This window comes from Strix uralensis, chromosome 4 (genome assembly GCF_047716275.1).
Source record: "Strix uralensis isolate ZFMK-TIS-50842 chromosome 4, bStrUra1, whole genome shotgun sequence".
Classification (NCBI taxonomy): domain Eukaryota; kingdom Metazoa; phylum Chordata; class Aves; order Strigiformes; family Strigidae; genus Strix; species Strix uralensis.
This window is the reverse complement of record NC_133975.1, coordinates 23,978,976-24,051,064: the sequence shown is the minus strand read 5'-3', so window position 1 is coordinate 24,051,064 and position 72,089 is coordinate 23,978,976.

Below are 72,089 nucleotides of genomic sequence, written 5' to 3'. Positions count from 1 at the left end.
TAAATGCTTGCAACACATGTGTCAGTGACAATATCCCTATTGCTAGGCATCAACACTAGGCTATATGTCTAATGATGATTCCAGACTGAATCTGTCAGGAAGTGTCATGAACATAGTCTCTGATGGGTAATATCTGAAAAAACAGATTGTAGAGAAAAAACAAAGCTAATATTTTATTACCTATAATTGGGAAAAGTGCTGGAATGACAGAGTTCAGACATCTATGGACTTTAATGATACATAGATTTATCATTGAGAAATTTTCTGTGAATTGAAGTGTCCTCTGCATTTTAGGTTATTATTTTTCAAAAGAAAGTGGTGTATGAATATCATTAAAATAAAAAAAAAAACAAAAACAAACCCACGTTAAAATAGAATTCATATGCAAGGATTACCTCCCAAACAGTATAATGTGGTGAAAATATGTAACATGATTTATTAACTGGTGATTTGGAATCTTTTCTCTAAATCATTATTTTCCTTGTCAAATATGGACTAAGTGAAATTTATATTTTTTAATTAACCCACAGCAGGAAACAAAGGAGTCTTGTTATAGCGTAGTAACCACATAACAATGCGTAAGTGATCAGGTCAGTCATGACAGTTGAGAAGATCTGAGTTCAAAGCCCTAGTCTAGACAGAACAGTATTTCAATCTGAATCCTATAGAGATGCCACATTTACTGTCAGGTTATCCACCACCCTGTGGTATGTCTCCATTATTATTCAGGAAAAAGTTTAAAATATCTTAGTTTTATCCAAGTGTTAAATGTGATTATTTGAAGTCTTGCAGATGATTCTCTTCCAGCTTCAATAATAGACTGGGGGTGTTCTTATAAACTAGTCCCTGAGGACTAAACTGTTACTGTGTTACAAGGAGACCATTGATTTCAATGGGTTTGATAGTGACATAAAGTGTTAGTGAAACAGCTAAGAGATGCCACAAAACCTGGCAGATCAGATAATGTATGTGTAAGTAGACTATATATATCACCTGTAATCGATATACAGAGCTATTTGAACCAATTGTCGATACACCAGCATCACTTAACACAGCTAAAACATGCTCTATGCTAAATTGTCTAACGGTGTAGAGAGTTCATTCAGAATAGTGCAGAACTTCACGCAGGCTAGATGTGTTAAAGCCTTACTCCAAAGGGTGACATCTGGCACGCATTGACCTACAACAGTTAAACAACTACTGTTGAATGGTGGATGTTCACTAATTATCATGCGACAGTCGTCGTAAATCCCATGTGTGCCTTCTTCAGATAAAGAAGACATTCCAAGGGACATAATATCTCTTTTAATATTTCTGAGTCACCTCATTGCAGCATCATTCTGCCATTCTTGGAATAGTACGAATGGGTGATAGTCTGCAGGCTTTACCAGGCTTGTCAGACTGTCTGTGACATCATGTATGTGAGCTCCCAGCAGGCAGCAAACTTCTCTAGAGATATTGTCTGCGTGACAAAATGACCCTGTTGCCTTTAGGAAGAAAGAAGTTAAAGGTTATGTAAAAAAGCAAACTTTATTATTAAAAATTTAGAAGGCAGACATCCTTAGATTTAGAGGTCATCTCATAGTAGTATAAATGTAATGAAGAAACACATATAAACAATCACAGTTCATCCAATGCTTTTCTACCTCATTCTTTTTGTAGCTTTGAGTAAAAGTTAGATTTTATTGGATTACTAACAAAGCTCCTCAATGAGACAAGAAACCTGTTTTTACTGTGTAATACGTGTGTTTATGCATGAATAGAAAATCCCTCATATTCTGCTGTTTTGTCATCAAAATTGTGCTCTTACATTAATTTTAATTAATTTTAAACAACATTTTCTTGTGGAAGAAGTCATAGTTTTAATAGTCACAGCTTAATTTGGAAGAAGTCATGGAATTCTTCTAAGATATTAATTAGCTATTTTGCTGACATGAACTGTCCGGCAAATACTTTCAAGTATTTAATTAACAACTACAGTAGGGTTTCCCCAAAACATGGTCCTGTGTAACGATTTGAATAATAGAATATTATATAACTTCCAAAGATCATGGAGAGAAGCCTTGCAATAACATTAACCCTCTCCATTGTCTTTCTTGGATAAATGCTGTTCAGTCATCCCTAACTTTGTCATGGGTAGTGCTTTTCTCCCCACACTGTGCTACTGGACACAGAAATATGGAAAGCTCGAGAGCAAACCTTACCAGGAAAGACCATAGCAGAGAAAGAATCACATTTTTTTAAAAAGTATAATACACATTATTCATAATGTTATATACATTTTATATACATATTTTTTGGCTGTATCTGACCCAATTTGCATGGTCAAAACAAAAGGGAAAAATCACTGGTAACTTATATAAATTATGTTACTTGACTTGGAAATTCCTAAAGGAAGAGAGGGACTTAATTTTCTCTAGGGGAACAGAGATATTGCATATTTCAGGATAATTAAGAAATAGGATTTTGAAATATTCAGTTTTATACTGTATTCTTTTACTTTCTTTGCTTCTGAATAGTAAATTGTTGTTAGTATGTCAATAAAACATATCAATTTGAAAAAAATATAATTCCCTTAGGACTGAACTTTAAGTGGGTATTTGTTAGTTAAACTGCTTGTAATTAAAAATTATACAGGTACAAAAAGGAGAAATAAAATGTTTGGATGATTAGCTTCATTCTTTTTCTTCTGAAGCAGTTACAGAATTTAGATTCCATATTTAAGAAGTGCTTTGTTTTCTCTTTTCCTGATTAAAGAATTTTCTTCAGCAACTGTTTTCTTTCAGTTAATTCTAGTTTTGGAATCAATCTAGAAAGAGTTGCCAACCGTTTAATTTGACAGTTATATGCACAAACAAAAAAAAGAAGAAAAAAACCATGACGCAGTGTGTTCTACATGAGTCTAAAAATAATAACCTTGGATATTTATTTTCTTTATTTTTAAGTATCAAGAGCTACAGCATAACCTTGGAGGCAGCATGAACTATTCTTTAGCCTTTCTACGCTATCTTTATAGAACTGCAGTCTCTTGTCCCCTGGTTTGTTGTTTATTTAAGGGACAAAGCCAAGTAATCAAAAGTACAAAGGTATTGTATATTAAGCTCATCTTAAAAAAAAAAAAAAAAAAAGCCTTATAAAAATCTATAATATTTTTGGATGCATATTTTCAAAAATTTGTACTTTTTTCTTTCTTTGCTGCTTTTCATTTAGTTACACTTTCACAGATTTCAAGACTTGATACTTGTTTACATTTTCAATTTTTATTTAAAAGAATGCTAGATAAATGACTGACCTCTCCTTGAAAAAAAAAGAGGTTACTTGGGGTAAATTCTAATCTAGAACATTTTCAAAGGGTTGTCTAAATCCTCACAAACATATCTATTATGACAGAGAGATGTCACTACCTCACATTTGGCTCAGAGGTACATGTAAGCAAAAAAAGCAAACCAATCTGGATTCAGACTGAGTGCTTTAATCACCAGCTGGCTAAGGCTACTAACCTATACATTTCCCAAGGAAAGATTATAGAATAAAAAGCCCTAATCCCCATGCCACCTCCAGATTCTCATGAATTAATGCATTAGTTCATAAATAAATTACATACTCAAACCTCTGCCTAAACTAATGTTCAGTCATTTGCTTGCATCCCTATGGGTATCTGAGTGTTCACTCAGATTTCTTTAATTACTAGATATAAACATCAGAAGGAACATTGAACTCTCTCTCTTCCCTCCCCCTATATATATACAACACAGAGATACATTTTTAGTAAAACCAAATGAATGGACGGATGGCAATGAATGGACTATATTTTTACTATTTCCTGAGTAACACTTATTAATTATTGAGAAGTAATGTTAAAGATCATATTGTAATGACAAAAAGGTAATGATACTTAGGGTATTACCATTTTTTAATGGTATTTTTCACTTTTTCGATAACTTTTTAGAGGTCAGTCATGCAATATTCTCTATTAGTTTTCACATTCTTGCTATCTGATAATTAAGGACAAATCTGTCAGTATTCAATTACTCAGTCCTCAGGAAGATGTAATACAGCAGGCAGCCTATGATGTTGGTAGGCACTGTTTCATTCATTGGATGTCTGGAAAGAGTCACAAGACTAGTTCTTTGTACCCAGTTGAATTGTCAAAGGCTGGAAAAGATTTGGTGATCTTAACATCAGTTTTATTGTCTCTCTCAGGCTGAGGAGGAAATTTGAAGTCGTGGGGAGAAGTAGAATTTCAGGTGTTTTCCTTTTTTTAACATCTACTACATGACTTAGGCACCTCTACACAGTTAGTGCTACTTCCAGGCATCAAATTCTTACACAGTTACCAGGTAGGCTGAACAAGAAAACTAACTAAATAAAGGTTCTCTCCTCTGCTTGATATATCAGGAAATGTTTTTATTTTTCTTTTTAAGTATAATAAATTAGTAGAAAAGCACTTCTAAGAGCTTAATAAAATGTCTGAGCATGTTCAGCCAATTTAATTTCAAACCACAGAAAACTATTTTATCCAGTGAGGCTGAGAAAATGAAGTCAGTGGATACTTAAATAGATGGGAGTGTTTTCCAGAAAGAAAAAGAAAACAGTTGACATTAACACCTACATTCAGGCTTCCAATCCACAAAACACTGGCCAACTAGGAAATGTTTTCTTCTGACATGACTGCTGTTATAACCTCCACACTGAGACTGCTGTGTTCTGAAGATATCTCTCCAGAACAGTGTGAATGTTGTTTACAATATAAAGATGATTATTAATATATTCATAGATTTACAACCTGCAGCTAACAGGTTCCATCTTCCAGACCTACGTTACTGTCAGCATAACACTATAAAACATGAAAAAAACCCATTTTTAAGGTCAGGTGATTGCTGAAAGGCAGCAGATAATTTTGCATTTAACAAATGTGTAATAAATATAAAATTCATATTTGCAAAGTCACTATGTGGGTTTTTTTCTTTACTTGCTTTTGTTGTCATTACTATTGCATATTTTCATCTTAGACTGTTACAGTAAACACCCACAGGTGCCTCCTTGTTATTATTTTGCCAGTAATGCTTTGCTTTAAGCAGTCCAATGTCTGCAAGAAAAGGTGTATAAAAGTAGTTTTTCTGATGTCTTGAAGGTAGAACTAATGTTATATTCAAGTGTAGGAAGGGGATTAGAATGAAATAAAGAGCTTGTTCATATCCTGTTTTGGGAAACAAAAGATTTACATTTATAATGCAATATGATTGCTGAACACTTAACTGACAGTAACATTGAAGAACCCTGGATATTTCCAATTTTGCTAAAAATTTCAAATCAGAAGTTTAATTTCAAAATACAATTTACTCACCTCCTAAAATAAAGGAATTTTTATATAGAGCTTTGATTAAACAAAACAAGGTTTTAGAGAAACAAAAATGTTAGAAATGATAAATATTTATTTTGGCCAGTGGCTTCCTGAAACAATTACATTTTTATTTTGATGTGTTGGTTACTGTAGCTTCAGAGAAAAAAGAAGAAACTAAATTTAAAAAAGAAAAATTAAAAGGTCCTCAGCTGTTATAAATCATCACTGCACCATTAATTCCAATGGATTTTACACCCAATAAGGAAAAGACTGAGATATACAACAAGGTGAACAATCCTGAGGAACTGGAGGATATGTAAAGTCTTTCAGTCTTGTTGAAATTATGAACAAAAAAGGAAAGAGTTGTGTGTGAGTAGGATGGTAATATATTTTCCTCTATTAAATCTTCATTCCTAGGGTCTCTTTACTGCTGTATCCCCACGGTGGAGTCCCTTAGTGACACCTATCATAATTTGTGTTTGCTAGTTTAGACAAAAGAAAATTTCTTCAGATCTTCTTTTCTAAAAAAGAGATTATCATATAATGAGAAATTTTGTCAGTGCTAATTTTTGCATTCAAAATTATGAACTTCACTAAGAAATTTTATGATAAACTTTCATTCATAAATATTTCTTAAAGCTTTAGTTTTTATCTTCAGTCAGGATGAGGTAAAAAAGTTAAGTCTCACTGTCTTTCCTTGTGCCAGAACCTCTGTTATGTTACACAGCTAATTGAGATAAAACCACAGCCATTAAGATAAAAAATTACATCATGAGAAGCTGCTGGGAGTTGTCACACACAAGGAATATGTAAGTTTCATACCTATTGAGGTAGTTCAGAAGCAGAGGCATCTAAACAAAGGAGCTTTCTAAAGGCATGTCTAGTGGGATTGCAAAAGTAGAAATATTCTAAATGTCGCATGCATAAAGTGAAATTCAGTTTATCTATTTTCTACCTTGGGAAGCAAAGTAAAAGTGAGTGAAATGATGAAATCCCTTGAAACTTTGTGTTCCTCCATTTCAAAAGTCCAGAAAATTATTTTCTAAAAGGAATGAAACATGCTGGAGAGGCTACACTTCTGAATTGTTTAAACACCATAATACCATTGAGATACTCATGAACTTTTTTTTTTTTAAATTTAAACTTCTTGTTAGACTATTGTCTATGTAATTGTAAATGTTCTTTCCTCTTTGATAAAAATTAGACAACCTGAGTCTTCTTGTAAAAATCAAGAAGTTCCAAGAAAATCAGGTAAATCTCATTATTAGACATTTTCATCATTATTTTATAGAGAAGCTAAGAAAAGGATGATACACTGTAAGAAAGATAAGCCTCCAGTTAATATTTCTCAGGTCACTGTTGTCAAGTTTGTTGGTCGCTCTCCAGCCTGTTGCTTTTCTTGGAAAAAAACATTAAACATGAACCACCAATACTGCCCTTAAATCTTGCTTTACAATGTGCTTGCTTACAACACATTTACAAAAGAGATTATAAAACTGTCACCAAAAAAGTTGTCTCTAATTAGAATAAAGCAGATAGCAGAAAGAACCTTACTGAAAAAAAAAAAAAAAAACAAACTAAACCAGCTTTTGAACTGCTTGGAAAACTAACATAAAATGAAACAGGAGAAAAAAAATAATTAAATGCATTTTATGGTAAATTTATGCTGAAGAACATGTTTATATAATATTTGCTTATAGTGCTAGGAGCATATAAAACAAATGGATTTTCAATTCAGTATGACTGCAAAATACTATTCACCAATACATCTGAGGGATCTAAAACCTTTTCTTTAAATATAAATATTCCCAGAGGACCATTGAGATGTCTTTAAATATTAGTACAAACTCTCTCTACATATCTTCATCTACTTCATCCTAGTAATAGAAGTTAAGATTCCTATTAACTGTCTCCTTGCTTTTCACAGCCTTTGGATATACCACTATTTCCTTAACAGTTTTTAGTCTGTCTAGAATTTCTAGATAACGGACTTTAAATAGTTTCCACATGTGCATGGCAGATGAAAGTGAACATCTCTGACATTCATTGCTGGAAAAAATGATAGTGGTGAAATACTAACTGCCATATGTTTTCCAGATATTTCTTTATTAAAATTCTACAGTGACTATATAATTAATTAAATCCAACTTTTAGTTACAAATTTACAAATTCAATCTGATACTGTGCTAAACAGAGATCCTCATTTGTTATATGTGATCTCTGATAAAGGTACTGCAGAAGAAATCCAAGCCCTAAGTTTATCTACCTTTTTCAGTTAGGGATATAGTAGATCAAGCAACACTAGTAACACAGAAAAAAAACGGGCTTTTTGAAAGGCTGCTTTTGCCAAATAACTTGTCAGGCATGACTCAATATATACACATACACACAATTCTATGCTATGTAGTCTCTTATCAGAGCTCAACTAATACTGCAACATAGATAAATATGTACTTTCTTTTGACTGCCAGATATTAACTGATTAACTAAAATGCTGCAAAATAAATTCTAATTTTATGCATGAAAATATTATTAAAAATGTTTTTAATACATGAACATTAAAAAGAACACTGAATTTATATTTTTAGTCATTCACAGTTTTGAAGATAGTATCTATGTGCTGTGTTTATAATAATAATGATTAAATGTCTTGCTAGCATCACTGAAATTTAAGCCTCACATAAGTAAACTTATGTAATGTGTATGATAATGGACACTGAAAAGTAACTTTATTGATTTTCACTTTGTTATTCCATCTTTACTGTCATGTAAATGGGATTACAGCCTGACCCACAATTTATGATGCTTTAATCTATATTTGTATCATGGGAATTCTTATATTTCAAACAGACTATTAGAGTATTTCAAATCCTTTACCCATGAGGATTGCAATTTTATTTCCTTTAATTTTCCAATTAAAGAAATTAAATCAAATTCTTAGTGCTCATGGGAACACCCTTATTAGCTGTAATACCGCATATTTTTATTGTCTCTTAGGAGATAGAAATTTTGAGGTATCTTCATTAATATTCACAAAGTCCAGTAGCTTCCTAGATCCATCTCATACAAAAAACCTAAGGAAGGTCAAACATAGAGGTGAACCAGAGAAAACTGTCAAGAAAGGGAAAAAGAAACACTGCTTCTGCATCCTGTTTTCAAAATCAGTTACAAAATACCTAGTTTTACACTGAACAAGTGGGCTTACCAATCATTTTAGAAAGTAATAATGAAATATTAAAGTCTGTTATTAAATAGTCAGGAGAATATACTTCATAAATGCTTTACTAGATTTCATACAGAAAATGAGAATTCATCTGTGAAACATTTTTATAGAATTTAAAAAGATACAAACATAAATTAGAACTAACACGAAAATAGTGATATGTATGACTTATTGACAAGGTTGAAATATTAATAGTGGCTTGTGGTGTGTTGACCTTGGCTGGCTGCCATATGCCTACCCACTCTACATTCTTAACAGGATAGGGGGAGAAAATATGATCAAAAAGCTCGTGGGTTAAGATAAAGACAGGGACACCATTTACCAATTACCATCACAGGCAAAACAGACTTGACTTGGGAAAAATTAATTTAATTTACCAATTAAAAATAGAGTTGGATGGTGAGAAACAAAGAGAAAAAATTAAGACACCTTCGCCCACCACCCTCTTTTATTCAGTCTCAGCTTCAATCTCATTCCCAGCTCCTCTGCCTCCCACCTGAAGTAGTGCAGGGGGATGGGGAATGAGGTGCTGCAGTCAGCCCATAACAGTACCTCATTGGCCCTCCTTCCCCTCATGTTTGTTCTATCCCATGGACAGCAGTCCTTCAGGATAAACTTGCTCCAGCGTGGGCTCTCTACAGGCAGCAGCAGTCCTTTTAGGGAGTGGGCTCTCCGCAGGCAGCAGCAGTTCTTTTAGGGACTATCTAAACTGGTTTCAGGTCCTCCACAGTCTGCAGTGTGGATATTTTCTCCACCATGGTCCTCTCTGCAGTCTGCAGAAGAATCTCTGCTCCAGCACCTTGTGGTGGTACAATTCTACTCCCCATACTCTCTACTTGCTGTGCTGCTCAGTGGTTGGTGTGATTCCAACCTTCTTCTGGGTCATACCAACCGGGGGAGGTAAAGACTATTAATGGGAACCAGAGCGTTAAGGCGTCCCTTTAATGAGTCTGGCTCCTGCTCTCCTTTGAAGTGATTGTAACAGTCTATCACCTCCTGACAGCTTGGTACATCTGTACCTGGAATGCAGTTGAAGGAAAATAGTAACAGAATTACACATCCATCAAGCTGTCGTGTACCTGGTGAAAACACCAGAAAACCTCATTGTCCGAGTTAGGCCAGAGTGATAAGTATCTGACAAAAGTCAAGTATCTTGGACCCTATAAATTGCAACCCCAAGTGAGACCCTTTGAGTTCTCCTGGATTGCAGTGGCCCTGTGACCAGCATCTCCCCTGAGCTGGGACACCTCTCAGGTATCAACTCCTCGAGGTACTGTTGCCATTAGAGCCGACAGGAGGCGAGGGTGAAGTTGATCCCCTCAAGTGTCAATTATCGGCCGTTGAGGAATGCCAATGCATTGTGAGTATTTACTCTAAACTCGAGAAAAGGGAAATTTTAACTTTGAGCTAGCTTCTCTTTCACTCACCCTCTCTCTCTGATTGCTTATGTGTTTGGGCATACACAGTTATTTTCACTAGTGTGGGTACATACTTATTTTACTGGATCCAAGTATTTTTGCCTGTACGTTTTGTGTTTGTGAATATGCATTCATGGTGCATTGATTTAAGGTATGATATCATGTTAGTGTGAATCTTGTCACCTTTGAATCTGTAGTTAAGTTGCTGTTTTGATTATAACATATTTTACTGAATTATTTTGTAAATCTTTAAATTGGTTAATGATTAAGTGCTGCTAGTCATTAATAAATCTTAATTGGCTGCTAAAATCATTACCGTGTTAATACTTTCATCCGTGACACACCTGGAGCACCTCTTCCTCCTTCTTCTTCTCTGACCTTGGTGTCTGCTGGACTGTTTCTCATACTTTTTTCCTCACTCCTCACAGCCTCTGCACTGTTTTGCCCTTTGTTAAACATGTTTTCCCAGAGGTGCTACACACTTGACTGATGGGCTCAGCTGTGTCCTGCAGTGGGTCCATTGCAGAAACGGCTGAAATGGGTTGTGTCCAGCACAGGGCAAGCCCTGGCCTCTTCTCACAGAAGCCACTACTGCAGTCCCTGCTAGCTGCTAACGCCTTGACCTTACACTCAATATATAGCCTACGTTTTTATTCATAGTAGTAACTGTTGGCTTTTCAGTTATATTGCAATTAAACTTACAAATATTTTGAGATGGAAGTTTTTTGTGACAAATACCTACAAAGTTTTGAACATCTAATCTAGTGGTATTCTGGTTATTTAATTCTCCAGAGAACCATTAATTTAATAAGAACTATAAGCAGTTTCCATAAGAGTAACTTTACATAAGAAATAAAAAAGAGCTAAAGAAAGTTTAGGGAGTACTTGCAAAAATGCAAATATCAGTGAAGCAAGCCTTAAAATGTTAATGTTTTTTGCATGAATGAATCTGTCTTCAGTTTCTAAGACTATTATTATTTGTCTTTTATTTTTAATAATTGAAAAAAATCTCACAAATTCCAAAAAATCATAACTGAAGAGAACAAAGACTGTTCTATTCAAATAGTAAAATGAGATTGTAGTCTATGTTGTTTCATCCACTCAACTATTTAAAACTTTTGTGATTTTACAGCATCACATAACATAATAGGAAACAATCTTTATCACTAGTTCAATATAATTACACGGCTAGACATATCTGTCTATCATAACAGAAGAGATAAAGAATTGCATACAAATAGGGAATTTAAATTAAGAACTGCAGATTTTCTATATCTGGGTAACAATATTTTATGGTCAAAATAGGGAAAAAAGATCCACTGCTCCAGAAATGAAAAGAAATGAAGTTTGTGGTTAAAAAAAAAAAAAAAGAATGAATGTCAAAATGTGAATATAAGAAAACATGAAATATTTTTGTGAAATTTAACTTAAAATATTTTGGTCTCAGTTGAGCATCCCATAATTGAATTCTAATGTAATTTCAAGGTTTATTTTTTAAAGAAATATATTTTTTTTCTGATTTAAAATATAAACAAATTTGTATATAACTATTGTCCATATAAACTACAATGCTTCCAAATTCTGAAATGAAATGATCCTATGACCTCTATCAAAGAATGTTTATATTGCAAGCACCAAGGAAATAAAAAGAAGAAAAAAATGGGAACTTTCTTCAGAATTGAATATTAACGACTTTGTCTTGTATTGTTCTGATACTTGTTGAAAGAGTGCTAAATTTTCCTCTTTGATTTTCACTATCATAAAAACAACCCCGTTGCCTAATTCACTAACCCATTCATCCATTCTAAAGTTAAATCAACCACTTCTGTATTCAGAAAAGAAAATGTTACTCTCCCCTAAGAATTTTAAATGTAAAATGTTCCATGAAAAGATTTCTCAACATTTATGTAGATTTTGAAATAATACAAAGTTCTGTCCTATTTTGAATACATGCTTTAGATAAAATATCAATTATATGAATGCTATTCAGATAATTTGTCATATCGCTCTTGCTGAGAAAGTAAAGCGTGTAGTTTAGGATATTTTTGTAATTTATTCTTGAACACTTTAAAGGGGCTTTATATGCTTCTTTTTCTCTGTAATTAACAGGGAAAACTTCCTTTCCCTTGTAATTATTCCACTAGTGCTTTTTCTTCTTCATTGACACAGTCACAACATTTGCTACTAGGAATAATTGTACGGAATAATTGTACTTATTTCCCCTGTAAGAATTTGTGTAATAGCTGTCATTAGGGAAATTTCTTTAATATGAAGGGAAAAGGAGCAAACTAATATTTAAACAAGGTTCTTGATATTACTCTTTGTTTAGAAACCTGTATTCCCAGAACATGACAAATATTGAGGGACATATATTCAGACAGAAAGAACTACTATGTTGTTAAAGCCACAAAAATTGCTATTGTTTATTAAATCACCATTTCCATTTCAGGGGCTCCTGCATAACCTCACTGAGACTGCATACCTTCTTTTTGTTTAGGGTATCAAGAACATACAGGAAGGAGAGAAATGCAGAAAACAAACAAACTAAAACCAGGTACAGAATAATGGGCTTCTTCCTTTAATTGCATTTAAATGAAAAAAGCACAATGTACCTGAAATGATAGTCTTACAGCATCACACTAGCAACAGAGGACTTCTCTTATCTCATGGTTCTTAAAAAATCTCTCACACAGTTAGAGAACTTAATTATATACAGCACACCATAAAGAAAACACACCTGCACTAGAGAACATCACTGGCAAAATGAGGGTAGAAAGGATCTTCTTGATGCAAGTATGTCTCAAGTATTTCCCTAGTTACATTTGCAAATCAAAAATTGCATTACTAACTTATCAAGGTGAAGACCAAAAGAGTAATATGTCTTTTATTTATGAGGATAGCTAGTGTATCCATTACGCTTGTTTCACAGCAACATAGTCCTCATGAATCCAAGATCTCATGAATTTTGTGGAAAAACTGACATCTTTACCCATTATAGTCTTTTTCTCTAATTTTAAGGAAAGCTTGTATTCCTGATGTTTTCCAATTCAATCCTGTCAGTCATAACTAAGCTCTGTTAACTGGGTAATACTGTCCTTAGGATTAAGAATTTTGTATTCTCTGCTGATCATTTACATGAAGATCACTTGCACATAACAAGGATTCAATAAATTATTATGTTCACAACTATCTTCACATAAATGACTACTCCTCTTAAAATCAGGAGATGCATACCTTTAAAGTTAAGTATACATTTTATTATCTTTCTGAATGAGGCAATTTGAAGAAAGAAAATGAAGAAAATTAACAAGAAAAAGTCTATTAATTGCAAAATAAATTGTTATTAAAAATGAATGAGAAAGCTTTATGTTATAAATGCTATAAACAGTCATAGAAAACTGTTTTCAAAATCCACCATGACTTCAGTTTACATGAGATGTTTCAATTAAAATGATTCTTTGTATCTTTTAATAATTATTTATAACATATATTTTTACAAACACACTTTGGTCTATTGATTATTCATGACTTTTTTAGTAATTAACTATTCTGTTATTAAGGCAAGTGCTTCAAATCATATAAATAAATTATATTTATTATATACATAATTATATGTTTATATGCATTTACAAATAAGTAAAGTTCCCTACCTCTTGTTGTTGGATTGAACATCTGTAATTTGCCTAAAAGTAGAATACTAATTACACTGGAATTCTTCCCACCTGCATTAAGGCTCCTACACCTGCGCTCTTGTTCATTTGAAGATGCCATTCAAAATACTGCCTTTGGCTCTGTAAAACCTCATTTGCTTTTAGTTATTGGTTATTTTAAAAAAGCATCTATCCCATTCCATTCTGCTAATATCCTCTCCCCAAATCTTTATTCTCTAGGACTATAAAATAGCAGGTATAAACAAAAAGTTTTTAGACTGCATTCTAACACATAGAATCATTTTACATACTCATTAATGTTGGAAATGCTTTTAGACTTTGCCAACTTTGAAAATAAGTTTGAAACACTTTATAAAACAGGTATAATGTAACAAATTATTGTGTATACAGTGTTAATAAATTTCATTTAAATATCCAATATTTTTCAGCTTATTACTCATAGTCCTTTTGTAGTCTGTATTTAAACCTGATATATTCTCAATGAGCAATATTATGGACTGAAGATAAGTAAAGACCAGGATGCCAAATAATCAGAAAGCCTACTGTTAATTTGTACTGTAAAGTAATATGTGTATACCTTAGACAATTTCCTCATCATTACTTACTCAATAAATGGTATATTGTAATATGTAGTTTCAACAAAGGTTAAGTCTAGTTTGAGTAGCTTTTTGTTTACCCCTGTCGTGACTAATGTCATTTAACATTATTGCATTTATAACCCATTATCATTATCTTTCAACACATGGTCTGTACAGAATTTGTAGGAGTGCATCAAAAGTCATAATCCAAATAAAATAGTGTTTTATATAGTGTATATATATAAAATATGTATTTTATATACAAAATAAGCAGATAACTATATAAATAACATTAAATAAAATACTTGCAGAGTTTTTGTTTGGTTTTTTTTTTTTTTTTTAAAGTATAATTACTTAATTACCAGATAAGAAATCAAAATTCTAAGCTGAGAAATGTATGACTCAACAAAATATGAAGGTAAGATGTATGTTCTGCTGAATTTAATTTTCTAATGAAAAAACAATTTAATATGGGGATAATTGTGTATACTGATTATGAAAAGAATCATCCTCTGCTATTATTTAATTATATTAATAGAAAAAAACCCCTTGGTGGAGTCAATGGCATTAGAGACCGCTTTGTTAGAGAAAAAATATTAGAAATAATTATTGTAGTGCATTACAAATATACTTATCCTTAAAGGTAACGACTTTCCTAGGGCAAGAATCTCTCCCCATTCCCATATGCTCTGCCATTTGACCACTAGGAAAAGCGTCTTATTTATTATAGTTGAAAGTATTTTTAAATGTACAGAAAATGAGTTGGTCAGAACTCCTTGGAGGAAGAATACTGCAATATCTTGAGCTTACAGTTGTTTGTGGCTAAGTGCCTATAAACTACTGTGAAAACTTGAAGTTTCTAATCTGCAAAAAGCTAGAGCCACTGGCTCCATTCATTTTACCTAGTTAGGGAAATTTTATGATGCAAAAGTTTGATTTGTAATTTATTTTCTCCCTAATAGAATTTTCTTTGACTTTTTAAGCTATTGACTGATGAGTTTTCATATAAACAGATCTGTTTAAAATACAGATTAGTGATGGCATATCCCCTCAACCGTAGGCTGATAACCTTAGGACGGACAGATGTTTGGGTGTTTCTGACTGGGACTCATGTTTTCAGCAAACACATATGATGTTCATTCTTTTGGTTTCTACACTCTCAACCATCTGTTAAAATGGTACCTTCCCTGCTAACAAGCTAGTTATAGTGTTTTAAAAAAATATGGAAAATGAGTAAATATAGGGTGAGATGGACTACCTGAATAAACATCAAATATGGCTGTTTCCACTAAAAGTCTCTCATTTTAAACCATATCATGTCATATTCATCTTTAACTCTCCAATACCCTTAAAAAATAATAATTGAATAAAACAACCCTCTGTAGTTTTTGTTTTATTGAAAAATATGCTATCATATCTGTTATTTATATATAGTATTTTTGAACAACATTTATCAGTTATAATCTCTTCAGCCAATATCAATAGCTTTCTGATACAAATCACCATCTTCAATGGAACTTGTACATTTCACACCAGCTAAGTGTGTGTTTGTATTTCAACTAAAATATTGTTTGTATTTCAATTTATGGAATCTTATGAAGCTTTACATTTCAAAATTCAAATCACATTATTCTCTAGCTTTTTCAATATTAAAGAAAAAAAAAATCAATAATAGCCTAAGACTTTACAGCTCTTTTCAACCAACTGCTGACAAGGCAGTTGTGAGATTCAGGTTTAACCATGTTAAAATGAATCATGACCTACAGGCTGGATTACTGACATTCTTCAAAGATAAATATGAAAATGCAAACCTAAAAAAAACCCTGCAGCTAGTTTAGAACATAGCAGTTTATGTATTTAGTTATCCTGATAGTGTTGTCTTATTATCTGGAGATTTTCAAACTCAACTAGACAAGCCCTCTTTGGTATGATTTTCCTTGAAAATTGCTCCTAGAAGACATCCAGAGGCCCCTTTCTGACTTTAATTATTCTATGAAGAACATTTGTGAGAAGATAATGTTACAATAACCTTGATAAACTTAAGCTAGCTTTTCTATTACTATTTCTGCTGGGTTTATTGTGTTCGAATGTTTAATATTTTCTGATAGATACACCCTTCCATAATTACTTCAGACTATATATTAAAGCTTGGCAGTTTACCTAGGAAACTTATTAGCTCGGGGCGATATAATTGACCAATAATTACAAGATTAATATATGTATACTTCAGACATTTATATTCAATACTTCCAAACAGCTCTAAACATTAAAGTGCAAGAAAATACACAGAATTTCACTTATTGCAGTATGCTGAAGATTCCATGGGCAGAAAATGTAATGAAATTAATTTTGTAGAAGCTTGTTATGAGAAGAAACTTAATGAACATGAATATGTGAGTAAAGATAAACTATTTCATGTCTGAAAGAAAGGAGACTAGCTAGAAAAAAATAATTCAAGGTTGTGTGGAAACAATAAAAGAAGGAAAGACTGAAAAGATTATGTAAAAGAATAAATGGTTTGAAGATAAGGAAATAGTACACAAACAATTCTGGAATGAATAACTGTGCTACGCATCAATAGCTGAGATCCACTTTTAGATTTACATTTTATTTCATTAATTGAAAAGAAAAGGAGTCATTTAATGTATGTCCTTCATTTTTGAAATCTACTAATTCTTGGTCTCAACTATATTTGTTCAAAAATATATTATTATTGAGAGAATGCATTTATCATGGTACCAATCTGAAAATTATTATGAGGTGGTAATGATTATAAAATTCTCTCGGAATTTTGTAGAAAGATATAAAACATTAGAAAGATATGAAACTAGGAGTTTAGAGAAGATGTTAGAAGGTTAAAGGACCAGAAAATTCCTTATTTAGCTAATAGTTTTATTTAACAGTTTGTCTTAACTATCGTGTTTGTTATAAGACTATTGATAAACGTGCAGATGATGAAAGTACATATAGGTTATTAAAATTACCAAAATAGTTATATCCATTAACATATATTAGTACCCTGAATACATTAGTTTTATAGTATTTGATACATTTTCCTAGTAAATTTTATTCTTCTCAGCACAAGAAAAGTGTATTTTTTTTAACACTTTGCTAAAGAAAACAGAAAAACAACTGTGCAGGTGGTAACTTGCATTTCTCAGATGTAAAATTTTCAGGGATCTTTGATGTCTTTCAGATGAACAAAGCAATGTATATTGCATGCTGAATATAAAGTAGTATATTTTACTAGAAAATCTGTCCCCATAGAACTTAAAAATTATTTCTCATCCTGCAAACCTTTTGTCCTGTGATATTTTGACAACAGTCTGGACATAGACAACAGTTTATGGGAAAGGAGAAGAGTTGCCACAACGGTTTGTTCTGCATTTTATAATTTCTGAGTCAGTAATAACCCATACAAAATGTCTTTGAATATATTTGTCACTTGTATTTCAGCTTAAAAGATATTATTAAACTATCCATTTTAATTTGTATTCATTATATTGATTTTCATTGTATTCATCAGATTGCTTTTCCAAGTCATGTGATACTGTTTCTTCTCCCAGACTGCTTAAGAACTTTTGTATTAACTGACTGATTCTTAATGAATGAAATATTATCCATTCCAAAGACTGGAAATCCTTGCAAATTTTTAGCAATATTATACAGAAATAGCTTTCGAAGTTGCCAATAGAGAATACTAACTTCAATGTTAAACCACATTTTTTGAAATATAACTTCGTATATAGAAACCATACAGTTACTCTGCAGAATAGGTATCTTGATTTTTTTTATTAAGCCCTCACTTTGACATCACAGCATGATTTTCTCTCAGAATTGGATTTGAAATATGTTTATCCTAAGAGAATAAATATAGGATGATTCTATAGGATGTAGTTTTCTTATAATTTCTTCTTTATTACATGTTATATCTTTATGATAAATATATTTAAAACGTACTATTTCTAGAATTACAAAATCAACAACTGAAAACAAACATATAGCATATTTGCATTAGTATTCATTAGTGTGTCTTTTTTTCTCTTATCTACTTTATTCTATACTACACTTATAGCTTTTTATAGTAGAGATTACCCTTTCCCCATGTCAGTATTATAGGCAAAAAAATGGAGTCTTCATCCATAGCTGGATTTCCTAGGCAATAGTTCAATTAAGATTAATTGCAGTGCTAACATCAACACAATATTATTTTATAATCATTATTATTTTTCATTGTTATTATTATTATTATATGAAACCTTTGGTAAATGTTGAACACAATGGAAAGTAAATTAAATAGAAGCCACTAAAATTAAGTGCCATCAACACATGAAGGGAATTCTAATGAAGTGCCATCAACAGTCATGTTCTGTTATTACTGGTATTAACTTAATGACAAGTAACACCAGAAAAAAACGTACAGAAATAGTAAATATAGTACTTTTGACTTTCTTTGTGTGAAATATTTGTGTTTGGCCCAAATGATTTCCTATTTTGTGTGTGTTTGTAGACATTTTCTAGTCTAAAGTTCTCATGCTTCAGAAATACCACTTGACAATATTTCTGCAGTAGTTAAAACCTGGAAAAAAGCAGATATTTGTTTTTGTGCAGTTGGTTATTTGCATGTTTAAATAAACACGTATTCTGCCTATGAATCCATGAGGCTGAAGTGGAGCAGGAAGTAGAAAGATTTCCCCCATACAGGGAAAATAGAATTTGTTCCATTTAAGATATTTAAAAAGAGAAAAAAAGACAAAAGAGAACCAATACAACACTTTTTAAGCCATATGACAAACGTGAGCTCTTTTCTTTTTCTCAATGAGGCAAAACACCATGCAGTTTTACACATAAATCATCAAAAAACTGAGACCTTAACTCATACTAAAATAAACTCAATTCAATTACAGTAAAATAAACACAAGGTATTTTCTTCAAATTATTTTCAGATTACAGTCTGGGGGAAAGTTTCTAAAGAAAAAAACTCACCTGACAACTGTGGTTGAAAGATGAAACCAAATTATTACTGTTACAGTTCTTCATTTTCATCTAGGAAAAAGCAACCTGATTGCAAATCTTCTAATGGCTTCATAATATAAATGAAGGCAGAAAAAACATCAACAGAAACAAAACTAAGTTCAGCATTAGAAGCATCCTTGAAAATATGCATACCTCAATGCCAGACAAAAAAGTCAACATATAAATTAAACATTTACAGGGACCATTCTGGAAAACAAAGCAATTTTACCAAAGCTATGTGACAGACGTCTACAGCTAAACAGTTTAATTTATACAGTATTTGTATGTCATGAATTGAAAAGACCATTAATTTCACCTTTTTTTTTTTTTTTTTTTCTATATATATGCACGCAACCCAGCTGATACATTCATTCATCCATTCCTGGCAGGATTCCTTTTGCTGATTTGATTCTGCAAAAGGTGAATTCCTGAGAGTGATAAGAATTATGTATGCTTTCTGTCCTCAAGATCCAGATTATTGCTTTTACATTTTCTTGCCTGTTTTATCTGTTTCCCTGTTGCTTGCCAGGGAATTTATCCTACTGCTCTAGATGTGTCTGGCTAATGTCACTGAGAGAGTCAAAGTCCATTACTTTGTATTAAGTTGAGGTAATTGCCCTGTTGTCCTGTACTAAACTGTAATGAGTGCCTTGCCTCCTCCAATACCAGGCACCAGAGCTTTAGACTGATAATCTAAGAGAAAGTGTGTTGTGCCTTAGCTTTCCACACAGTCTTTCTGCATCTGTCTGTTTCCCTGTCTTGTGAGGGTTGATGGAACCTGAGAGAGTGGCTATATGTCTTCAATTTTTTTGCAAAATGAAGTTGTGACAGATAAATGTTGGAGATGGTGCGGAGAATGAGGAGAAAGAACTGTGCAGAGAAGAAAGAGCAGAGAAAAGGACTCATAGGAATGTAAGACTGAACAGGTTGGGCCAAAACTGCAGTGAAGACCTATGCCCAAAATATACTTTATCTGGTTTAAAAGGAAACTGGTTTAATAACATGGAAAATTTTAATCACAACTATGGAGCCATTGGCCTATATGAATTGTTTGTTTATCTAGAGAGCAGGCTTACCTATATTCAAAGGAACTAGTCTAAAGAACTACCTATGGATATCCTTATCAGCGACAGGAAAGTCAGAAAAGAATTATTGTTAATTATGGGGGAGAAGGACAGAGTTCTGTTCAAGGTTACTGCTTATCTCTATGGCAAGCTGAACAAACTGTTATTCCAAAGATTGTGACAGCATTCTCTGGTTCTAGCAGAACCTGTATCTAAAAAGCTGTTCACACATCCTTCTTTTCTGTTACTTTTTTTGGACATTTACACTCTCCTTAAAAAGGTTTAAGGTAATACTAATACTGTTATCATCACTCAAGTAGCTACTGTACAGGATTTGTTCAGCTCCTGGTGGTTTTCTTTTATTACTCTAATGGGTAAAAGCCACGATACTATGTTTCATAAAGTTAGAAAGCAGTTGGAATCATGCAATGGTTTGTGAGTGCTGGGCTAATGAGGGGACATCATAAAAGAAGCAGTTAAACACAGATATAGAACAAAGAGTAACTTTGTGAAACATGACAAAAAACCATAGGTATCTGAGCCATAACCTACTAAGTTCCAACACAGCATCCTACAGTTAATACTGAATTAGTCATCCAGTATATTGGAAAGAAACATTCTGTGTAGAATTTAAGTATGTATTTAACATTAAATTTTTCCTTGATTAGGGATTGACTTAAATGAATGGTTAGTGCTTTCCTGAATTGTGTCCCCAGACCTACAAATGAACTGTGCAGGATATGTTAGGTAATCCAGTATCTTAATATTCAAATATTGCATAACATTTTTCAGCATCTTTTAAGGAGACTATCTTTTGAATAGGGCTCTTGATATAAATCAGTGTCTCTGTTACTAGGGCACAAATACTTACTTCATATTTACAAGAAAAGATGGAGTGAAGGACTGACTTGCTGGGGAGGTGAATTACCATAGCTGTTTATTTGACTATGTGCCACCAGTAAGAAAACGTAGAAAAAATAACATACAGATTATATTCCACCTTAAAATCAATGGCTGACAACCTTTTATGTTGTTTGCTTTTCCAAGTTTTTGACAAAGTCATTACATCTATTTTTACATAAGGTACACACCTCTTTCAGGCTCAGTGAAAGCTTTTTATCCACATACAGTGAATATCTATAAAAACCCCTTCTACTATAAAATATATAATGTGTGTAAAACTTCTATTTCACTTGTGTTTTCACAATACAAATTAGAAACAAAAAATACAAATAATATCTGTAAACATCACCTAATGAACTATTTATTTCCTCATTTTTTGTAATTTTTTCAGTCTTTTTTCAAAATATTAAGAGAGGATTTGCTATTTTTTTTTCTGATTTCTTTTTAAAAGCAATGTGTAAGAAAGGTAATTATGTAACTGACTAATCCACCAGAACTTCTGAACTCCTTGCTCCAGTTTATTTCAGTGGTCATCCTGACTGCAAAGGATAAGCAAGATACACCCTATCATGCATTTTGCACTCCATAAACCTCTTCAAATCACTGAATACCTAATCAGTGAAAACCTTCTAGAGGCTATGTGAGTTCCACTCCTGAGAAATTTAGATTTTCATCCACTTTCCTTATTTAAAAAATGTTTTATTTTGGGGGGGGTGGGGAATCAAACTGCATTTTGAAAGTTGTTTGCCTCATAATAACAGTTTCTCTACAGTAATCTCATATTCTCTTATTGCTTTCTAATTACTACTTAGCAAGCAGATTAAGTTCCATTGTGTTCCAAAGTAGCTTTAACTTGCTGTACTGCTTATCAATATAACCAGCTGTTCAGTGGTAGATTCAGTGATGACGGCATTTTAATTGCTTTTTTCGTTTGGCTAAGTAAGTTCAGATGGTCACTAATTAGTTCTGTCATGCTGAGGTAGTTTTGTTATGAACAATGCAATCAGTGTTTCATTGAAAAGACAACTTTCCAGAGATCAACACTGCTTAATTATCCCTAGGAATCCGTCCTCAGTTTCTTTATTTGTTATTGCTGACATGAGTAAGGTGACATGAATTAAACTGAACTGCCACTTAAAAGAAAGCTTCTGCTAGTGCACATAATGATTTCTCATTTTTCTCTGCTCAAAAGCAATCAATTGAAACAGTCATAAAGACTTATTCTTTATTAAGGTCTATGCTTTGCTTTAGGGCAGCCCAAGTTATTTCAAAATGATAAGGCATTGAAGCATTTTATGTTATTCAAACTTGTGTCTGTGTTTCTCTTACATAAAACATGATGAGATGACTAGCTTTTTCTTAGATATTTTCATCTCATTCTACGGAAGAAAGTAGTCCTCCTGAAATACCAGAAAGAAGCAATAATGGCACTTCTCTTCAAGATGGAAAAAAAAAAAAAAAAAAAAAAATGCCATCAAAAAAACCCCAAATATTAGTTATGTTTTCAGTATTTACTTTTATTAAAAATCCATGGATGATTTTTTTTTAGTAATATAATAATGGTTCTAGTTTTTGTAGTTCAAAAAACTCATTCATAGTTGGGGACAAAAACATCAATGGAACTCTACAGATTTTCTTACATTTTTTAAATAACTTTTTTTCCTCCTCTTTTCATTAGAGATCTTCTTTGTCAGATATTTTATAATGCTTGTTGATATAAAAGCAAATGCATAATGATTGCATCATTGCTAAAAAGTCACTAGTGAAATATCATTGCTGTGGTAAAGATATGCAAAACTTTCTTGAAAACACCTTGGAATACTAAGAAACTGTCTAAAACGGACACTATGAAACTCAGCATTTGTGTAGTAAGGAATTCTTTAGTTCATTCCTTCATTCTTTAGCATTTTCTGTAGCTTTTAGTGTGGAACAGTGTCTCTTGACATTCTCACAAACTTGTATCTCTTTCAGTTCTATGTTTTTAGCACAAATATGTGGGAATATCCAATGTTATTTTATTTTGAAGAGACAATTTATGGTCTTGAGCTACCAATGACTGTTTCCGATGGCTGTGGGATCAAATGTCTAAAGGATTTTTGATGTAAGATGTGAAAAAAATCAAGCTAAAAATTGCATCTTGCAGGAAAATAGGTTGCAAGGAAGGCTGGGAAAAATATGCTATTATGATCTGCCTAGGGAATATTCAGCTGCAGATATTCATCATGTCATAGAAACTCCTTAACAGCAATTTCCATCTGAAGAGCCAGATGTGAAGGTAGAACAGAAAACACAGTAACGATTATATGGCACTAAAAAGTGACTTCTCACATAGGCCACAAAACTGGGTTTATAGCAACTCAGTGAGAAGAAAATAGAAAACAACAGTTGTATAGGTAGTGACTCCATCAGGTGCAAAGTATTGTTAATTTCTAGTGAAAAACTATTGAAATCCATTTTGTGATTAAATATATAATACATTTATGCATTTGTTCCATACAAATATTTGATCACTCAACATTTTTAGGATTGTAAAGTAATTGTTCCCTGTGGACAAAAAATGATGGAACTATAGATCAGGGATATCAATAAAAAATAGAGATAACAGGACTAGAACCATGGTAAAGGTATCTGAACTCAGTTCTTATCAAAATAGTATTTTACGTATATGAAAAGAAGTGGAGAAAGTGAGTTTCACATAAAGTATTTATAAATTCAGACCAGGAAATAAATGAACATTAAATTACCCAGATACTTCAGCATCACTAAGGACTTATTTTGAACTAGAAGAATGCTAAATCCCAGAACACTTCTTTGGGTATTACAAGACTGTGATTCTTTGTCTTTGTGAGCATGTTCAAATGGCAAAATACAGAATAATCCTATTCTTCTGAATAAAGTTAAATTTTCAGTCTATGTTAACCATAATTAGTATACAGCTTCTTTGTGATCCTAAATTTGTTATGAGTGAACTGTGATTTTCTAAAATAGTAACCCAGACATTATTTTTGCTATAAAAAAAGATATATAACCTATCATTAGAAATATTTCATTCTTAAAAAACAGTTTAATATCACAATGACAGCCTTTGGGTCAAAAACAGTGACATAGGAAAGTTATTTGAGTTGGTTGTCTCAGAACGCAATCTCAACCTCTTTGCACCTAATCCATGCAGCTACTTAGAACTGGGCAAGAATAAATGTTGAGAGAGATGTGTTAGGCTATTTCTACACTACAAATAAAGTATGGTTAAAGTATGAGCTCAAGCACTGTCCTGGAAGTACCTATACTACGTAATTAACTTAACTGACACTTCCTTTCAATGTTTCCATTGTGTCAACTGGTATTTTCCCAGAAAATCCTGGGCACTGTTCAGGGCATATACATGACATGTACCACTTCCAATGGGTACTTTGAGTGTGGCAGTCTATCTTGGAGTAAAAAAAAGTTTAGTTATGTGACTATGAACCAGGTAGTTCTGTTTAGACTCAGAACCACTGAACGTTTCCTGTCAGTAATATAGGCCTTGCTTAAGTTCTATGCTAGTTCTATATTAAGGACTGTAAAGAAGCACATCGGTCACTTAGGATTCAAAGTATGAAGTCAATCACACCTTTTAGAACTCAGTAAGTTTTTAAAAAGACTGTACTATCTTTATAAGAAAAAGATTAGGGAATCTGGTCAGAATCATAGCACCAGGGATTTAGTTTTCTTCTTTGCCTAAGGATACCAAACCTCATATCTTTCACAACATAAGCATTGTTATTTTGTGTTATTATACTATATTATTATATTATGACAAATCTGGTTATAGGCAAAAAAGAAGGCATATGTTTTCAAAGCCAAGAGTTTATTTTTAATATGATGGAAATCTTAACATTCTAATAAAAAAGAATTATTACTCAGCATTTAATTACTGGGGAAAAAAAAAAAAAAAAGGGAAAAAGGGAAAAAAGGGAAAAGAGAAAAAGACTATTATTAAATGAAAAAAAAATATCAAAACCAATAATATAGTTCAAATTTTTATATGTACGCTTCTTACTATCTAATCCTTTTTTTCTGGAATTATGATCACCTTTTCATGGCTGCTTGGGGTCCTAATGCAGATAACTTCAGAACAGGGTAGGGGGGTAGGGGGCAGGGTGTTGGGAGGACGATGGTAGCATGAGTCCTCAGTATCCCAGATACCTCACCAGGAGGAGTGTGATGTTGATGGAGTCTTCTTCCTCACACTGGGATCTGCTTGGACTCCTTTTTATGTTTGCTAACATGTTTTTACACTTTGTTATTTCTCCATTGATCTGCAAGTCCACATTACATTTGACTATAACATATACGTCATGGTTTACATATGTTTGATCATATTACTTTACTCTCCGTGTTAACCGTAAAACTTTTTTGTCCATCTCAACATCTCCATTTCTTCATCTGATCACTGGGGAGTTATTTTTATCCATGGCATCTCTGGTGTCTGCCTGGGCCCCGTCTCTTATCATCTCATGCCTGTAGTACTGCACACTGCACCCTCTGTCCCCACTTCTCAAGGTCTCTACTGTCATACCAGGGCTGCATCATTGTACTTGCATCGTTACTGTAGAGTAATGTACTTGCACTATGCCATTATTGTAGGCTCAAAACCATCTTATTCTTGTCTTATTCTACAGATAACAGCTACTTGTTGCTACTAAATATATAAAAATAAATGGTTTTACCATACTAAAGTAAGCAAAACAAACTAGCCATAAGCATCTGGTCATTAGGAAAAATGTTGTTACAGATAAATGAAGTGAAAACAAAGCTCCAGACAGGACAAGACAAGTTCAGACTGAGCAAATCTGACATGTCTTCATCCTAAGACCTTGCAAAGTCAGCGCAAAACCTGGGGCTTCTTACTAGTTAAGGCAGAACTCTATTACTGGGCTACAGGGGTCTATTTATGGGATGTAAAGGCATGGGGTCAATGGCAGTCCACTATAATCAGATGAATTTGTATCATTGTAGGGAAAATAGTGTAAGAGGCATTGTAACAGTAGGAATAAGATTCTTAATCACTTATAGCAAGAAAAATATCTGCAGGATAGTTAAATCTCAGTTCCTGACCCCAGAGTTATTTCTCTAGATTTTCTTTCTTCTAGGATGAGTAGTTACAACATCTTCTCAAGAGGTAAGAGATACGGGATTGAAATCCTTAACTATGTTCAGAAGTGCCTTGATGCCTCTAGGACTTCTGATGATAATACCTTAATGCTTCTGAAAGTCAAGCTTTCAAATGAACAGTCAGGTGGGAATCTTCAGTATTGCAGCTTTAAAATCTTCATCAGCCCTACTTTGAGCACCTTTCTTTTGAGAAAAAAAACATGAAAATAAGACACCACTTTCTATAGACTTCACTACATAAATCCAACATTTCAGGCTAATTCCATTTGCCTAAAAGCACATCAGTCAAAGCATGGAGGAAATCATTTACATCATTTAGAACACAGAAGGTTTTAAGAAAGACTGCACTGTTTTGTTTTTAAAGAATAAACTGTATACACGTAACTGTAATTTTCCCTTCAGCAGTGATTTGGTCACATGATACAAGTGAAAGAATTGGTCAAATTATCATTATATATCCTGCTATGATCCAGGTTTCTGGTTAGTTATGAAAGGATACATCAGTAAGGACCCTATGTTCATTATGTCTGGATGTCAACACTTAAATGATTTGTAAAATGTACCAATTTTAAAAATTTTATTTTCATACTATATTAAAACATCATGTAAAATAGTTTAAAATGTCAAAAGCCTTTTACATCAATCTTTATAATGTTTTGGCCTGCAACTTCTTCTGAGTTATAGCTGAATGTATAATACAGTACAGAAGCTCAGAAGTGACACCATCCACTGGGGAAACATGCCCAGACTACTATGAGTCAGTTAGAGATGGAAATCAAACTGGCTACTCAATATCAAAAGCTTCCAAATATATTTAATCAGATTATATCACCTTCCTTAGCAAAAAGACTTGACATTTCAATAAGCATTGCAATAAACATACACAATAAGTGTAAGAAAATGGCTTTAATGTATTTCATTGATGAAATATCTTTTGAACTGTGTAAGAAAATATACTACAGTGATGAACCCCCAAGCTGTAGACGGAAAGACAACTTAATAATTCTCTGCACTATCCACAGCAAGCTTGACATACTACTTTTTAATGCATATTATTTTCTGCGTACATCAGAGCAAAAGCACATGACAAACCATGATAAATTAATAACTTTTAAGAGGCTTTCTTGAACCCCAAGAACTGATTGTTCCTGTAACTGGAACTGGATTATTGCTGGTTTAGGAACTGAACAGTAATAGTCACCCTAGAGGCTTATTCCACGTTTACCTCCATGAATCAGCAAATTTTGACACTTTAAACACATTTTACATGCATTTGTTACACTTTCACTTTTTATAATGATTACTTTATGAACACAGAGCAAGGTACTCTCAACAGACACCACATAGTTTTCACACTGTGGTATTTATTTCAGGCAGGCTGAAGGGTAGCCAGAGGCAGCTCCAAAGTCAGTCCTGGTGAGGGGAACCAGGCTTAGACACAGTCCCAAGATGGCTGGGCAGGGTCTTGGGGATGGGCTGAGGCTGGGTCGGGACTAGGCCCACAGGTAGGGTCTCGCTTGGCTGGGCCCATGGCCAGTCTGGACCCATGGCCAGTCTGGGCAGTGCTGTGGGGACCTGGAGACCAGCCCTGCTGCAGTGTTGCTGAGGCAGGGACTGATGGCTGTGGGTGGTGAGGGAGGGGCTGAACAGGGGTTCTGGGCAGGGTGGGGGAGGCCCTAGGATGATGGTCGGGGACAGTCAGGCCCTGTCAAGCCTTTTACCTCACCTGCTTTAGCCAAAACTGTCTGAATCCCTCCTGTGGTAAAGGTCTGACCAGCAGAGGTCACTGTGAAACAGACGTCCTTTCTGTCAGCTGAAACTGGGGGAGGATCTTGTGTAACTTCTGAATTTTAGTTCTAAACCAGTGAGAAGGAAGCATTTTATATATTAGTAAATGCATTAAAAAAACCCCAAGCAAACTTCAAGACTGAAAAGAAAGACATGAGGGATGCCGGTGACACCAGAAAGCCCTTTTTCCCTCCTTCCATGAAGACTGAAGGACCCAGGGGGACTTTGGAAGTCTGAGCAAAATGCCAGAAGAAAGAGATCAATACTAAAAAGTTTTGTATACTAGTTTTAACTCTATTATAAAAGGACTTTTCTTTATTAATTGAGTAGTTTGGACAAAAGTGTTAGTATTGTAACTTGACCAATTTTTTTTTTTTTTTTTTTTTAATTTTGGTTTGACTGATAAAATATTAGCTGATCTAAGAATAAATTCTTGGCTCCCTATTATAGAATGTGCACGCCTTTTTTTCTCATATCAAGAATTTGAGTGTAACACTGCCCAAGAATTTTACAAGCTCAGGATTTTTATTTCCCGGTAATGTTATGTCCAAATAAATTATGAAATACTAAAGAACATCTGAAAAGCTAACAAAATATATAATTTTCGCTAATAAAGATAAAATGGAATGACCTAGCTAGTTTTAAGGGCATAGTATGATTAAAGACAATCAATGAAAAATCTGTCATAAGTGAATCAGAATTCAATTATTTAAAATTGAGATTAGTATTAATTTCTACTGGAATGCCTGTATGAAGAGAAAAAGAAAAAAAAAACACCAGGTTTTGGCAAGCAGTCATATTTATTTGATTGCTAAGATTACTCTTCAAGTGTAATTCGCATACAGTTTGCTAGGCTTTGTATTTGTTCTACATTTTCTACTTAAAAGTGTCACTTAATATGAGAAAATATTTGGTAATATGGCAGGTCTTCTGAACAACAGATTCTAGAAATTAGAGAAAGGAAGTTATTATTGAATAAAAATGTATTTGATGTGTGTCTAATGGAGTTTATGTTAAATTAATTGAAATAAATCCATAATAGCTGCTGTTAAAATCTACTGATGATACAAAGGTAATTTGAAACCGTGTAAATAAGACCAAGAACGGAAACAACATATGAAGCAGTCTGTCTATGTAAACTGGATCTACACAGTCAAAGATTTGAATGAAACTTTTACTGAAGTTGATAAAAAAGATGTATGTGTAGAAACAAGGAACATAGACCATATCTATAAAAGTATAACCTTTATCCAGAAGAACAACTTTGAGAATGATCTAAGGATCACAGCTGTGAAATTGTTACCAAGCCTTCCCTCTGTCCAGGCCCATCTAATAATCCAATTCATATAATTATCAGTCTGAACCATTTCCATTTTGCAAAAGGCACTTAATATTCATTCGGAAGAAAAAGACTGAGAGGAAGACTCTATAGTCTAACTCTTAAGAAGTTCATCTGTTCTGAAGACTATTTCTGTGTTGCACACTAAACAATTACACACAAAATTCATCAGTAGCATCAGGCAACTGGATTTGGAAGCTTGTGTTAAGCTTTAATTTTAGCAACTCCAGTCAAATCCACAGTACTGGTTATTAAATACACTGCCTACAGTTTCTGAATACCCAAAACTGAAAAATTATTTGCAAGCCAGTGGAAACAGTGGCTGAATGAGAACACCTAGAAATAAGCTCTAGATCCTTAGAAGTATAGAAGAGAATTATGAATTGGATAATGATTTGGAATACTTTAATTGTCTTGCTTATAAATTTTTGCCACTACTGCATCCCAGACTGAGTACTACATGTTGTATAACATACTCCTGCCTGAGAGTCTCATAAATCTCTTCAACTTGTTCACAGAAGCTTTCACTGTATTTCTATTAAAATTAATACAAAAGAAATTATTATAACAGAATTTTCTGCCAATATTCTGCCTTATAAATATTACATATATGAACATGCACTCCTTATGCTTGAAAATTTTAACATTTTAATGAACTGGGCCGAAACTCACATTCCACATATTTCCATTTCATTTTCTAGTAAAAAAATAACCTTATGTATTTCTATTTTTTTTGATACTTTGTCTTGCAAATAATGCAAGATAGTCCCTTCACTCTGCCTATATTAGGAAAACCACAAGTTGATGGCATTCAAATGAATGTAAAAAAAGGCATAAGATGGTGATAAGATATGAAATAATAAAATATCTTCAAAACAATTTTATAAATCACTTGTTCCTAGAGCTATGTATCAAAATGTATATCTTAGATAATTGATTGTGTAAAATCCTGTTCCTAATGGAAAAGATTATTTTGAAGCTACAACCATTCTACATTGAAATGTTTGCTTCATGTCTTAATACCAACTAGATATATTCTAGAGTTTTTTTTGTTTTTAAGATAAACATGTCATAAATGAGCATTTCGACTCAGAGAAGAAAATAATAATAGTGATTAGAAAAACGCTAAAACCCCTTCCCAAGGGAAGTCCTCCAAAACCTCTCAAACAGAATCTGTGTTCAGTAAAGTATTTTTGAAGAATGATTCTCATGACAAAACCCAACTAAGTAAAATGCCTCTTGGTAAAATGTTTGAGAGCATCTCTTTAGACTCTTCTCTGATAGTTCTGTCTCTTTAAAACATCAGGCAGAATCTGAAGAGCTAACAGAGAAGTACTCCCACGTATTGCATCATCCAAGCTAGGTCAAACACATTTCTGTATTAAACTGCACACAGCTGCTCCCTCATTTCCTTCATCTTATGAGTAGCTACTCTTCCACACTGCAATGGATAATCTCCTAGTATAGGCAAAGCATTGTTCTGAGGCCAGGTTGAAAACCGATGGTTTGTGTTCAATTTACCTGTAGTAAATTGCTTCATATTCTCTGTGAAGTACTCTTATGAATTGACATTATTAATTCTATCACAAACTAAGCGTGGTTCTGTTTTTGAAGCCATCAATAATTTTATGGTGTTAAAATCAAGCCTCTTATTCAGTGGAATGAGAATATGGGAAGATCAAAGTCCTTGTGCCATTCTTTTTCACGTAGAGCTGAAAGCTGCCACAAACCCAACATACTTTGCTTAGCAGAAGATTCTCATGGTGGAGGCTTAGTTACATTGCTCATTGTTTAGATTTGCAGGTATGTGTAATATACACTGTTCTGCAGAACAAAATAAGAGAAGTTCCTTTCCACAACGTTTTATTAACAAGTTTATTAATGACACACACATGATGAACTTTGGCTAAGGAAAGAACAAATTTAGCAGTAGGGTTTTTTTTCACAGAACCACAGAATCATTCAGGTTGGAAAAGACCCTTGGGATCATCAAGTCCAACCATCAGCCCTACTCTATAAAGTTCTCCCCTATACCATATCCCCCAGCATCTCATCTAAACGACCCTTAAACACATCCAGGGATGGTGACTCCACCACCTCCCTGGGCAGCCTATTCCACTGTCTGACCACTCTTTCTGTGAAATTTTTTTTCCTAATGTCCAGTCTGAACCTCCCCTGTTGCAGTTTAAAGCCATTCCTTCTTGTTCTATCGCTAATTACCTGTGAGAAGAGACCAGCACCAACCTCTCTACAATGTCCTTTCAGGTAGTTGTAGAGAGTGATGAGGTCTCCCCTTAGCTTTCTCTTCCTCAAGCTAAACAGTCCCAGCTCCTTCAATCGCTCCTCATAGGATTTATTCTCCAGGCCCTTCACCAGCTTCGTTGCCCTCCTCTGCACTCGCTCCAGCACCTTGGTACCTCTCTTGTATTGAGGTCCCCAAAACTGGACACAATACTCATGGTGTGGCCTCACCAGTGCAGAGTACAGGGGGACTATCACCTCCCTACTTCTGCTGGTCACACTATTTCTAATACAAGCCAGGATGCCGTTGGCTTTCTTGGCCACCTGGGCACACTGCTGGCTCATGTTCAGCTGCTTGTCAATTAGAACCCCCAGATCCTTCTCTTCCAGACAGCTCTCCAGTCACACCTCCCCAAGCCTGTAGCGATGCATGGGGTTGTTGTGGCCCAAGTGCAAGACCTGGCACTTGGCCTTGTTGAAGCTCATCCTGTTGACATTGGCCCACCAATCCAATCTATCCAAGTCTCTCTGTAGACCCTCCCTATCTTCATGCAGATTGACACTCCTGCTTAACTTGGTGTCATCTGCGAACTTACTGATGATACACTTATCCTTATCAAGATCATCAATAAAGATGTTGCACAGAAATGGTCCCAACACCTAACCCTGAGGAACACCACTTGTGACTGGTCACCAGCTGGATTTAGCTCCATTGACCACCACTCTCTGGGACCAGCCAGCCAGCCAGTGCTTGGTCCAGCAGACCGTTCACTCATCCAGGCCATGGGCAGCCAGTTTTTCCATGAGAATTCTATGGGGAACTGTATCAAATGCTTTTCGAAAATCCAGGTAGATAATATCCACAGTTTTTCCCTCATCCAATAGTCAGGTCGTTTTGTCACAGAAGGAGATCAGGTTTGTCAGGCAGGACCTGCCTTTCATATACTCATGCTGACTAGGCCTGATGCCCTGGTTGTCCATTATATGACTTTTAATGGCACTCAAGATGACCTGCTCCATGACCTTCCCTGGCACTGAGGTCAGACTGGCAGGTCTATAGTTTCCTGGATCCTCCTTTCTGATCTCTTGTAGATGGGTGTTACACTTGCCACCCTCCAGTCCAGTGGGACCTCCCCAGTTAGCCATGACTTCAGGTAAATCACGGGAAGTGGCTTGGTGAGCACATCTGCCAACTCTTTCAGCACCTTTGGGTGTAACCCATCCGGTCCCACAGACTTGTGTGCATCCAAGTGGTGTAGCAGGTCTCTGACCACCTCCTCTTTAATTGTTATGACCTCATTCTGCTTCCCCTCCCCATCTCCTAGCTCATGAGGCTGGGTGTCCAGGGAACAGCCAGTTCCACTGCTAAAGACTGAAACAAAGTAAGCATTATGGTTCACCTTACTGGAGGACCTTTATATGCATGAATTTTTTTTTAGGTTATACACTAAGGAAGTGTTTGAAGAACTGTAATTATCCTTATCAGCTGTGTATGGATATACATAGGAGGCTAGTCTAATATCACAAGTAGGATATGTTAAATTAGGAATAGGCACACAAGCTATTCTCCCTGAGATGCAAAATAAGGCCTCCTTCACCACTAGTTATGCATATATCATCATGCACTGTTGTGATCTGGTTTATCTGAGAATCAATTTAAGTGAAAATTAGTTATACTACAGAGTGCTGAATCTTCAAACCATTTAATACTAGGATACAATATTTTCTCCATAAATGAATATCCTACATATAAAGAAATATCTGCCTCTACACATATATGTGCATATAATTAGTGCATATATGAATGTGTCTTCACTGACATTGCTTCTAGCCATTTGGCTTAATGAGATTGCAGATGAAAATAGTAGAGCTCCTCAAATACCCCAGCAAAAACCTCCTCAAAATAGACATGGCTGATAATACCTGTTTCATTACATAAACCTCCTTTCCCTTCTGTTGGTACTTGAAGATTAGTGAAATTTAGAAGTGTTGACATTGAGACTGTCAGAACTCATTATCCTGTGGTGCACATCATCAGGTGTTGAGACTACCCAAACAATTAAAACTTTCTACTTATTACGGAGGAAAATTTTTTAAAAAAATATATATATAATATATAAATATAACTATACCACCATGGGAAAAAGAAGTCCCTCAGTCACTGAAATTTATTACATCTAAACCTCTCTGACTTCTATCTTCAACCTTCCATTCCTTGAAGAATCTTCTTGTGCTGGGGGAGGGGGGAAGGTGGGAGGTGAGAAAGGGAGAGCTATGGTGCAGGGTTTCTTCTGGATCTCAGTAGGAAAATCTCAACAACAAATGGCTTAATAGAATGTCTGTTTTAATAGGACAGAACAACAAGAAGAATACAGATAATGAGTAAATCTTAGGTCCCTTCAGATGCTGGGAACACATCTATTTTGCAGTATCGGATAGACCTGAGACAGATTTTCCCATGACATGATGCACAGATCCAATCTATGGAGATGTGCCTCCTTCCTTCCATTCATTCCATAGTGCCCTTTGGTTTGTGTAACAAACAGAATCATAACTTCTCCTGACAGGCTGCAATGTTATCTCTGTCATAATGTCCACCAGCACACAGCACAGGCTGGCACAGGGCACTTTCAGCAGATTCCTATGTAGCAGCTACTCATGTAGGCCTCTCCTAACATACAGGCCTCTCAAGCTTAACGTACAAAGCGCAATAGGGCAGACAAGGCTTGCTCAAGATCTCTAACTCCATGATACAATGTCTTCTGCAAGGCTACCAATACAGAGTCCTAATGCTTTCTGGGCTTATAGCATTCTTACAGACACAGGTGCCAAGAAAATCTTAATTATCTATAACCTAAATGGTGCTAGAATGTTCTTCACCAAGGTCTTATGTTCTAAATATACTAGTTACAAAAATGACAGATTACTCACTGATATATTTGGGCACCCAGCACTGCCTATCTACATGAAATTGAATGGTCTTAAGAAAGAAAAAAAACAGTGACCAATCTTTCACGAATTCCAGTTTTCTAAGTTGTGCTAGTTTCCGTTACAACTGCATAGTTATGGATTACACACATAGACTTCTAAATATGGGTAATTTTATTCATGCAGGGACTGGGAAAAATTAATATTGTCCAAGTAGTCGACTATTCTGTGACTGGACATACTCAAAAGTTGCCATTGGAGGAAGGTGGGAGGTATTAAACTTAAATATGAATTTTCAAAAGAAAAAATCTCGGGAAATCTATCCATTGGTAGTAAGAAATCATACCTTCTATTACTTTCGAAACACACTACATTTACTGAAAAAGTCATTCATTCTTACTCCTGGTTTCATATCACTTGTTTGAATTATGTTTGAATAGCTTCTATAATATATTTTAACTTACATTAGTATTTTATTTGGTTTGAGAATATAAACAAACTTGTGTATCGGGCCTGGCTGAGCCAGAATTGGTTTTCCCCTGTAGCAGCCCTCATGGTGCTGTGTTTTATGTTGGGAGCTGGCAGGGTGTTGATAGCACACTGGTGTTGGGGCTACTGCTGAGTAGTGCTTACACAGCACCAAGGCTCTTTCTGACATTTCCCCCCCACAGTGGGACGGGGTGGGCAAGATCTTGGGAGGGGACACAACCAGGACAGCTGACCCGAACTGACCAAAGGGATATTCCAGACCATATGACGTCTGCTCAGTATAAAGCTGGGAGAAAGGAGGAAGGGGGTGGGGTCACCCTTGGTCCTCCGAGGCAACCACTACGCGTATTGGAGCCTTGCTTCCTGAGAAGGCCCGACATCGCCTGTTCATGGGAAGTAGAGAATAAATCTGTTTTCTTTTTTTTTTGCTTCCACGCGCAGACCTTTGCTTTGCTTTGCTTATATTAAAACTGCTGTTGTTTTACCCACAAGGGTTGTTTTGTTTTCCTATCTTATTTTCTTTCCCTTCTTTGCCCTATTGAGAAAAAAAAGGGGAAAGGGGAGGAAGTGATAGAGCGACTTGGTGGGTACCTGGCATTTAGCCAAGGTCAAACCACCACAACTTGTCATAGAATTATAGAATCACAGAATGGTTTGGGATGGAAGGGACCTTAAAGATCATCTAGTTCCAACCCCCCTGCCATGGGCAGGGACACCTTCCACTAGATCAGGTTGCTCAAAGTCCCATCCAACTTGGCCTTGAACACTTACAGTGAGGGGGCAGCCTCTACCTCCATGGCAACCTGTTCCAGTGTTCACCACCTTCACAGTAAAGAATTTCTTTCTTACATCTAATCTAAATCCACCCTATTTCAGTTTAAAACTATTACCCCTTGTCTTATCACTACATGTCCTTGCAAAAAGTCCCTCTCCTTCTTTTTTGTAGGCCCTCTTTAAGTATTAGAAGGCTGCTATCAGGTGTCCCCAGAGCCTCCTATTCTCCAGGCTCAACAACCCCAGCTCTCTCAGCCTGTCTTCATGAGAAAGGTGCTCCAGCCCCCTTATCACCTTCGTGTCCCTCCTATGGACTTGCTCCAACAGGTCCATGTCCTTCTTATGTTGGGTGTCCCATTGCTGAACACAGTACTCCAGGTGGGCTCTCACAAGAGTGGAGTAGAAGGGGAGAATCACTTCCCTTGACGTGCTGGTCACACTTCTCTTTATTTGGCTCAGGATATGTACGGTTGGCTTTCTGGGCACATTGTTGGCTCATGTTGAGATTCTTGTCAACCACCACCCCCAAGTTCTTCTCTGCAGGGCTGCTCTCAATCCACTCATCACCCAGCCTGTATTTTGCATTGGGTTTGACCCAACCAATATGCAGGACCTTGCACTTGGCTGTGTTGAACTTCATGAGGTTTGCACAAGCCCACCTCTCAAGCCTGTCAAGGTCCCTCTGGATGGCACATCCCTTCCCTCCAGTGTGTTGCCACACCACACAGCTTGGTGTCATCACCAAACTTGTTGAGGGTGCAATCAATCCCACTGTCCATGTCACAGACAAAGATGCTGAACAGTGCTGGACTTACAACATCACCACTTATGAATTCTTCTGTTTTTAAAGACCATTTCGAGAAAGTAAAAGTTTGTTGATTTAACAGTGATAGACATTGTGCAGTACTGTAATTTTACTTGTCTGCTCTCTGTATTGAAACATCACATAGCTGTAAAATATACAGATTGTGAAAAAGTAGTTGAACTGTGATGCAATGAGCACTCAATAAAATTTGCAGTAGCAATTCTGTTTGGGACCTTTCTCCATTTTTATCATATATCTATTTTAAAGCTACTAACAATTTTTGTTACCAAGAACTTCCATAAAATAAAACTTAGATGCAGTGAACTGATATTGTATAAACATGAGGTAATGTTTATTATGAGCCTGATACCAAGTCATAAATCAAAAATAGGATCATTTGATCTCTCATCATTGTTCATCATATTGTTTTGATAAGCAAATGAAAAAGAGTAACTTAATTGAATTGAAATAAAATCAGTTCAATGCCATCAGAGTGCGAACAGGAGAGAAGTTTGATTGATATGCTTGGAAGGGGTTTTTTGATGTGTTTTTAATGCTCTATTAATTTTTTTATAGGTATAGTTAATTGCCTGTCCAAGCAAATTACTTTCTCCAGAGACATAAATGCACGTGCTGTAATGGTTTCTGTATTTAGACAATGTGTGTCTCTTTAATATAGATATATTCTGTACAGAATTAAGATAGGAAGTACAAAAATATTATTGGGAAACTATATCATAATAGTTTCTTCAAAATTTTCATGGACTTGTATCTGTCTATTCCCTCTTGACTGGCAGTATATACTTGGCAACAAATATCCCAACTTCACAGCCAAAGTGAAAATGTGATTGATATGGATTGGAATGCTAAGAAATGGTCACACAACATTAAAATCTCACCATCTTTGCCTTGAACAATATTCTTAGATTCCACAAATCAACAAAACTATTCATTAATATTTATGGAGAGCATGCATACTTTTTAATTTAAATATAAATTCTTTAGATTTCTTGTCAGAATATTGTCAAGGCAGAGAACAATCTAGAGAGTGCGTCCATTCAGAAAGGCAGTCTCCTATGAACATATTTTTTGTATGAAAGGTAAACAATTTATCTATTTAAGATATAGTGGTTTAGGTTGTTAAGAGGACAAATTCAGTCTGTTTTAACCATTGACATGATTTTCAGAATACTGACAATAAAAACACACACTATGCAGTCTTAATTTCAGCCTTCTATGTCAAAAGCCTAATCTCCATACTTTGTATTCTAAATCATTCAAAGTACTAAATCCATTGAACACTTTGTCACGTCCTGCTCAGACGAGGGAGACAAGTGACTCATATTCGCAAATCCCCAACGGAGCGGACAACAAATCTCCAAGTCCAAACATTTATTAACTACCCACAATGTACTAATTGAACACACAATAATTGACTAAGTATATAGCAAGTGGTGGCAAGCAATACAATATGCCTTGCATTTCTTAAAGGGAAAGGGAAAAGAGGGAGATAGAGGGAATGGGGAAATTCAGATCACCGGTCTGGGTTTCTGCGCTGATCACGCCAGCGAGGGTTCCAGGAGGTAGCCATCTTTTTTGCTTGCATCCGTCTTCTTTGCTTCACTGTACTCTCCAGGGCCCAACCCTTTCTTCCCCTGCCTTGATTTATACGCACTTTCCTTGGGTCCGTCCCCTAGGTCGACCCACATACCTATGTATCCCAGGTAAGGTGTTTCATGGGATGATGTAATTAGCATGATCATGTTAGCCTTCATTAGCATATTGAGGGGTGGTAACTTAATATGCATTTCATGGATAATGAAGCAAAGGTCATTCACCAGACAGATGGCCCTTGAAATTTGGCCAGGTGCACCAGAGCAGAGCCATCCTGTCTCCACAGGGCTCCCTCCTCTAGCTGCATCTTGTGTTATTTGGGCAGCCTTATCAGCTTCGACCTCCACACTATCCACCCTGTGATTCATAGTTTTGTCTTGTGAGTGTTTGAGGCATTTCTTTGATCAGCCTCAACTTTTTCTTTCTCAGGCTGCTTGTCTTAGTTTCTCGCAGGCCTGGTTTCTCATCTCTCACAGACTTTTAAACAAAAGATAATGCCAGTGGCTTAAAAAAATCCCTGAACTGTGACCCACTAAAGAGGGAAAGAGTTTTCTGAGGAAATGCCACAATATGCTTATTTTCTTTTTATAGTTTTACCTAAGCTTTTTTTGATTATTTGGGAAATAATTATCAAAACATTGTGAAGCTACAGATTGATGCATGTATTCATTATGTTGAAAGTATATTTTAAATTGAAGGTCATATAAAGGAGGAAAAAAATCCACTCTACAAAAGTGAAATAGTATCTTTCACTTGTGGAAGCTTGAATGACATGGTGTTACATTTGTACTAGCTGATTACAAACAGTGACTACATTGTGTTCCTCAAAGCAGAGACGACAGATTGAAGAGATGGAGCCCCCATCCCTGGAGGTGTTTAAGACTAGAGTCAACATAGCGCTTAGGGATACGGTGTAGTTGGGAACTGTCAATGTTAGGTTAATGGTTGGACTGGATGATCTTCAAGGTCTTTTCCAACCTAGACGATTCTGTGATTCTGTGAAGCTATACAAGTCACTGAATAGTCATGGCACATGGCATCACAGCCATCCAAGTATGAGAGTTTATTGTTTCATATATCCAACAATAGTGAACTAGCATAACATGTTCATATGATGAAGTAAAACTGTTAGAAATTAAATTCATGATCAAATCATTATTCAGTTTAAGAAATGGATCTTTTACAACTGAATACACAGGAGGGAGGTTCGTCATTATTAAAACCGGGGTGAGAAGCTAAGCTCTTGCTTACAAATAATGTGAACCTCCTCAGGCTCCTGCAAGAGAAACTCTTGCTCTAATTGCTTTCATAGAATGCATTTATTTCTCCATTATATGTTTCCTGTTTGCACTAACTTATTTAATGACTTACTATGACTTCTATGTTGAGATGAAGGAGGAGGCAAGAGTTGTAGACAAGCAGCTATAATAAAATTAAGGTTATTTCAAAGACATTGCATTGATTGATCTTGGATTAATTTCAACTTCTTTTTTCTAGGTCTCTCAGTCCTGGAAATAGTGTGTTTTCCATGTGTTCTTTGTTTTGTTGTTTATTTTTTCTTCTCTGGCTGTTCATTGATTTCTTATTTGTTCTCCTTGTTGTGTTTCAGTATATATGCTCATTAGTGAAAGTAAAATCATCACCTTAATAGCCTTTATTGTTTCCTCTAGGCCTTTTTACAGTATTCTCTCTGTTGTAGAGCTTTTATTTTGATTATGTTCTAATCATATAAGCTCTTAGGTAAAAAAAAAAAAAAAAAAAAAAAAAAAGTAAATCAACTGCAATCCACATATCCTATTTCCCCCAAATAAAACATACTTTACTGTTATTTGTTTATAAAAATAAAGTTTAAATAAACAACCAACCAAAAAAACTAAACCAAACCAGAATGTTGAGACCTGTTTGATTTTACCACAGGAGTTAGTAAATCAGTTTAGATACAACAGCTAAATGAATTAAGTATTCAGCTATTTAACTATTTGCCATAAGAAGCAGCTATCCCACATCAATCTTTCTTTTTTTGACATCCCATGCAGCTTTTACATATATCCTTTCCAGCATTTTTATTGTTTTCAAAATCTTGTAAACATATGCAGCAAAATATCCCCTTACTCCTGAGCTTCATGAAACCATCAACATCCTTATATAATCTCTAACGAATTTTGATCAGCAAAATAGTTTAACTCCAGTTAAATAACTTCTAGATTATTTGAATAATTTAACACACTTGTGATGATTTAGTTGAACACTGTTTTGACATTGTTTCAGTATTCAGATGTCTCTGCTACAATTTAGGCTGCACCAAAACTCAAGCATTACTATTAGCTTGATCAGGTGAGCTGAAGTTAAAGACTTATGATTTCTGGATTTACATAGACTTATATTAATGTGAAAGCCTAAGAAAGACAAGGTATAGATAGCTTTGCCAAGTTATGGCAAAGGGTATTAAATATTACATTCTTATTTTTCTGGATATAACTTGATAGCAACAGCTGGATAAATTATAAATGTCTTTTCTCCATGAGTATTTTAGTGCAAGATAGCAAACATGAGCTACAAACAGACTTTTTTGACAGTGAAGTCACAGTCAAAACAGCCCAGTCTATTCACAAGCTTTAGAATGAGCTTTACAAAAAAGTGTTTGGTCACACATTGTAATAGCACCTCTTTAAATCATAGTATTATTGTGCGTCCATTCCTCTGGGCATCCTGTTGAGTAATGTGTTATGACTTATTTTAGTGAAGAGTAACCACAATAGACAGAGACAAGACTTTTTGAGTAGGAGGAATACCATCAACATAACACATAAATTGTAAGCTCATTTGAATGTGTTTTTGGTGACCTGAATCATCACCTATTGGAGGCAGTGGAAGTCTGGAAGTTGTTGGAATAGACTAAATGCTCTAATACATGGACATAGGTACTGTGATACTGTAACCCCATGATATATTCAAGACTCTAAGTAATTTTGAGTTCCTTGATCAAAAATGTGATTCTCATAAAATCTGCTAACACTGTTCCTCCAGACTGGGAGAAACTTGCAGCTGCATGTTTATGTAGGCAGTGCTAGCATGCTCTTATGTTTCCCTGTTCCACAACATGTGTCATCCTGATTGGTCTGGCGCCTGGGACCCCATTTGAAGGAGCAAGGGATATGTGACCAGTTTGCTCATAGCTGATGGCCATCTGTCCTACAAGATGGCAAACCAATAGTTAGGAGTAGGGAGCACTGGTCTGATCCTAATAAGACTAAAAAACTCTCAGAACACACAAAAAAAACCCAGTTCTGAAGAGATAAAAGATATATAATCTGACAGATTGCAGTGAGACAGTTACAACTCTAGGCTGGTTCTGAATTTGTTTTTTCAGATACCACCATAAACATTACAGTCTTAGAAACGTGTTATTTTGTCTAAGTTAACACTTCTCTTTCAGCAGATGCTGGCACAGGAACAAAGAATTGGTGAATCTATGTGCAGAACCTGTCAGGAATCTACAGGAGTGATGAGTAATTCCTGGTAAATTTACTTTCAATACAGACTTCCCTTGCTTAGTGGTAATATTTATCTTTTTTTTTTTTTTCCTCAAATAAACTGCATTTTCAAAAATTGTCCCTTTCCCTAAGGAAGAACAAACCTTCAGTTGCTAAGGAACTCAGTCACTCACAAATTAATAAGTTGGAAAGAATTATCAAGATGTTTTTAGATAAAACTGGTTTCTAACCAAGGAGGTAATAGATTATTCAGGGAGTCTGACAGGAAGGATACTCTCTGGCCTGGGCAGAAGTCATGTTGCTAACCTGTGACTTTTGACAGTGACAAACCAAGCTTTGAGTGCCGTCATTTCCACTCTGGGTCTTCTTCCCTGTTACTAATTTTCATGCTTCTTGTATTCTTTTTTTTAAGATGACTTCTTTGTTTCAGAAGTCTCTTTGTAGTTCCCAGTTACTGTTTAATACAGCCAACAAGATCAGTTTTAAGCAAATGCTCCGCAGGCAGTTTTGTGAAGTTGATATACAGTCTCATAATTGACACTCACATTTTTATCTTCACATGTATTGTTATCCAAGCCATTCATGAAAGGTAAGTTGTGCAGGCATACTCACATAGGCCAAAAGGTCCACATTTCCTTTTACTTCTTAGAAGCTCTTTCTCTGGGAGGTGTTAATAGATAGGAAGGTGATCATAAGCCTAGTTTTAAGCCTCCTATTCAAGAAAAAAAACTGATAAACTAGAGCAAGTTCTTGAAGGCCACCAAGCTGACTAGGGGCTAGAGAACTTGTTCTGTGAGAGGAAGCTGAGGGAGCTGAGCTTGTTCAGCTGAGACAAGTGACTGCTTCGAGGGTCCTACCAGCAGCCCAGCAGCACCTATGAGAAGTGAAGTGCCATTGAGAAGGCACCCTTTGGTCAGTTGAGGTCAGCTGTCCCAGCTGTGTTCCCTCCCAACTGCCTGCCCACCCCCAGCCTACTTGCTGTAGGGCAGTGTGAGAAAGAGACCTTGATACTGTGCAAGCACAATTCATCAATAGCTAAAACATCTGTGTGCTATCAACATCATTTTTTACCACAAATCCAAATATAATATCACACAAACTACTATGAAGAAAATTAGCTCTATCTTAGCCAACAATATACTTTCTAAAAAAATCTTTATACACAGTTATATCAGTATTTGTCTGCTGAGTTACATGAAGAGTAGATTTACTATGACTTTGTGGATAAAACAGCTGGTGCTTTTTACTCATTTCAACCAGTGAGCCTTTCACAGGTTAAATTAATAAAGTAAAGGGAGTAATACCCACAAACTTAATTACCGAAGGAATTTGGGGAAAAAATGTTAAGCAAATCAGGCATGATGATTGACATGTATGCTTTCCAGTATCCAGGAACTAGCATTTGCAATGTGATGGGGAAGGTAATGCAATGATACAGGCTTTATATATAAGATAGGTATTACAAATGAGGAATTAAAAGGAGTCTGACAGTGATTGCACAGGTCTTACCCTAATAATGCTAAATAATGGTAGGAAGGTCTAATGCTGATAGGGTAATAAAAAAAAAAAAAAAGGAACTGTTGTTTAAGTGAATCAAACTTGTCTTGCAGACAACCTTGTTTATACTCTCATGTTCAAAATGGTTTTCAAGCCAAACTACTCCTAAACAGAGTAAGAATGCATGCCAAACCTTTGATCAAGATAATATATAAGGGATTTCTATAATTATGCAGATATAAATACAGGACATAACTTTGTAGCAACTAATAAACAAGTAATACAAAATATTGGAGAGAATTCTGGATTTTTCTTTAAAAAAGGACTGCAATACTACAGATTTTATTTGCCACACAGTTAAATCCCACATGGGTTTGTCTGGTAGTCAATATTCCAGTGTTGTGCCACTTCCTGCCTGCTACATTTTTTGAGTAAAGGAAATATGAGTGACAGTTCTGTTGTTGACTTCATGATTAAAGACTACAGGGTTTCTTGGTTGATAGAGGTGCAATATATGTGTTGAGGCTAGATCTCTGCATGTCCATTTTTCAGCCAGTTCAAATTTTCTGAAATCTGCAGTATTTTAGGTGATAATTTGGGACAGCATTTTAATAATAATTCACAGAAGTAACTACACTACCACTACAGATTTGTCATTTACACACTAAAAACATATTAAACGTGTCTATACAGAACCACTTCAGATCTCCCCAACTCAGTAACATGCATAATATGGCAAAAAATGTTATTCAGAGGTACCAGCTTGGATCCTAAAAGCATAAAATCATGGTTCTGAGTTGGGGATAATTAACACTGTCTCCTAGCAAGGCTAATTAACTCAGGTTGAGCACCCTGCTAAACCATCTGTACTACTCATTCTGGCACTAGCCTGTTTACAAATAGTCTGGGTTCTCTGAATAGCATTGTACTCTGAGGAATAAATACATCTTTGTATTTCTTTGCCATCTCAAAAAGTCCTAGGAATTGAGGTCATGCTTATTTTACAAATAAACACTTTTAAAATTCAATTTGTAGGCTTTTGCCTCTGGAATTTAAACACTCCCTACCCTGTCCCCCCGAGTAAGCAAAAATGAACAGAACAACATCATTTTGAAGCAAAAAATGCATTTTTGTAATGCCTGTATTTGTTTAGCATTTAAAGAATCAATTGTGTTTGTTTTGTTGGGCAATAACCAAGATCAGAACAACATTGTAATAAATAACAGGAAAAAGTAGGTAAGTGCAGAACTTGACTGCTCACAGTCTAAACAGATTTGTTAGTTTGAAATTAGTATACAGAAGCAGAAGACTGGAAGGACCACAGGAGCCACAGATGATAATCTTATAATGTAGTGGTCAGTCATAGGAAAAATTCCCAGCATTCTATGACAAATGTATAACATCTGGTACAAAAAGCCCAGAGTTAGTTATTATTTTTAGTTTACTTCAGATCCTAGAGGTGGTTGGAGAACAGAGAGTAGATATCATAGCCTTCCCTATGACATTTCCCTTCCTCTATAGCAAATAGAGAACTACTGAATTTACTGTCAGTCTAGCAGAGTTCTTTTTTTATGTCCACAACTGATGTGCTTTTTATCACAAATACCAGCTTTAAATCTTGAAAAAAACATTGGAGTAATTTCTATATATTAAGTAGGATTGTTGGTAAATCACAAGAGAAGAGGATTTTTAATAAAAGCAACAAGCAATATGGATTGTACTGGGCCATATATATAGGTCCCATCATCACTTTATGCTCTTAAGAAAAGAAATTAACATAATCCCTTGGTGTCTTAAGTTCCTGACAATTTGCTGGATAAGTGTGTCTAGAGTACCCAAACAGGAATATAATCAGCGTGTCCATAATTTCATGAACTACAATATATAGCTGGATTTCTTAGCCAGGTTCCATAACTCCACTCCTACTTTTGAAGATATTTCATGTCATGCTCATAAAATGAAGTAGCTTCAAATCATTACAAACTGTTTTGGCTCTTGGTATTTTACTCTTAATAAAGCTGGTATATTTTGATACTTTATTAAACTTACTAAATGTCATGGTAACATGTCATTCCGAAAAAAAAAATTATATATGTCATAAAATTTTACGTAGAGATTTCCACATTATTTTGTTGGGTTTTGGTGTGGTTTGGATTTTTTTTTTCAATATTTGAGACCAGACTGTGCAACATCTACTTATAAATACTTAGTAAGATTTTGAAAGCTGCCTAAGCAGATCAAGCATTTGATATTTATTCATGGTTATGTCCATATTGTTAGAAAGTTAGTGTTACTAAGTGGCAATAGATTAACCACTAAAAAGAAGTAAGAATTGGAAAGCTTATTTTCCACATGAAAAGAAAAAAAATCAATAAGTACTCAGATTCTATTTGTGAAGCAAAGTGTTCTGCCTGATAAATAAATCTTGTTTCAAGTCATGTATCAATATATAATCAACTTCTCAAGGCAGCCCTAGGACTGAACTATGTACTAAAATGCCAACAAGCATTAGCAAAGTCAATGAAAACCAGAAATAACAGTTTAGTAATAAAATCAAAAATTAACATGCACATTGCTCACACTTATTATGAGTATAATAAAGTAACAATACTTTTAATTAAAAAATAATTCTCAAAATTTTCAAGTAAAAGTAAGATTATATTAAAACTAAATGAGAACAAAATTGTCAATGTCTGTAATTTTTCCTGGTGCTTAACTGCCCATTAAATTTTATTATCTGCCTCTAATTAGTTTCTGTTTTCATAAATGGATAATATCTATTTGTTTTCCTCTTCTTTATTGGACAAGTTCTGAAAACTTGAGGTTAATTAAAGTGACATGGATATTTATGATTTTAAGCATTTTTACCTACTACTCAAGTAAGCACCAAAAAGATACTATGCAGCCCAAATTAAACCTCATTAAAACTTAGAAAATGTTTATATTTGGAAAAAGAAAAGGTAAGAAAATTATTCTACAATTTTATAGGAACAATAAAGTGTATATCTCTTAATTTAATTTTTTAATCAAATCCTGTCTTCTCAGCTGGGAGTCTAGAATTCTTCAAAAGATAATTTGCTTGACTGGTAAAACTGCTTTTTTCCTGTTCCCAATCTGGAAATCTGGGCATAATCAGATGTATTCCTGGAATTCTGTTAAAGTTAGCTTGATCATGTTCTTCTTGGTAGCAAAAGTTACAGTATTTGAGCTATGGTGTTTGCATTATCACAACAATATTAGCATTTTCTTTATGTAATGAAAAAATGCTATTCTTTTTAGTGAAGAATACTGTTTCCTCACACTTTCTTAATATTTTTTCTCTCTTGACTGTTTATAAGCATTTTCTACATTCTACTTATATCTGGGGTATTCTGCTCATATGTGGGGAATGGGATATGTCAGGTAATTATGTGTTCATCAGACTGATATTACCTCAGGAAAAAAAAAAATATTGACATAAGAGTTGATTATTTTATATACATAAAGTGATATGACTAATTAAAAAAATGGCCTAAACCCAGTAACTAGGTATGTACTTGCTTTTCTTAATTATAATTTGTGTTTTAGATAGATTTTGCGAGGTAGTGGTGTCAACAATGTTTTGATGAAGACCCTATGATGATACTAAGTCAAGGTGAGGCCAGAAAACTCTTAATACCTGAGGAAGGTGCTCTGTGGGAAGGCTTAAGCAAATAAATTCAAGAGGAAAGTCCAGAAAAAAAATCCAGCTTTTTTATTTGAGAGCTCATGGTACCCAGAATCCCTTGCAAAAATCTATCTGACATAAACAGCCATGTTGCAATGCACAGATAGGAAAAAAAAAAAAAAAAAAAAAAAAAAAAAAGTAGCTTTGCTAAGTTAAACTTTGGTGAAGACAAGAATTAAATAGTGCATCTAAAAAGAGAAACAGGGAAGGAAGAAGTTTTGCTCTTTAGAGTGTACATCATCACTCTCAGCTAAAACAAAGCAGATCTTAGATTTTAGATTCCTTTATTTAGATTCCTAAGATCTTAGATCTTAAATTCCTTTATTACATCTGATTTATGATACATAACCAGTGCTTAAAAAATTAATGAACAAGCTTCAAATTATAATTCTGAATAGGTGTGCACTACTAATAGTGGTATTTCCTAGAAATTACTTCATTCATACAAAATCTCCTTGATTTAATAGGAATCAGGAATTACAAATTCATTAATTTCAAAGAAACTTGTGATTTTTGCAGGAGGTCAAGATAGATCATCACATGATATTTTTTGGTCCTGTAATTTACAAATATATAAGGAATAAATATTAATAGGTGTGATACTAAAATCATGCTTCATGAGCTTTAGTGCTCTTACAAATCATAAAACATTTATAAGTCTAGCTATGAAAGCGGCTGTCAATTCCTGAAACATGAGCAAACCCTAGATTCGTGCTCCTTAAAGCATCAGAAATTCTTGGTATTGGATTTGTGTTCCCTGTCCCAGATGAATGAGGATTTAAAGCAGGATTGTTTTAAATGTCTGTCTTTCACACTTTTCAACATTTAGCTGCTTTCACATTGCATTAGAATGACAAGAAAAGACCAACAGTAGTACATAATACAGGATTTGTATGTGAAATTCACTGTAGATTGATTCTGGAGAGAGCTATGCAGAGAAATACTTGGGCAGAAAGGTAATAAACTACTATCTTAAAGTCTAAATTTAAGAATCCTGCGCTTGAAAGTCTTGTTCACATTAGTGACCAGTGATGATGTGTTATTCTGTCCTATATTTAATCTTGGTATGACATCAAATATCAGTGATGATACTTCTAAATGTTTGTTGGCAGTGTACCACAATACCCGAATAAAAATTCCAGACCCCTGCCACTTTTCCTGACATACACCTTGTCACATTTCTGCTAATTGGTCTGCACTGATATTTTAACACAATCACTTCAAACCAAATTAAGTTATGGATGATCATTTGCTTATTTTGCAAGAAAAGTGAATTCAAGAAAGCATGGGAAGTATATTTATTTTTTATGCATTCTCTAGTTCTCAAAATCATATACGTTTGAGAATTTGAAACTTACAAACTATAGACTGTAAATGTGCTATGAACTGTTATTGTATATACTTAGCAATAAAACAGAAATGGACCTTTAAGGTCCAGAAAAATTACAGTTGTATTTAATGCACCAGCTGTTGGCAATAATTAAGAATTATTGCACAAGGAATGGTGAAATACTTTGTATAAGAAATGACTGAAATGTAAGTTAATTTTGTAGTGTTAAATATTTTACAACATACAGAGTTACTGTAAGTTAGTAGTATAGGATACTTATGCTTTACAATTGTATATTCATTCTTACCCTGACATAGCACCTGATGCTGCTGATAGAGTCTACTCATGTTTTCTTAACAGGCTTTTCTATAACTTTTCCCTTATGTATTTAAAATTAATAAAATAGATACATTACTTATAGGACTGTGGTGGGTTGACCTTTTCTGGTCTCCAGGTGTACACAGATATTCTCCCACTCTCCTTGTCAGCAGGACAGGGAGAGAAAATAAGGTGAAAAACTTGTGGGTCAATATAAAGGCAGTTTAATAAAGAAAAGCAAAGGCCATGCATAGAAGCAAAGGAAAACAAAAAGATTTATTCTTTACTTCCCATCAGCAGGTGATGTCCAGCCACTTCTTGGGAAGTAGAGCCTCAGTACGCATAGTCATTACTTCAAGAGACAAATGCCTCCAATAACAAATGCCCCCCTTCCTCCTCCTTTCTCTTAGCTTTTATTGCTGATCATGACATCATATGGTATGGAACATCCCTTTGGTCAGTTTGGGTCAGATGTCCTGGCTATGTCCTCTCCTAACCTCCTGCCCACACCCAGACTACTGGACTTTGGAGGAGGATGGGAGTGGGAGGGCATTGGAGTGACAGCCTTGATGCTGTGTGGACACTGGTGTGTTATCAACACTGTCCTAGATACAAAGTACAGAACTGTGAGGACTGCTTATATATATAAATATGGGACATGTCTTAGGAAAGCAAAAGAAATATATTCTTAAATTTTCAGACATTTTAATGAATTCAATAATCACTGGGTATCAAATATTAACTATTGTATAAAATTACCTTACTTTGGGGAAGAAGGGTTTCAATTTTATTTTTCATTTTCATTATTATTTTGAAAATGGAACACTATTTTGCATAGTTAAGTCACAACTACAAAGAAAACATAATGTCTTTGGTGATGTCATTCCTGTGATTGACTATAATTCTCCTCCAACATTTTTAATTATCTAGCTGCATCATCATTTACTTTGAGTAGTTCCCTTGGCAGGTAAGCTCAGTCTGAAAAGTCACTGCTTGTGGAAATAAATCAGCAATGATGGCAAGATATAGACCCCTCATTACCATGATATTGATTTCAAATGAACATTTGTCTTGTCAGTGTTCTTTTAATTGGAATTAACATTGTTACAATCCTAATCAATTACTATTTTGTGATTTCAAATTCTCTTCTCTCCATCTGCCAATTACTGTAAAAGGGTGTTTTGTTTTGTTTTTCTAATCTTAGAAGCTAAGTTGGAACAGATGCTTAGTTCTAGAAATAAGCCATCAGACACAGAGGGCTAAATTTTGAATATGTGCTATTTCAAGTATCAAAATCAGTTCTATTTTATTGCAATCACATTTTGTCATGGCTTGACATTTAGCAGGAATAATTGAAAATAATTTCTAGATATGTGCAATTCCAAGATTTCTATATTACGTAATTTATTATTTGTATTTAGTTGTTCTGCATTCTTGATGGTCATTGCAAGCACTACACAGGATTTGGGAACACTAAAAAAGATGATCAAGAAATATAACACGAGGTGTCCTGTAGAATCTCAGTTGCTCCATTTACCATTTGAGGAACAATACATTCAGTAGATCCTGAGGAAGCAGTTAATTCTTTAGAGCTGAGTCACACTGCGTCAAGTTGTCAGTTTAAGCATGTTTTTCATAGAGTAAGAAATGTATATTGTTAAAGATTATATGTTTCAAATTATGGGGCTACCGTAAGGTCACAACATCCTGACATATTTTTAAGGTTTACTTTCTATATTTCTTTTTTACGTTTCATAAGTACATACTAATTATTGATTCATATATTTGTTGCATTCATTCAGATTAGGTATTTTTCCCCAAAACGAAAAAGGATTTTTTTTCCTGAGTACCTGAAAAACTTATCTTCCCTTTTTTAATCTTGGAGTGCACTCATTACAAAAAGGGCAGAGTAAGGTGGAAGTCTCAATGCCTTCCAAGGAAGGCTGCAAATAACTATGGTGAGAGTTCATCAACAATAGAACAGAGTGACGCTGACTTCCAGCTCAAGAAGAAAAAGCAGCATCCAACCAAGGAAACAGAGCTGACATCTTTCTCAGGATGCCTGAATAATTCACTGTGATTTTAGTCATGCAAAACCACTTTTCAGAGTTTTTGGTCATCTTATGGGATGCATTTTCCTTTGTAAAGCAAATTATATATTTAACAGACTGAAGCTGTCATTTTGTGTACTTTCACAACTGTTAATGATTCCAAAGTCAGAATATTATTTTCTATAATCATTCAGTACATATCACGTCAAGGAGTTTTAAATAATTGTATGGACCTAGAATGGAAACTCCATTTATCCTAGAAAAGGTTTCAGTGTCTTAATAAAAAACCTACAAACTTGACATCTTTGGTGTATTTCGAGGAGAAAGGGAGGAAAGTTTATTATACTCACATCTAGAATAATTTTCCTCTACAGTCCTGCTTTAGCTAAAACTAACAAACTGGTTTTGGAAACAAAGATTTGCCCCAAGAGCATGAGACAGTGTAAGTACAGATTGTGTTTATTATTTCTGCATAACAAGTGTGCTAATTTTTCTGATTCAAACTCAAACTCAATACCCTACTACCATTTAAAATGTACATTTTTTTTAATTACATATTGGTTGGCATTAATATTTATTCAAAATCAACTTAGGAATAATCATAGTTTTGTGACTAGAAATACTTGGAGCAAAACATATTTAGTACTTCAGTAACAGTATGTGGGGATTTTTTTCTTTTCTGTTATAGTGGATTTAAAAGCTGTTAGACTATCTGAAAAGTGTCCTTGTCTATGTGTTTAGTATTCCTAATACTGCAAAAATTTCTCTATAACAGGTATTTAATCCATTTTTGTTATTTTCAAATATTTCTTTTATTTCCAAGGAGGTTACTATAAGCATAAAAATCAGGGCTTAAAAGACTTCTATTGTATCCTCTTATCATGCAGATATCAGGCTTAAGGATATTTTTATTTATATAGATTGATTTATTTGTGTAAAGATAACAGTATTTTAGGATAGATAATGGTCATATATTAATTTAGTACTGTAGCACTTATAAAAAGCTTTTATGAGACAGTAAGATATCAGAAATAGTAAATAACCATGTACATTTCCTTAATTCCATTCTGTAAATTTTAAACTATATCCAGTAAAGGGAATAATCAGTATATGTTCTTGTATCCTATGGTACCTGAGAGATTACTTTGGAAAAAAAAATCCCAAAATGTTAAATTGATTTGAAAGTGTTGGAATATTGTTATATTTGGGAAAAAAAATGTATTTTGTGGTATTCTTAATGCATTGCAATTATGCATGATATTTGAGAGAGTCATGAGCTAGTTTTTCCTGAAAATATGTTAAAAAATGTTTTTTAGTATATCGTAGCATAACACTAGTTTAAATACTGCACATTAGTAAACATCATAAGTAGGGAACAAGATACTAAAATTTTTTCAAATCCACATTAGTTTCTTAGTGCTGGTTCAGTTCATATTTATGATTCCAAAGTTCTAATAGAATATGTTTTATAAAATTACTCAAACACTAGTTAATAAAGCTTCAAAAATATATCAGTTCTTAGGTGGAGTACTTTGTGCCATACTCCATTAAGACAGAGGGAAATAAATTTTGTAAGAAAATTGGATTAGATACATTAACATTTGCTAATCTTACTTAAATCAATGAAGAGATATATGTCAATGCAAATGACTATTGAATCACACCTATTGAGTCATGAAGGTGTTTCTTGTGACATTGAATGTCTGCTAAAATAATTGAAAGTGTTTAAATTTAGCCAGCTTCATAGGATTCTACAGAATCATAGAATGGTTTGGGTTGGAAGGGACCTTAAAGGTCCCATGGGTTGGGATATCTTCAACTAGATCAAGTTACTCAAAGTCCCACCCAGCCTGGCCTTGAACACTTTCAGGGAGGGGGCAGCCACAACTTCTTTGGGTGACCTATTCCAATGTGTCACCACCCTCACAGTAAAGAATGTCTTCCTTATATCTAATCAAAATCTGCCTTCTTTCAATTTAAAACTGTTACCCCTCATCCTATCACTACACTCCCTGATAAAGAGTCCCTCCCCATCTTTCCTGTAGGCCCCCTTTAAGTACTGGAAGGTTGCTATAAGGTCTCCCCGGAGCCTTCTCTTCTCCAGGCTCAACAACTCCAACTCTCTCAGCCTGTCTTCATAGAGGAGGTGCTCCATCCCCCTGATCATCTTTGTGGCCTCCTCTGGACTCACTCCAACAGGTGTATGTCCTTCTTATGTTAGGGGTCCCAGAGCTAAACAAATTACTGCAGGTGGGCTCTCACAAGAGAAGAGGGAGAGAATCACCTCCCTCAACCTACTAGTCACACTTTTCTTAATGCAGCCCAGAATCCAGTTGGCTTTCTGAGCTGTGAGCACACATTGATGGCTCATAGTCAGTTTTCCATCCACTAATCCCTGCAAGTCCTTCTCCACAGGGCTGCTCTCAATCCACTCTTCACCCAGCATGTATTTTTACATGGGATTGCCCCAACACATCTGCAGGACCTTCCACTTGGCCTTGTTGAACTTCATGAGGTATGCACAAGCCCACTTCTCAATCCTGTCAAGGTTCCTCTGGATGACATCCCATCCCTCTAGCGTGTCAACTGCACCACACAGCTAGGTGTCGTCATCAAACTTGCTGAGGGTGTACTCAATCCCACTGTCCATGTTGCTGTCAACAACATCAGTCCCAATACCGAACCCTGAGGAACACCACTCATCACTGCTTTCCACTCGGATATCAAGCCATTGACCACAACTCTTTCTGTGCAGCCATCCAGCCAATTTGTTATCCATGAAGCGGTCCATCCATCAAATTTTGAGTCAGCATATAATTTTCAGTAGTAATAATAAGACCTGGGTGTCTGGTGTAGATTTAAGCAAAACCAATGCTACCAATATTTTTTGTAGGCACTTCTAATTCTTAAATTAGATTATTTTTATATGACAACTTGTTCTAAATTATCTTTTATGTTTCTAAAAGTTTTGTTTTAAATTTAAATTTTGATGATCTAGGTTACAAACATGTAACTACATATGCTTGATTTCACAGTTTCTTTTTCAGTTCACAACAATTTTAAAACTGATACGTGAAGTAAAAGTTAGTGCGCACTTAATCTTTGCTGGGTTTTTCATAAACTACATTTTTTAAAAACTTTATAGAAAAATACAAAAATGAGAAAAGATATCAAACTAATTTATGATTTTTTAGTGTTTCTTCAGAGAAGTTAAGATTTTTACTTTTGCTTGTCTAGTTTGTGATCTACTGACATTGTGTTATTACTTTTTTTTTCTTCTCATAATTGGACATGTTTCTGTCATTTTAGAGAAGGTTAAGAAACTGGCATGTTGTTTTCTGTTTAACAATTTTTCTTTGATATAATGAACATCTTTTCTCCACTTCTGCTACAGTCAGCACTGACCAGGATCTAATAAAGCAAGGTCTTTAACAGTTTAAAATTGCCCCTGACATTGTCTTGTCAGTTTTATCAGACCTTGAATGATACAGAATATGAGAATCTTTTAAGAGCATTTTGATAGAGTGGCCGAGTATTTATAAAACCAGCAAGAATTTTAAATCATTTTCAGAGACATAAAGTAGCATAAAAAGTACTCGACAAACTGTTGGGTCATATGTTCTACAATATTTTTTTTCCAAGGTTAAAGCTTGATGACTTTGCAATAAAATGTATATTGACAGTATAGGTTCATTCCTGTACATTCAAGAGCTTAAAGAATATCTCATAGCGTGTTTTAGATGATCAGCTTTTTGTATGTCTTTTCTGTCCTTTTTCAGTAATACAGTGTATGGAATGTATACTTATATTCATGAGCATGTAATTTGTCAGCTAAATTCTGTGTAGTCTAAAGATGTGTATAAATTTAAGAGCACTTAGATGATGGGAGATTTTTGAAAGTGCCACAGAAAAAGTATGTAAAATATATTTCTAGTCTGTGTTGGGGAGGGATTGTTTTTGCAAGAGCCCAGTTAAAGCTGAACATGCACCAACATTTCAACAGAAAGTATCATGCTGAAGACAACAGCAGAAAAGACAGAATTTCCAGACATATTGATAAAAGTTCAAAATAATATCACTAAATTACTTATGTTCTAAAGACATAATATCAGTTTGTTTAAATTCAGAGCTGAATTCAATAACATTATGTCAACTTACTTCAGTGGATGTTCATGATTTTACTTCCTTTATTTAAATGTTGATTTGGACATTTGTCAGAGAGAGAAATCCACTCACAGATCTTACTCTGTAGTAGTATTTTATTTTGCTATTGGAAACAGAGCCTACAACAAAGGACAGCAGATGAAATCATTTGCACAAAAGAAGATCTGCATATGTAAGTGTTTGCTAACTTAAATCTTCATTTCTTATAAAAAGAAAAGCTGAAAAATATGTATCTCAGCTTGTTTTGCATTTTTGCAAGAATATTATCATATATGAACATCATGGTTTAAACCCATCCAGCAGCCAATCACCATGCAGCTGCTTGCTCATCCTTCCCCTGCGTTCGGGATGGGGCAATGAATTGGAGGGATAAAGGGAGACTTGTAGATTGAGATAAAAACAGTTTAATAATTGAAATAAAATAAAACAATAACAATAATAGAAAGTGCAGATGAGTAATGCACAATGAGATTGCTCACCACCCACCAACTGATATCCAGCCCATTCCCAGATAGTGATCCTGAAATACCAATATGCCACAGTCGTAATCCTGGAAGCGAAAGAGAACCCCCTCCTTCCTGGCCAATCCTCCTTTATATACTGAGCATGATATTACATGATATGGAATATTTCATTGGCCAGTTTGGGTCTTGTCCTCTGGATCCGCTCTCTCCCAGATTCTTTTACACGAGGGGAGGGGAACTGAAAAGTCCTTGATCTCTTAGCAATATCTGAAAACATGAGTGTATTATCAACATTCTTCTCATACCAAATCCCATACTGAATCCAAAACACAGCACTATTCTAGATACTAAGAAGCAAAATTAACTCTATCCCAGCTAAAATCGGGACAATGAAGAAGGGAAAAGATGAAATTATCAATAATAAAACTAAAATAATTTGTTTGAAGAAATACAAAAGTGACAGGAGCCAATAATCATCATAGTAATAATCATCATCATCATCATCATCATCACAATGATCCTTCCTGATCCTTCATTCTAGAAGGTTGTGTAGACTTTAATGCAGGCAAATTAGGGCCTAAGTTAGTTAAAATCACAGTTTCAAAGGAGCACATATTATTAGAAGCCTAAAGGAAGCAATAAAATTATTAGAATGTGCCCAACATTTTCAGGTGCAGGCCTAAAGAAATTACTAATAAAGACAATATTATATCATTTCATGTCCAGTAATATGATACTTTTAATAGAAAGAAAAGAAGAGGAAAAAAGTTTCTTCTTTTATTCTAATTGTCCACATTCCTGGTCACTAATTTGCAGTTATACTTGAAAATATAATGGAGCCCAGCATCACAACCAGACTCCCATAGAAATATATGCTGGGGATTTTTAAATATTTTCAAGATTTATCTGTATTTGGAACATAAAAGAAAAAATTTCTTTTCCATTCACAAAAGACCACCATCATTCCCATCAATTCAATTTAAAATGAGAGTTCACCAGATGTAACAAATTGTTTTGCTAAATTTTTTTAAGGGTATCACTGGAGTATCCCTTTCCATTGTCTACAAATTGACTTTTCACTTATGTATAAGTGAATTTACTTTTTTTTTTTTTTTTTTAAGAAAGTTTAAAAGATTTCTTAAAAATTAAGTAAAATATTTTTCTTCATCATCCATGGAGATCTTTTATTAATTTTAGGGATTTTATCTAGTCAAAACCAGGATTAAGAATGGTACATTCCTATAGCTGTATTCCTATAACCTCAGGACAGACAACCATCTGGTACTTCCTGGGTAAACTTGTGCCTTTCACAAACACATTTTGTAATTATAGATGGTCTCTTAGATATTTGTACTTATGTCCATCTGTTCATACAGCATTATGCATACATGCAAGTCAGTCTTTTCACTAAATTCACTGGTGCTGGCCATCAGTGAGTTTAGATTGGCCATCTGGATAAAATGGCAGTTGACATATTTTTTAGCTGCACATACCATTCTGCCTCGGTGACATCAGTTTTGTGATGGACTGACATACCACTTTGCATATAATTGCAAAGTGAGGAAATTACACCTTCAGATCAGTAGATGAATACTCGTGAAATTCTTATAAGAGACTGTTGTGGTTTAGGCCCAGCCAGCAACAAAGCACCATGCAGCCAGTTGCTCACTCCTCCCCCTCCTGGTGGGATGGGGAGGAGAATCAGAAGAGGAAAAAAAAGTAAAATCTCTTGGGTTGAGATAAGGAGAATTTAATAGAACAACACAAGAAGCGAAGAAAAAATGATAACAACAATATTAATAAAACAAATATATAACATGAATGATGCACAATGCAATTGCTTACCACCCAGTATCACATTCTCAGCTCCTTTCTGAGCCTCCTCTAATGATATAACAAGCACGATGTCAACATGTTGTCAAAGATCTCCTTGTCTTGTTTGGGTGACCTGTCCTGGCTGTGCCCCCTCCCAGGTTCTTGTGAAAATGAACCCTGTCCTAGCCGAACCCAGGACAGAGACAATAACATCTCTCTAAAGCAGAGCAATCTGGTGACAAAAAACTGTCACTTTCTCCTATAATCCACTCAACATCATCACATGTTATTATTAGGTGCAATCAGGCCTAGGCCTGATGAGAAGTATTTTGAAAGAATATTTCTACTGTGTCTGGCTGGGATGAAGTTATGAAGTTAAGTTTCTTCACAGCAGTCAGTATAGTGCTGCAATTTTCATTGGTGCTAAAAGTGTTGGTAACACACCAGTGTTTTATCTACTGCTGAAAAGTGCTTGCAGAGCGTCAAGGTTTTCTCTCTTTCTCCCCCACCTCTCTCAAAGTGAGTATGCTGGGCAAGAGGTTGGGAAGTGACACAGTTGGGACAGTTGACCTGAACTGACTAAAGGGATGTCATGATCAGCAATAAAATCTCAGGGAAAGAAAGAGGAAGAGGAGATGTTTGTTGTTATGGTGATTGTCTTTCCAAGTAACTGTTATGCCCTGTCTGCTGGGTTTGTGTGGTGGAGTTTTTGGTAGTGGGGGAAGGGACTACAGTGGTGGCTCCTTGGGAGAAGCTTCACAAAGCTCCCTGCCTCAAAGTTGGACCCGCCTCTAGCCAAAGCTGAGCCAATTAGTGATGGTGGCTAGCCTCTATGATAGTGTATTTAAGAAGGGGAAACCTGGGAGGAGGAGTGACAGTTATGAGGAGACCTATGCAAAACCTGAGGTCAGTGGAAGAAAGGAGGAGGGAGGTGGGGGAAAGGAGGAGGAAGGTGGAGTAGGTTCGCTGGAGGAGACAGCCCCTGTATCCTGTGGTGAGATGGCAGGGCCACCCTCCTGCCACCATGGAGGTCTATAGTGGAGCAGGGATCTGCCTGCAGCCTGCGAAGGACTCCACATGGGAGCAGGTGTCTGTGCCCAAAGAAGGCTGGGACTCTGTAGGGAGAAGAAGCCCTACACTGTTGTAGTTCAGTGCTGGGAGGACAGCAATACACAGGGGTGACCCATGCCAGAGCACCAAGGGAATGGCTGAAGTCCATGGGAAGAACTCATGTTGGAGAAAGTTTGTGGAGGACTGTCTTCTGTGAGAGGGACACCATAGTGGAAGAGGGCAAGAATGCGAGGAGTCCTCCTTCTGAGGAGGAAGGAGCGGTGGACTGACTGTAATCCCCATCCTCTGCCCCTGCACTGCTGCTGGGAGAGGTAGAGACATCAGGAACAAAACTGAGCCTGGAAAGAAGGGAGGGGTGGAGGGAGGTGTTTTTAAGATGTGGTAATGCTTCTCACTTTCCCACTATGTCTGTTAAGTGTTGTTGCTAGTGTTTGAATCAAAGTGATGTTCTTTTTCTTCCCCTAACGAGTCTGTCTTTTGTCCATGACTGTAATGGTGAGTCATCCATTCTTGTCCTTATCTTGAGGAGCTTTCTGCTTTATTTTCTCCTTCCTAGTCCTGAGGGGGAATGGGTGAGGGAAGGGCTGGTGCTCAATTGCCCTCTGGGTTCAAACCATGACACCGCGCTTCCTAGGATGCGAGATAACTTCCTGCCAACGGGAAGCAGCGAATGAATTCTTAGTCTTATTTTGCTTGCACATGAAGCTTTTGCTTCTCTTATTAAACTGTCTGTATCTTGATCCACGAGTCTTTTCACCTTCCTTCTATTTTTTTCTTCCCATCCCCTGGGAGAGAGGAATAAGTAAGAGTCAGCATAGTTTTTTGGCTGCTGGCCAGGGTCAACCACAATTCTAAAATAGCATTTGTAGGCAGAAATTTTCTTTGGAAGATCTAAATTTGAAGACTATTAAAATCCACAGATGGCCAGTAGACCATGTCCAATTCAGAAAAGTTTACATGTCCAATAAAACATTGTATTTTTCAGATAACAATTGTTTTTTGATTTGCAAGGACCCTTTGGAGAAACATCTTTGGTTTCCAGCAGCAGAACATAAATAATTAATACAAAGTATGAAAACTGCTAATGCAGAATTGTCATATTTTTAACTATCTGACTGAAGAATAAAGATATTTATGTCTTGATGTACAGGTGACTGACATTATATAATCTTGGACATGTGATTGAATAGATATACATCTAAATTTACTGTTTCTTTTACTACTCAGTGTAATTTTTCTCTATTATCTTGTGAGATGAAGTAAATGCCTTATCCAAAAGTGACTTTTTGAATGAGATAAATAAGACAATGATTACTAATAAAGACTCAACAAAATAGAAAAAATGAAACTTATGAGTGAACTGTTTAGTCAATGAGTGCTGGAACTGAAAAGAACCAAAAAAAAAAAAAGAAAAAAAAATATAATTCAAAGGAATGCTCCTTGTGATTGCAATGAAATCTCTGTAATCTGAATTATAATTTAATAAATTTAGACATCAGATTTACATAGAAAGACCCTTCTTTCCTCATGGATTTCTCTGTTATTAGGAATAATTAAATTTATCTTAAATTCCTTAAGCTTGTGTATAAAAATTCAAAAAGGCTAGATTAATCCTTTTTTCTCTATATGACAATGTTAATCAGTCAGGTTTTGTCACTGATGTTCTGGAAGAAGTACAGACTCCTAGATAAAGCAATTTGACTCTACTAATTCTGCAAAATAATATCTATGAAAGAATCAAAACCAAGAAATTAATGTTTTTCTTACATTTTTTCAAGGATAATATGAGGTAGAAATTTACAGGCTGTAGTTTAGTTATAAATAAATATGTACTTTGATATTCTTCAAATGCCAGATAAACAAGATATAAGAAGGTAATATAAATGACATTTCATAAAATAAATTTAATATGTCTCATCTTGTATGGAAAAGGATCAGAAAATTATAAGCTATAATAAATTTTATCTTTAAGGTTAGTAGCTGGAGTTCTACGCTGAAGATTTTATCTCTACTCTAGTAATAGTACAAGCAAAACAATGGTGTGATCATCTCAAAATTTTAAGTTATCTCTCTAAGCTAAAATGAGAATATTAAGAATCAAAAAAAGCACAAAAGTGTACAGTTATAGTTTCAAGCTTAGTTTTGCACAGTGAACTAACACAGCACCACGTATATGAAAAAGACTGGAAAATGAAGCTGTATCAATGCTTGTGTGCAAGGCACATAAGCAACCTTACAGTATCAATTTCTTCAGAAACCTACATCCACCTATCACTCATACATACAGATATTAAATGTGTGGCTTCAATGCCCATTGGTGTTATTTTCTTGACTTCATTATGCTAATACAGTCAGTACACCCTTCATAAAGAATAGCTGGATGAAGTTTCTTAAGTGATCCTGCAGTATTACTCCATGTTTGCAACATCTTGCTGTGGTTAGAGTGATTCACTTCACTCATAAGAGAGAAGTAGCAATATGCTTATTGATATAAAAAAGTGATTTAAGAAAGTTTGAGAGCAAATGCGTCAGGGGTTTAACAAGATTCGATAGCAAGGTACACTTGATTATTTACTGCATAGAGGGCAGGGTCAGACAAAACTGTCAGGGACACCCTCCCATTCAGTCATGAAGTTCAGAAATTACCCCCTTCCTTTCTAAACTCCTTCTCAGAGACAAGTCTAGGTGGAGCTGGATCCAATCCTAGTCCCAGACTTGGTCAATGGTTTATGTCTAAAAGATTATGCATGCACGATCAATATTTTATATCACTTAGCTAAGATTTCAAAGTTTAGCATGTTATTAATAACTTACAGAGAATCTGTTGTGGCAAGGAATCTCTCAACCTTGAGGAATAACCTTGAGAGGTGTCCCTACTCAAAGGGAGATCCTGGCATGCAGCCTGCTGTTGTGCAGCAGGGCTCAACGGGCCCTGAACTGTTCACTATTTTTGGAGTAAGATAATTGACTTATATTTGCATACCAGCCATATTTCGGTTGGCACATGCTCAACTAGCCCTCGGCTGCTGAACAAGATTTATGGCCCTTAGCTATTGTGTTGTTATCTGTCTCCCCAGAGTCCAACTCAAGGCAGATGTAGACATCACGACCTCCATGAGTGGCTATTGCTTAAGCAAAAAAGCAGGGGTGGGGAAGCACACTGCCACACATCTACTACACAATTTATTTCCTCTTGCTCTTTTTAGAATTTTTAGTTTTAGGAACTATTTAAACATTTGTCATGAATGCTATACTAGTACCAGTTTCTTTCATACATTTGTAGTAAGTGAGAAACTTAATTTTTTTCATGCTGTTCTTGCCTCTGGTTTAATTCAGACACAAAATTAGTGCTGGAATTAATTAGATGCAACTTTACATGTAACAGAAACTCTGGATCTGAGAAAAAAAAGCCAAAGCAAAACCAACAAAAATACATATGTAATCACAAAAATCACAAATACATATTGAAATTCATTTACCACTGTGAAAAAGTCTTTATAAGCTTTTTATGTGACAATTCAGCAGGATTAAGTTCAAGTTTTAGATAACTCCAGGCAATGTAAGTATATACACGAGAGTTGCAAAGATATGTAAAGAAGAGATAGTACTATTCTCACAAACTGCTCATAAAAAAATGAAACTGCTCGTAAAGAGGATGTCTCAAACAACTCCAGTGGCATGCCCTGTGAAGAAGAGGCAGAGCGAGCTCTGAGGAAGTGGGGCAGTGGACAGTTTCTCTCTCCATCCCTCCTGTTGTTGCCCAGAGACACAACGTGCCTAACTGTGCAGGTACAAGCAAGTAAGAAAATGAGAACCTTTTGGAACAACCTATTGTCAAACATAAGAAAGACTCTAATGACAGCACCCAACCTGTGTCTTTGTTAACCCACCACCAGTGGACCAAGCTTGCTATTCTACTACTATGCAGGATCCAAGGATAGTGATTCCCCTTTTCCTATCCCCTCCTCTTCCCTTTCCTCTTTCCTCTTTCCTCTTTCCTCTTTCCTCTTTCCTCTTTCCTCTTTCCTCTTTCCTCTTTCCTCTTTCCTCTTTCCTCTTTCCTCTTTCCTCTTTCCTCTTTCCTGTCTCTCTCTCTTTCTTACATATATTCATGTATATAAGTTTTGTATGAATTGCAATCAGTTAATTGTTGATGTGTTGTTATGAAAATAGTCTCATCACCAAAGTGCCTTTATTCACTGGTGGAAGGTTATCAGTCGATTGTTGCCAAATTGTCTCCAATCACTCATGTCCTGGTTTTGGCCAGAATAGAGTTTACTTTTCTTGGGCTGAGAGGGAACACAGCTAGAGGGCTGGGTCCGGATCCATCATTGGAGTATTCCATATCATGTGACATCATGCTCAGTATATAGGCAGACATGTGCTCTCTCATGCACCGTTTCTGTTTCCGGGTCAGCGTGGTGAGATTTTCTGGTGTGGTTGGGTCGCTGCTGCAGGGGAGGGGGGTGAGCTGCGTACCTGTGGCCGCGGTCAGTAAGCCACTGCTGCATTTTTACCTGTTTTGCACTTACTATCGTTACTATTGTTTTTTGTTACTATTACTATTTTTTTTTTTATTCAACCTATAAATTCCTTCTTTTGTCCCTCCCCTGTTTTACCAGGGAGGGGGGTGGGGGAGGAAGTAAACAACTGACCATGTAGTGATTGGCTACAGGATGAGTTCAAACCACAACAACTCACTAAAGTTGTCAGTTAATACATTTACCAACTAAATTGTTCCTCTGAGTCATTGTGGTGACTCGGCCCACCTTGTGTCGAGCAGACACCGGCTCTTCTGCTGGCACGCAGGCTCTTGGGGAATTCAAAAGATTCACCCCCCCTTGTAACCTACCACATGGGAAGAGACAACTATAGATGAAAAAATGTGTATGGGTATAAGAGTTATGGTCTGCAGCTGGACTTTAGTCCTACACAGAACTGCTGAGAAATGTTATATAGAATTAACTTCACAATTGGCAAAACAAGAGCTGGAAATAATGGTATGATTAAATGTGTTATGGAAACATGGTAAATAAGTTATGTCAGCAATGGAATTGACACATGCAACTATACCTTTGTTGTTTATTACTAGAGTGATAATGAGTTTTATAATGAGCCAGGGAAATAAAAGTAAAAATAAAATCAATAGTTAACAAAGAAGGATGTCTAATATATTGTCTAACAAAATATCTGCAATATATACAATGTATGCAATACTGAAAGGAGAACAACGTATTGTTAACAGTTTCATCTTAAAGATTCATACACATGACAAAAGTAAAAAGAAAGAGCAGAAGTGTTTGACTTTATAGTCAATGAACTGCAATTAATCATCCAGAAGAAAAGATACTAATTTAAAACATTTCAATTTAGAAGAAGGTCATTTTGAAAGCTTTTTTTCATATTTATCATATTATGTAATGAATATGCACACTTTTTTTTTTTTTTTTTTTTTTTTTTAAGCATCCCAGACAGCAAGAATTTATTTAATGGTAGACTTTAATTGTTGGAATCACAGGCTGGGATCAAAATAAAGACAAAATAGCTATTTATTTACATATGCATTATGTCATGCTCTTTTCAGGAGAAATATAATTTACATCCTCCTAAGATGCTTTTCCAGGGCAGATCACAGAATCACAGAATCATCTAGGTTGGAAAAGACCTTGAAGATCATCTAGACCAACCATTAACCTAACATTCACAGTTCCCAACTACACCATATCCCTCAGCGCTATGTCGACCCTACTCTTAAACACCTCCAGGGATGGGGACTCCACCACCTCCCTGGGCAGCCCATTCCAACACCTAACAACCTGTTCTGTAAAGAAATGCTTCCTAATATCCAGTCTAATCCTTCCCTGGTGCAACTTGAGGCCATTACCTCTTGTCCTATCCCTTATTACTTGGTTAAAGAGACTCATCCCCATCTCCCTGCAACCTCCCTCCAGGTAGTTGTAGTGGGCAATGAGGTCTCCCCTCAGCCTCCTCTTCTCCAGACTAAACAACCCCAGTTGCCTCAGCCACTCTTTGTATGACATGTGCTCCAGACCCTGTACCAGCTTCGTTGCCCTTCTCTGGACACGCTCGAGTAATTCAATGTCCTTTTGTAGTGAGGGGCCCAATACTGAACACTGTAATCAAGGTGCGGCCTCACCAGTGCCGAGTACAGGGGTAGGATCACTTCCCTGTCCCTGCTGGCCACGCTATTTCTGATGCAAGCCAGGATGCCATTGGCCTTCTTGGCCACCTGGGCACACTGCTGGCTCATGTTCAGCCGGCTGTCAATCAACACCCCCAGGTCCCTCTCTGACTGGCAGCTCTCCAGCCACTCCTCCCAAGCCTGTAGTGCTGCTGGGGGTTGTTGTGGCTGAAGTGCAGAACCCGGCATTTGGCTTTATTGAAACTCACACAGTTGTCCTTAGCTCATCGCTCCAGCCTGTCCAGGTCTCTCTGCAGAGCCTCCCTACCCTCGAGCAGATCAACACTCCCACCCAACTTGGTGTCATCTGCAAACTTACTGAGGGTGCACTCGATCCCCTCGTCTAGGTCATCAATAAAGATGTTAAACAGGAGTGGCCCCAAAACCGAGCCCTGGGAGACACCACTCATGAGCGGCCGCCAGCCGGATTTAACTCCATTCACCACAAATCTTTGGGCCTGGCCATCCAGCCAGTTTTTACAGCAAAGCGTGTGCCCATCCAAGCCTCGAGCAGCCATTTTCAACAGGAGAATGCTGTAGGAAATGGTGTCAAAGCCCTTACTGCAGTCAAGGTAGGCAACATCCACAGTCTTTCCCTCATCCAATAAGCAGGTGGCCCTGTCACAGAAGGAGATCAGGTTTGTCAAGCAGGAGCTTCCTTTCACGAACCCATGCCTACTGGGCCTGATCATCTGGTTGTCCCGCACGTGTTGTGTGATGGTACTCAGGATGAGCTGCTCCATCAGCTTCCCGGGCACCAAAGTCAAGCTGACAGGCCTGTAATTTCATGGATCATCCTTCCGACCCTTCTTATAGATGGGCGTCACACTGGCCAATTTCCAATCTGTCAGGACCTCCCCGGTCAGCCAGGACTGCTGGTAAATGATGGAAAGCGGCTTGGTGAGAACCCCAGCCAGCTCCTTCAGCACCCTTGGGTGTATCCCATCCGGTCCCATAGACTTGTGTATGTCTTTGTGATGCAGTAGGTCACTGACTATCTCCTCCTGGACTGGGGGGGTGTCATTCTCCCAGTGTCTGTCTTCTGACTGAGGAGGCTGGATTCCCTCAATACAGCTAGTCTTGCTATTAAAGACTGAGGCAAAGAAGGCATTAAGCACCTCAGCCTTTTCCTCGTCACTTATTACCATGTTTCCTCCTGCATCTAGCAGGAGATGGAGGCTCTCCCCAGTATTTCTTTTGCTGTTGACATACTTATAGAAACATTTCTTGTTGTCCTTGATTGCTGAAGCCAGATTAATTTCCAGCTAGGCTTTAGACCTCCTGATTTCCACCCTGCATAGCCTCAAAGCTTCTTTGTAATCATTGTGAGTGGCTAGACCCTTCTTCTAAAGGCTGTAAACTCTCCTTTTCTCCCTGAGTTGCAGCCAAAGCTCCCTGTTTAGTGGGGTGGGTGGTCTTCTCTGTTGCGAGCTTCTCTTACAGCACCTGGGGACTGCCTGCTCCTGAGCCATTAAGATTTCCTTCTTAAAGAGTGCCCAGCCTTCCTGGACCCCTATACCCTTCAGGACCACCTCCCAGGGGATCCTGTCAAGCAGGTGCCCAAGCAAGACAAAGTCATCTCTTTGGAAGTCCAGGATGGCAGTTCTGTTGCCCCCTGTCCTGGCCTCTCTAAGAATAGAGAACTCTATTATTTCATGATTGCTGTGCCCTAGTCGGCCTCCAACTGCCACATCATCCACCAGTCCTTCTCTGTTCACAAAGAGGAGATTCAGCAGGGCACCTTCTCTGGTCGGTTCACTCACCAGCTGCGTCAGGAAGTTATCTGCCACACATTCCAGGAATCTCCGGGACTGGTCCTGCTCTGCTCTGTTGTATTTCCAGTAGATGTCTGGGAAGTTAAAGTCTCCCTCAAGAACAAGGGCAAGTGATCGTGAGACTTCTCCTAAGTGCCTTTAGAATATTTCATCCACCTCTCTGTCCTGATTGGGTAGCCTATAGTAGACTCCTACTACACTATCTGCCCTGTTGACCTTCCCCCTGATCCTAATGCAGACATTCCACCCTGTCTTCACTACACTTGTGCTTGAAGCAATCATAACAGTCCCTAACATACATCGCCACCCTACTGCCTCTCCTCCCTTATCTATCCCTTCTAAAGGGCTTGTAGCCATCAGTTGGCGCATTCCAGTCATTGGAGACATCCCACCATGTTTCTGTAATAGCCACAACATCATAATTTTCCTGTTTCATCATGGCTTCAAGCTCTTCCTGTTTGTTACCCATGCTGTGTGCATTGGTATACATGCACTTCAGATGGGTTGGTGTTTTGCCCCCTTCCCCCTTCAAATCTAGTTTAAAGCTCTGTCAGTGAGCCCAGCTAACTCCTGCTCCAAGATCCTCTTCCCCCTCTGGGACAGGTGCATCCCATCTAATGCCAAATGAGCTGGCATCTTGTATACCAACCCATGATTGAAAAATCCAAAGCCCTGACGGTAACACCAGTCTTGGAGCCACAAGTTCATCTGTTGAGTTCTCCTGTATTCTTCTTCATCCATCCCCACAACTGAAGGGATGGAGGAGAACACAGTTTGTGCCCTTGACCGCTTAGTCCGTTTCCCCAAGGCTCTGAAATGTCACTTCATTACTTTAGGACTTCTCTTGGTAATGTCATCACTACCTACCTGAAAAACCAAGAGAGGGTAGTAGTCCTTGGGTCTCACTAGAGCGAGGAGTTTTGCTGTGAGGTCCTTGACCTGGGCCCCAGTGAGGCAGCAGACTTCCCTATGAAGCGGGTCTGGTCTGCATATTGGGCCTTCAACACCCCTCAGAATGGAGTCACCCACTACAATGACCCTTCTGGGGTTCTTTTTAGAACTGGTTTTAATACCTGGTCCAGAACAACCCGGCCTTGGTGGACCTTGCTCTTCCTCCTTGTTTAACTCATTTTCTTCCTCCTTCTCTTCTTTATTCAAAAGTTCCAGGGCCCTGAATATATTGTGAAGGGACACCATGGAAGGTGAGGGAGGTCAGGAGAGGATTTTCCTGCCTCCCTGAGCAGGGACCTGTTTCCAGCCTCCCCCATCTCTTAGGTCCCCTCCTTCTGCCTGGTAGCAAGAGGGTGAGGGATTGCCTGCCTCTTTTGGAGCCTCCCTTTGCTCCTGTTGCTTCATGAGTGCCAAGGTGCTACTCCACCAATCAGTTTCCCTTTCACACTCCTTAATACTTCTTAATCTTTCAACCTCTTCTTTGAGTTCTGCCACCAGGCTGAGCAGGTCATCCAGCTGATCGCAGCGCACACAGGTGTTGTCACTGCTGCCCTCCGGCAGGATTGACAGGCTTAGGCACTCCCTGCAGCCCGGGACCTGGACTGCTGCATGTTTGTGTGGCAGCTCCATCTGGGTCGCCACGTTCTTTCTGGTGGTGGTTTTGATGTGAGTGGAGACCATGGTTCAGTCTACTCATGGAGGACAATAAGATGAAACTAGCTCAGATAAGTTCTATATCCAGATGGACTGTGCCCTGTCCACTTGAACTGCTGTGCAAACTGCTGTGCCTCACCCTTCTGACACGCCATGCCCTGTTCGCCACGCTCCTGGTCACTCGCGCTCCCTGGGGGACGCTCTTGTATGTGAGGGGTGTTGGGCATTGTCACTCCAGTCTCCACCCACTCTGAGTCACCGCTGCCCTCATTAGCAGCAGCTCACTCTTCCTGCTCAGGAGGGAGGTGACTTGAGGCTCTCCCTCTTCCCTGGGCTTCTGCCTTCTCATCTTGCGGTTTTGCCACAAGTTTTTGATGCTTTCAGAAGGGTCCTCTGCCTCTATCCTCTTCGAAGCCCCTCTCCTCAGCAAGTAGAAGATGTCCCATACATAATAACTCAAGGAAATTTAACACCACCATTTTTAAGCTATTAACTAGGAAGTTGAATTACTGTGCAAAAGTCTCACTTCTAAAGGACTTGTAGGGGAAACTTATTCTGAGAAGGGACTTTTCAGGTACATCACTGGACAGTTAGAGTATTTCAAGTCTTTACATTCTTTCTTAGTAGTGTATATTTCAGTAATGAAAAATAGCTTACCCTAGCAACAATGTACAAAGCTGACTAAAGACAGCTTTAAGTCATTTCTGGGTTGTCTAGGACTGAAATCGTTAGATACACAAAGTATCCTTATCCCTTAACACCACCCCTTAGAAAAAAAAAGGACCTACAATAACTCTATTGTGTGAATAGAAACAGAGTACTTGCAAAGCAGCTAGTGGAACTGAGTGTAATTCTTCTAAAGGTAAGTATTCTAAGAATATAGTGTTAAGAACACCCATGAAAGGGACACTGAGTATAGTCCCTTAAACTTCAGTCCCTTATGTAGTAAGCAATGAATTCATTGAAGAGTCTATAAAACATTAATGATATTTTGTTCCTACTCCACTAGTCGACACAAAGCAGAAATCATCTCTCAGTCCTGTGATAAATGTACAGGTGTTTGTTCAAAAGCAGGTTATTGGATATAACAATCAACCAAAAAGGAGAAAAATGTCTATAGTAATATGGTTCCTTCAGTGTGGAAAATACTTTCGTATCAGTGAAGGCTCTGCCCTACTGAATTTAGAAATAGGATTTCTTGGTTGCAAACAAGTACAGCTTCACAAGCAGAGTTAAAATATCTAACAGTTTGCAGCAGTAGTACTACACAGAAAACTATTATAATCCATTGCTTTCTGAACAAAACAGTGCCAATCAACAAGGAATCCAGAAAGCCCCTTTCAACATTGCTTTGAACAAAACTTGGCAGCAGTACTTCTGCTGTTCCATCAGCTGGTGATGCAGTACTTCAGTAGCAGTTTCCTCACTTCATCACATTCCAGAAACATTCTTGGAAATCCTAAGAGTGGTTCAGAAGCACATCCTCACTGCCAAGAAAAGCTAAGTTAATAAGTTTCCAAACTTCAAGCAGTCTAGCTATAACATGGATGCATTTGCAGCCATAGAAGGTATTGGGTGTACCTCATCTGGAAACTATTTGAGAAATATTCAGAGAAAGCAGCGAGGCCATAAAATACAAAACGGCAGTCAGTTTTGAGTCTCCTAAACTATGCAATATTCTCAGTGGAATTGACTCTAATTTATTTATTCTTAGTGTGCAAGAAACATAGATTTATTATAAACATAAAAATACACTTAAACACAAAAAAACCCAAACAAAAATAACCCCAAAATAAGTCCCATAAAGTTGCTGGCCATCATTCATCCCTCCCTAAGTCCAACATAGAGCATGAACTGTGTAATATGAGAATTTCTGGATTTCTAGATTCTCTGATTCCTTACTCATATTTTCATGAACACTCCTAGTTTCACAGGTAGGACTAGTCAAATCATATAAAAAATTAGAAGAATTAAGAATGGGTTACATACATCTTATTACTAAGGAATTAAAAATAAGATGTTGTTTCAATAATTATCCTACTCAACCTGTATAAGGAAAATTATCCAAGTAAGTTTTCAGGTTCAAACCTTTACATGACTCAGAGATTTTATTAAATAATTCAGTTTAACTTAATTCAAATCAGTTTAAGTTTGGCTGTAAAACTGGACCTAATTGGAACAAGAGTTTCCTATTAGTTTGACACAATGGCTTATCTTGCTGCATACCAGTCCTCTGAATGAGACTCAGAAGCTGAAAGTAATTGAAATGCAAAGTTTAAATATATGAAACCATATGTATATTTCAGGGAATGCATAGAAAAAATGAGTACTCCTTTTTTCTACATGGGATCTATCAGGGAATTCTGATACCGAATACAAATATTTCAGTTAGCAAATCCTTTTTGCTTCAGTTCTGGAGATAATTTCAGTAGAGTTGAAAAGGAGATATAAACTTGAATCACTTATAGCTTATGTAGTATTTTAGTGAATGAATTCCATGAGCTTCCATGGAATGAGCTCCTTGCAATTCTATTCTTTTAGACTTCATTACAACAAGGAGAGAAGATTGTTCTTGTTTGAAAGACAGTTTTAAAAAATGTAAAAAATTACCCCTAAAACATACCAGGAAGAAGTTTGAAACACATGTGAAAGAAAGAAAGAAGTTATAACTGAGTGTCTGCTACACTGTGAATAGTTTTTACAAAAAAATACTGACATTTATCATTTTTCCCTTTTTTTAATGAGTAATTTCTAATATGCTTTTAAAAATAACGTAATTTATGAAAGAGAAAAATCTGAATTTACGTAGTGAATAAATGAGTTGTAAGTAAGAGGGATTCTTAAGTGAATGTTGGCAAACCTTTATTAAAAATAAATATTCAGTGCAAAAGAATGTATTTGGAAAATGGATTGTTAGATTAAGGGTTAGTGGATATTAGTTCACATTAAAATGGCATAAGATAAAAAACATAAATTTTTTGTAATCTTCTGAATAAAGAGATATATCCAGAAGGTTGAAGCATACTTAATATTGTGAAGAGTAGAGCATGTTACAGCAGTAATAAACCTGAAATAAGAACATGCATCATGCTGCAAGAAAGTTGCAGATGCCTTCAGGTGTCTTTAAATTAATTTATTTTTCTGGCAAATATGAAAACTGCAAACAACCAAGGTTTCCTTGTATGGAAATTGTGTACCGTTGTCAAGTTATTACTTCAGTGAAAGGTGACTTTTTGTCAGAAAATACTGTTTCTACCCCAAGAATTCTGCAAGCATATAAATGATTTTCAAAATTTGCTTGTTGTCCATGATGATGGGTCAGCAAATAGACTTTCTAGCTAGAGAAGGAATTTAATGTAGGTTTATTAAGGGATGAGAATGGAAGGCCAGAAGTGAAGAAATGGTACCAAAGCAGAACATACACGTAAGTGAAGGTTACAAGGGGATTTTCACATGCCTGCTTAGAAGGGTAGGCATTTAAAGACTTACCTTGATTGTCCATATACTATTGCACAGAACTTGGATGACAAACAAGAACTGAAAGTTCAGGGCTATGACACTGTCAGAAAAACAAAGACTTGTTGAGACGATGTCCATGACTGAAGCATTGTTATATGTGATTAAATGTCCTGTATGCGCTTGTGTATGCTAAAGACATCTTTGGCTTCACAGGCTTTCAGTATGAAACCAGAATGTGGTGGTCAAAATCTGTGGGTCAAGACCAAAGGGAACTTAACTTTGGGGATGTTGTCATGGGAGTCTTATCACTTTACAGACTGCTTCACCAAGCAGATGGAAGTGCATAAAGCTTTATAGCAAAAATCTCCATGTTACAGGCGCTGTTCTTCCTGAGGGATTTCAACCATCCAAATGCCTGCTGGGAGAGCAACGCAGCATCATACAAGTTTCTTGTCTACATTTGTGGTAATTTCCTAACTCAAAAGGTAGACTGACAAATGGAGACTACTTGACTTCTAGCTCATTAACAGACATGAACTGATCACAAAAGGTCTCACTGATAGCAGCTTGGGCTGGAGGGATAACCATGAGATAACAGAGTCCAGCATTTAGAGGGAGCCTGGGAAGGAGAACAGAAGAGAACTCTGGGCTTCAGAACAGAGTAGATTAACAAATGCGATGCAGGAGTGAAAGAAAATATCTGAATTAAAATTAAGGACTATAAGTGCTCTCCTCTGAGGAGAGGCTGAGACAGTTGGGGTTGTTCAGCCTGGAGAAGAGAAAGCTGCG